The following is a 71,298-nucleotide window of genomic DNA, read 5'->3' as shown; positions in this document are numbered from 1 at the left end:
TAGGTTATGTATGTTCCTAATAAATATATGAAAACCCATGCACCCCTTACAATTATCCTGTGACTCAGCAGGAGAAAGTCTCGCACCCACCTGGGAAAACATTTCTTGCCATGAAAATAGGGGATGAGAGTTGGAGCGAGGAAACGTTAAGGGAACCCCTCGTAACTCTCCTTCCTACCAGATCCATGCACAAATAATCAAAGATGTGTTTACTTTATACTGCTTCCTGAAAGAAATAAAAAAAGAAGTCTTTACAATGCTGTGGTCGGGAGCCTTTTATAGCCGAGGACTAGCCAAAGCACCAGGGGAATGCACCTCTGCTGCTGAGTTTCTACGTGATTCGATACATGCACCACACAAGACGTCTTACAGAACAAGGCAGCTTTACGAAGACACAAGTGTCCCCTGGAACCAGAATGCTGATCACTGCTAGTGCTTCAGGCATGTGGCCTCCGTGTGTTCGATTTTCTTTCATTCTAATCAAGTGACCTGTTCTCACTTGGTTAAGTTTCAACCACAAGACATCACTGTGTGCTTTTTTTTTTTTCAAGATCCACGTCACAACCCGGCGAGAAAGGAGGAACTTGCAGCGCCTGTGGTAACACCGCTTGATAAACAGACTTGCTGAGCAGCGCGGGCCTGTCTGCCTTCACTATATAAAGCGGCGGGGACCGGGACGGCAGACACTCGCCCCACGGGACCATGCGAGCAGCAGCCATCTCCACGCCGAGGTTACACAAGATGCCAGGGATCTTCTCCGCGGCCCCAAAGGAACTGAAAGACTCGGATCACTCGCTTCTAGACGACAAAACGCAGAAGAGGCGGCCAAAGACCTTGTAAGTCCCTTCAGCGTCTCCCTTGGGGACCTTTGTCTTAGTTTATCTCCAACGGCAGGAGTGAGAATGGGTGGGAGCGGCACGAGCGCCCCGTTTAGCGAGCTCAGGGAGACTACCCGTTGCGCGTTCTAAGCACATTCCGCTGCATGAAAAAGCGAGCCATGATTGGGAGTCACATCGGGGGGGATTTTTCTGGACTTAAATTGGCTCGACCTTAACCTAACAGCATGTTGTGTCAGCTGCTGTTGTTCCAGCCTTACTCCTTGGAGGGTTTATTTCAGGCTCTTTGCTTTTTATCAATGACACGCATTCTACCGAGGAGACAGGGTTATTCATGTTCGTGTCTTTTGTAGTGGGATGGACGTGAAAGCATACCTGAGATCCATGATCCCACATCTGGAATCCGGGATGAAGCCTTCCAAGTCCAAGGACATGTACGTACACCGATACACTGAACTATCATCGTAAAAGTGGTCTGTGCACTGACTGTATTCCAGCAAGAGACTGACACTGTGCATAATGGACTTCGTTTACTTTATGTAACAGCCTAAGGAGATTAGCCACTAGTAATAATGTAAATGGAAAGCTAACGTGTGTGCATATATCTGCTATTTACCTTACTGTTGCAGGATATGCACTTGGATTTTTTTGCACATTTTATTGGCAGATATTTTTCATACAGCGATTCTCTGTGAAATTTCATTTCAACAGTAATTCTAAGGGGAATTTTGTTTTCTTATACATTTTAATAAAATGTATTAAGACTAGAGTCTTAGTCTGTGAAGTTATCAATAGGCAGCAGCCATTCTGATTTCATGTGTGCTTAGGAAAAATATGTTTTACTAACGTATGCAAATCTTGTCCCCTGCAGACTGTCTGCTGATGAAGTGATGCAATGGTCTCAGTCCCTGGAAAAACTTCTTGCCAACCGAAGTAAGTGTAGATTAACTACCGAATGTGTCTGGGGTTAGCCCAATACCCTAACAGACTAAATGGCTTAATTAGAATACAGGGCTCTGGATGGGAGAGTGTGTGAAAAGGTGTATTCCATTTCTCTGCAGTCACTGACAGCCCAGCATGTTGTGCCTCATTGCTGTGTGAGGATCCCTTAGCACTAAATTCTGCCACTGACAAATTTCCCAAGACAATCAGACGTGTCCACAGATGGATCATTACAGGAGCAAAATTAACAATGATGCTGGGGTTCTGAGGTTTAAAGTTTTTAAAGGCCAACCAAAGCTCTCAACATGCAAAGGGCTGCTCTAAAAGCTACCTAGAGAATGTAGTTTTTGCGAGTAGGAGCCAGTCAATTAATCATTTTATCATTCAGACATTCACTAACTCACTCCGTCAGCCCTCCTGCCTGTGGCAAGCACTTTAGAAGAGACATGATTCAAAAACAAAGACACAGGATATAACTGCATTATGTATAATATGATACATGTAACAACACAGATATGATCAGAACAATTTTCAAACACAGAGTCTTGTGGGGCATTTCTGATGAGAGGAGGTAAAGAATGAAATCAGCTCCCTTACGCTCATCCTGGCCACTGCAGTTCTGCTGGGGTTCGGACCTGGCAGAGAGAGGTGGAGATGAGACAGGTGCCGCTGTCCAGAGTGTGAGCTCACCCCCTTGTCCCCACAAACACCTTAAGGAGACTTACCCCTAACGTAGCTCAACTGGGTTCATCCATCTCTTTACCTGATAAGTCAAACAAATAAACCATATAGAAGTGGCCCATTTGAAAGTCTCCGTAACACTCGCAAAAACAATCAGTACACACACAGGTGACGTACAGGCCTCACACTTTCTGACTCCTATGAACTGGATGGGGAATTATACTTGTTAATAATTAACATGGTATGAATATCCTTTGTCAATGTTTGCTTCCCTAAGATACTCTTGTAAGAAAAGAGATTGCTTTGTAACCAGGAGAGCAGAATTCTCATTTAATCAGCAGACGGAAGCAAAGTACAGTAGTTTTGTAGCTACCACTAAGCAGCTATGTGGCCATGGACAAGTGGGTCTGGTCCCAGATAAGCCACAAATGAAGGAGTCTCTAGGGCCGTTCCATCTCCACGAACCATGACGCAGCTGCTTCAGCAGCCATTTCTCATCACAGTACACAGAGAACCCAGCAGTACTTTCTAGCAAATTTCTTCTTCAAGTTATTCCTTTACAGGCTCTTGGTTAATAAAAGTATCTCGCCTCTCTTTCATTTTAGCTGGTCAGGATGTTTTTGGCAGTTTCCTAAAGTCCGAGTTCAGCGAGGAGAATATTGAGTTCTGGCTGGCTTGTGAAGACTATAAAAAAACAGAGTCTGATCTTCTGCATGGCAAAGCAGAGAAAATATACAGAGCATTTGTGCACTCGGACGCCGCTAAACAAGTGAGTATCCAGTTCGTTATCACCAGTGTATGTGAGGAACTTAGATACAGAAATATCACTCGGCACACGGAGCAAGGCTAAGTCCTTTCTGAGGGTGAGGGTTTCACGGCTATATATTGAGGGGATATCATACAGTTCAGTGCAATGATCATCTAATTTTATGTATCTGTGGAAAGATTGGATGGAAGATTCGTTTTGCAAAACTAGCTAACGGGATGGGGCTGGGGAAGAGAGCGCTGGGTTACTGGCCAGAGCTCAAGTTCTTAATGAGCCAGCTCATCTTGGAGGAAAATAAAACACAGATTAGTGTAAAACGTATGACGCAGCAGCAAAAACATTTCTAGTTAGTGGTGCCCACCTTCCAGTTAAACATGTTTGCTGCAAGCAAAAAAACAAAAACAAAAAATAGCTGCACAAAGAGCCCTCTCCCCCTGTAAATCTTAAATGTCCACCCAGCTGTTGTTGACGTGTGTCTCACCTTGCGTGGACATTTAAGTTTTCCATGTCTGCCTTGTCTGCATCGCTCAACTATATGATAAGATAACTTGGAGAAGAGGCCTTCTCGTGATATTTCTTTTTAATTTCTCCACACCTAGGGTAGGTCTGGTCTAGAACAGGTATTCAAGAGATATTTGAGCTGATTTAAATGAGGGCTTAGAGCCATTATCTTGAGGTGCTTCCAAAAATATATATATATATACAGTAATGTCATAAACGATGCAATAAATAGGAAATGCCTATTTACTAATGAGACTCTCCCTTTCAGATCAACATTGACTTCCGCACTCGAGAGTCTACAGCCAAGAAGATCAAATCTCCAACCCCCACGTGTTTTGATGAAGCCCAAAAAATCGTATATATGCTCATGGAGAAGGACTCCTACCCCAGGTTCCTCAAATCAAACATTTACTTAAATCTTCTCAACAACCTTCAGGCGAATAGCCTGAAGTGACCGCTTCCTGGCCGGAGGGATTGCACATGCTATCGAGTGCAGAAGGAACGTTCCCGGATGGCTCCCTGGCTGAGCAGCTTCGCCTTTTTTTGGGCGACTGGACAGGCCCAGAGAAAGATCCAAGGATTCACAATGGATTAACGTGGACGTTATCCCGGTGCCGGGTGGGGGAAGCTGTAGGTGAAAATCGAGGGACAGTGGCAGGAAGGGCAAACTCTGGGACTGTCATAAAATAGAGTGGACCCAAGGACTAGAAAACCCCTCGGCACCGACAAGGCCCCGTAGTTCTAGTGACACAGAAACTGTGAATACGGGTTTGAAACTGATTAAGAATTAAGACATGCTATAAGCTTCAAGGTCAACTGACGTCTATGCTGCATATTATTACACGGAGACTGTCCTGAGCTGCTGAAGTCTCTTTCACTGGGACGACTCTGAACAGTGTGTGTGGTTGCTCTTGTGACACACAGTGGTTTTGGTGGTGTTTTGTCGTTTGGTTGCTTTGGGCTTGAAAGAGATAAAGACAGAAACAATGTATTTAACTTAAGCTATTGCTCTTAAAACAGGGAAGTTGGAATATATTTGTAATTTAAATTATCAAGCGTCTATAATAAAATGTGAGTTTTGTATTAAAATACACAGAAGCAGTTTCTGTTTAATTTTCCTTTATATATATATATATATATATTTTTTTTTTACTCGCGTTTCTTGATTCCTCAGTTTTCACAAAAATTCAAGCAAGGGTCTTCTACTTTCTATCATTTCTCCAACATCTACAACTACCGTCCAATTCATTCTGGGCCATCTAAAATGATTCGACCCAAACGGTTCCTGAAAATATTTACAATCCCAGTTAGGAATTTGATGCACTTCATTGGGTCCATTCACCTTTGGATAACCTAAAAAGTTTACTTAGTAAGTATTCAGGAAAAAATTTCATGGACATATTAAACTATTAAGGGAACAAACAGTTAACATATTTTTATATGTACATGGCTGTTTTAAAGTTGCAATTAAGCATTAGTTATTAAAAAATAAATTTAATAAAACTATCATCCAATTAATCCTATATTATGTGTCTGTATTAGACAGAATTTATTAGTTTTATTTTTGCTATCAGAAAGCATAAAATAAACAAACATAATATGCTCTCAGATAGCAAGCTTCAAACTGATGACAAATTTAAGAACTCTTTTAAAAAGGAACAAAAAAAGTTATTTCAAGAAGTAACCTAATTCACGACTGACTTTTTATGGTGGTTGAAAGTTTATAAAACCCAGATGTATTTTCTCATTTAATGCTCATAGCAATCCTGTGAAAGCTGAGACGCAGAAAGATTAAATCACTACTTTCCAAATTTAGCTAACCTTCAAAATTACCTAGAATGTGAACAATAAACAAACAAACACCCTTTTTCAGGGCCTTCTCCCAGAGGGCTCATATATAAGGATCTATATAGGGTGTCCCAAAAAAATGTACACACACACTTTGAATAATTATAAAGGCAATGTTATTAAAACACATTTCACTCTCAAAACTGAGCTGTCAGCTGTTAAAGTGTGTACCCACTTTTTGGGACACCCTGTATTTTAAAAGAACACCCCAGGTGAGTCTGAGGATGACATGGCACAAATCTCCGACTTCACAATCTGGGCTCCTTCTACAATGGGACACTGCCCCCTACTGCCCGGAGGCCTTTCCTAAGTCACTCAGGTCTGCAGCAGTCCTGTCACCTACGTCCAGCAGAATAAGACCACTCTGCGGGGGTCACCTACAGAGAGCAGGAAAACAATCCAGACGATGCAGAGTCCAGCTCAGCCTGTAGAGCTACGATTAAATAATCAGCCACCCGCACGCCATGCTGAAATACCGCGGATATCCTCCGTGCGGGCTTGTCCCGTCACCTGGCACACAGGAGGACACGGGCAATGTGTAGGTCAGATTTAAAAAGCGTTGCTCTTGAGTGTCCATGGGACGTAAGCTTTATTCTGTGGCTGAGCAGGTCATGTTACAACAGAGGCTTGGGAAGGGAGGCCTGTCTCTTCGCCGTCACCATCATCATCATCAGGCATTTCCTCCCCCGTTCATTCCATCACCAATGTACCACCTGGGTGTGGGTGTGGGTGTTTCTATTTCTCCGGCCCTAACAGAGGTGGTCACTCCTGGTAACTCGCGTTCCTTGCTTCCCCCCCTCCCCGGCCTCGTCTCTCAGCCCATCCTCTGAGCGGCCACAGGCACCACCTTCTCAAACACAGATCTGGACGTGTCATTTTCCATGACATACAAATTCCTCCTTCTGGAACTCAAAACACTCCCATTACTCCCTTCTGGGTATCTTTCCTACCTTGAGGTCACACTGGATTAATTACTGTTTCTTTTCTTTTTTAAAAAAATATGTTTTTGTTGATTTTAGAGAGAGAGGAAGGGGGAGAGAGAGAGAAACTTCGATGAGAGGGAAACGTCAACACTGATCAGCTGCCTCCTGCGCGCCCCCTACCGGGGATCCGGCCTGTGACCCCAGCATGTGCCCTGACTGGGACTCGAGCCAGCGACCTCCTGGTGCCTGGGTCGATGCTCAACCACTGAGCCTCACGAGCCGGGCTCATTACCTTTTCTTGAACAAGACCTGGTCATCACTCTCTCCAGGACTTCGGTTAATCTCTACCTAAAATTCATTTTCCTGCCTCCTTCCAGGTTCCAAAGTCCAATAATTCAAGGCCCAGGAAGAATAACTCTTCCATAAAAGCTTTCTCACACCTTATGCCACTATTTTCCATGTCTACTGGAGGTGAGCTGAGTCCATATAAACACGAGATACTCTGGTCCTATTTCTAGTCCTACTGTCACGTTAAATAATCCAGGCCCTTCGGACTGTGCGGCGGGAGGAGTCCAGCACACACACTGGTCATAAAATGAACGTTCTGGTCTTTGTCTTGATAAGATGCCATGTTCGAGAGCCATACAACTTTTGGACAGATGGTCAAAGCAAACATTTAAGACACCTCTTCATTTTCAGAAAGGAAAATATTATCATAGGCGAACAGATCCAAGATGTTCCACGATAATACATGAAGAGATCGTTTCTTTTCATCGGCACTGTTTGTTACCGTGTGGCTGTTTTACAAGAAATGCGACTAGCTCTGGGGACATCTGCCGTTTAAAGGAATCTGATCCAACGCTGGAGCTGAGGTTCTTGTTCAGGGGCTGGGTTCTGTTATTACACTAAAGCTGGGCAACTGATCATATGGATGATTTAAAACTCGTTTGTGTGGGGGGAAGGGGAGGGAGTTGGAGGAGGGTAATGGGGGATAAATGATGACGGAAGGAGACCTGACGGGGTGGTGAACACACAATACAGTTGGCGTACACGGCTAGAAGCACAAGACCCTGACAGTGTAAAGCCACGTGAGGGAATGACTCCCACGCTCAGGACAGCCATGAGGCCCAAACAGGCGTCTGTGTGAGTGGAAAAATAAAAGCTGCTGAGATTCGGGGGTTGTTTGTTACAGTCACTAGGGAGTTTTGTCCTGATGAATGCAAAGATACCAATGTGTGTATTTAAGTTTCCCACAAAAAAGGAACGATTCCTTATTTCATCTCCGAAGACAAATATGGAGCCATCCTGGAAAAAAACAGGGCGACCTCTGCCCTGGCCGGTTTTGCTCAGTGGCTCGAGCGTCGGCCTGCAGACTCCTATCGATGTTTCTCTCTCTCTCCCCCCACCTTCCATGCTCTCTGAAAAGCAATGGAAAAAATGTCCTCGGGTGAGGATAAAAAACAAACAAACAAGACAAAAACCAGGGCGACTTCTCCTTCAGTACGTGGCGTCCTCCAGTCCCGCACACACACGAGGCCCGAGGTTATCTCCCTGACCTGGCGATGTCCTCTGAGACAGAGCTGCCCGGAAGGGGGGATGCGAGCTACGCATATGGACAGTATGTGAGCAGCTTATTTCAGATGCAACTGAGGATCAGAAGTGCCAAAAACAACACAGAAAAGGGGCGGCGAGGGCTCAGAAGCCGGAAGGGAGAAAGCGTTGGCAAGTTCTGCGACTGATAAAAAACACTAAGGGAACACACGTCGGCCCAGTCGCTCTGACTCAGTGCAGGGCCGGGTACGGCGCCCACATAAACACGCTGAGGTGTACGTCGGCCGGCCGCCGAGCAGTCGCCGGGACAGCCAACCGCCCGGGGGGGGCGCCTGCAAAGCACGACTGAGGCTGAGGCGGGATTCAGGCAAAGCGCGAATTCAGTGCACGCCGGAAAGCTCGAGGGCTGACCTCACCGGGGCCGGAGAACTGGTTATGAAATAAGTCGTCTCTAAAAAAAAAGTCAATGGGAAAAAATATCCTCGCTCCTTGAAGATTAAAGAAAATACAAGGCGGCGGAGCCCTGCCCCACGTGGCCTCGGCGCACTGACGAGACGCGGCACAAACAGGCGGAACCAGACGCCTCCGCACCTAGAAGAGGGGGCACGGCACCTCCGAAGACGCCGCCACCTCTGTGTCACACGGCCGTTGCTGAAAACATTGGCCGTACACCACGAAGGCTTTATTTCCACATGAAATAACACTTCAGTATTCCAAATATTTAAAAATCGGAGTTATGTGGAATTTTTATAAAACACAATAACAAACTGTTGGACTACAGATGTAACACATACATAGGTGGGTGGGTGGGTGGATGGATGGATAGATGATAGATAGATAGATGATTGATAGATAGATAGATAGATAGATAGATAGATAGATAGATAGATGATAGATAGATAGATAGATAGATAGATAGATAGATAGATAGATAGATAGATGATAGATAGATAGATAGATAGATGATAGATAGATAGATAGATAGATAGATAGATAGATAGATAGATGATAGATAGATAGATAGATGATAGATAGATAGATAGATAGATAGATAGATAGATAGATAGATAGATAGATGATAGATAGATGATAGATAGATAGATGATAGATAGATAGATAGATAGATAGATAGATAGATAGATAGATAGATGATAGATAACTTACAGGGTATCAAAGCAATAGGAAAATTTTAGTGTCAAGTTTTCAATCATCTTCCAACATAAATTCTATTCTGTTGTTAGTGTTTACCTAGAAAATGTACATTAAATAGACTAAAGACAAACTGCAGAGGGTAAGCTATTAAACCCTATAACGCAACAAATTTTATAGGAACTGCTGAAGGTTATATTCAATCTTAAGAAATTACAGGAACTGTTCCAATATATGGTGTTGGAACTTTCTTATACACTAAAAAAAGTATTTAGCATCATATGGCCAAACTTGCTTCAAACTACATTTTAATATTTTTTTACAAATACGAAGAGTTAAAATTTGGTTTTGAAGGATTAACAGAAAGGAACCAGCATTACAGCACAAAATAAAATGAGACGGCCAGGCTGGATTTCTAGGACCCAGGATCTAGGATTCTGTGAAACACTAAATCATCTGCTGACAACAGATTCCTGATGTAACTTTCATTCAATAATAATGCAGACTGTGTGCAAAAAAAAAAAAGTGGACCTGGATAATGCTTCCTGGTGGCTTTTTTAAGACTAGAGTCTTGATGATCAGATGACTAAATTAAGTCTGGGCTCCACCAACAGCGACGTGACCTTAGACAAGTCACTTAACCTCTCTGAGCTTATTCCCTCACTTATAACACATGGATAATGGAAATAATTTCCCTTTCTTCCTCAAGATGATATCATGAAAAACACATGCGATAATACATATGAAAGTGCCGCACAAATAGTGAAGTTTCATATAACATCTGATTATTACTTTATGAATGAACACAACCGCCTAAAAGCTAAATCCTTCAAGATAATATTCATTCAACTTGAAATAACTAACATGTTGTATTAACGTCAGAAGACGTCTTCCTGCGTTGGTTGCTGGTCAGTGGCCAAGCTTGTTGCTGTAAATAGATGGGCAACTAGGATGTTTCTAAAAAATACATGTGGCTCAAGGTTAGACTTGTTCCGCTTTGTGGTCTCACATGTCTGACCACAGCAACTATTTTTAATCCCGGCCTATGCTTTTTAGTGACATCTAACTCCACACAGAGGAGTCATCCTTCTCGAGACGTAGAGATACATGACGTGTTTGACTACGAGTCCTCTGTTATCTGTTTGTTTGGTTTTTTGGTTTTTGCTTTCTGTTTTCTTTACCCTTTCAGCATGTGTTTCTGCTTTGGTGATTTTGAAAATATTCCAGTTACCTCACAATATGGACACAGGCATAGGCCGCCGGTTCTTCAAGTCTAGAAAAAAGACAGCTGCTCTCAACCTGACGCATTTAACCACTAAATATATTTCCAAAGAAAGTTCATAAAATGACAACAAGTTGCCACTATCTTCAACTCTGAATTTTAAAAAGCCACCAAGGCTGAACAATCGTATTTCAGCAACTACGAGGAGTCCCAGCTTGGGTTGGGCTTCTCACGTTAACGCGTGATGGGTGCTCTTTGCCTCGTCAACTGCTCACAGTCTTGTTGGAGAAGACATGGCAAAGACTCATGGACCTGTGGTCAGCTGGATGGGCTAAAACATCATTAATGTTATAAAATGATGAGTTTTGTATAGTGTTTGAAAACAAAGGGTTTACACATGGTCCTGAACTGAGCACCGACCTGGAAGTTCAAACCCAATCATCCTACCTCCCAGCCCTGAGAACTCAGGCAACGTAATTATCTGTAAACAGGAGATAATATTTACCATGAAAGATTGTTTTAAAGCGTCAGCAAAAGCTAAGTTAAGATACTTGTAGTAGTAGCTGGCATAGTAATAAAATGTTATTTTCCCTTCTTCCTGTTATCTGTAGAAATTAGGAGCTTAAAAAGGGAGGCATCCTGATTAACCTCATTTATAACAAGACTCAAAGTTTTATGATGCTCTCAATGTCCTGCTGGTTGTAACCAGAAAGGGGACAAGAGTCTAAGTCTCCCAGACCAAGCCCAGGGCTCTTGACAATACATCAAAATGCTAATCTGTTTTTCTTGAGCTGATTTTGTCATCGGAAATCATTTAGCCTCTGCCCCCAAAATACTACCAGTCACTGTAAACTCTACGTCACTGTAATCTCTATGTGTGGCTCAAAACCATGAGAGGCAATGGCTGTTATGTTCGGGTGTGGGTAGAGATATAATGTAAATGGTTATGCTATAAATTTAAATAATGTAACACGTTATCTCTCCATAGATCCTGTTTCTAAGAACTGATACAGAAGCTGCGTCTCTAGTTTACTGTGACTGAATGAAGATGCAAGAAAATGACACCCATTAGAAATAAACACATCAGAGGCCAAAGCTGTTAAAGCCTCAAAAAAAACCTTTCCCGTTAAGAGTTTTTACAATGTGTAAAAGCATCTGTTATAAAATTTCATGACTAGGAGCCATATTAAACTTCCTGCTAAAATACCTGTGAAGGTAGGTCACAGGAATGAATGTCACACACGCTGAATCATGCAGCCTTTTTTTGAACTCCATCAACTATTACAGAGAAAATTGTTTTGACAAAATTCTCTGGGATGTCCAGAAAGAATCTATGACCCCAAATAAAACTCCTGCAATCAGACTCAGGTCCCCAACATATGCAAGGCCATCTGCTTCTGCCGTTATATGTGCATTCGGAAACCACTGCTCCCGGAACACCAAGGTCGTAGGAGAGCTGAGCATTCATGTTCCTGCATGAAAGACAGTCCCCTGGCTACAGGTGCTGTAACTTGTGTGCAGAATGAAGAAAGCACACGGCACTTAAACAACTGCACGCCATGGCCTCTAATGGCAGAAACCGCTCCCTGTCACTAAACACACACACGCCCCATCGCCACCACCATCCATCACCATTATATCCGGCTCACTACTGACTGCAAAGAGGAAATCTATGATAATCTGGTAAGAGAGAGCGGCAGGCCTCATTCTATCACAATACAGGCATCGATGTTTTTGTGTCTTAGAATCTGGAAGTATATAATTCGGCATACTTTGTAAAAAAAAAGACAAAACATAAACCTCATGAAGCACAAAAGGAATGTATGTAGGAGGAGGCGCTCGGAGGCCAAGAGGTTGGAAACTTCACCCAAAACCCTGCTGCAAAGCCGTCCCACAGATTGGTCATCCCCCCCACCTCCAACCCAGGGAACACGCGCTGCTTTCGGTGCCCACGCTCTGAGCACCAGGCACCACGGCGGGCACCGGATCCCGCAGCACTGCTCCCCCTCACCACTCTCACTGGAAGGATTCTGAGGTTCCCCTTTTGGGGGTGACTCACTTCTGATTCAAGTTATGGTGCAGACCCATCTGACAGGCAGCTGCTGTGTGACCGGTACCCAGCCCCTGCCTACAAGAGAGGCTGGAATATTTTTAAGTTTTATTGTATCAGTGGGGGATGGGCTCTAGCTTACCAAGCAAGGGATTCTACAAGGGGGCTCGAATATTGGGAAATCAAACAGAATGACAAATATCAACCACAGATATGGTAGAGATGAAGAGAAACCAAAACGTCATTTCCTATCCTTGTTTCCTGTTCTGAAACAAGGAACTTCTAAAGAAAGAAGTCCATGATGGACTTGACAGACCCATTCTGAAATCTCCTTAACACCTTCATTCTCAGCCAAGAGTCAGTGAGTATTTTACTTAAAGAAAGACGACTTTCACATGCAGGTAGAGTGTAGCACTGAGTACTGGTGCACAGGAGAGATGTCCTGCTGGCTCCGAGGCCCAGTCACCCAGGCCCACTAATGTGACCTCAGCACCAATGATACTGTTGTAATTAGCTAGTTATTAATAACAGGAAAGTAGCAAAGGGAAGGCTAGACATTGTAGGCATGTCGATTTGGGCAGCTTCACCAGGAAGCTGCAATGTCACACTCCCCGGGGAACCACACAGGCAAGATAGATGCATGTCCGGCAAAGTTGGGGTGAGATACTTGCCTGTCAATCACACCTGGGGACAGATATGGTTGGCCAGAATGGGAGTGGCGACTGCAAACATGCAAACATTTTGGAATATATAATCCCCTAAACAAAGCTGTTCGCTCTCCTGTTGTCCATGTGGCCCTTGACTCCTGGCTCTCTTATGTTCACCCACATGACCCACGGCCATGTGGACCCCACAGAGTGGACCGATGGACTGCAGGTAGCCTGATGCTGGACTGGACCCGGCTCCAACATGGAAAGAAAACTCTGGACACTGGCTCTGATTTCAGCTCTACTGAAGCCCCAGCTACACGTCTTCTATGACCGGACTAAGGGAAATGAAACTTTGGAAACCCAGGGGTGTCATTCCATGGAAATAAATCTTCTACCCCACCTCATCCTCCCGTGGGGGCCCCCAGAAATTATTATTCCAGCGGTACCCCAGGAACCCCACTGCCACTAGCGACCGGGGAGACGAGCCCCTCTCCTCTTCCTGACACCGAGGCTGCACTTGGCAGAACCACCGGTGAGACTGTTCCTTCCTGGCAGCCCCCCAAGAGAACCAGTCTTGAACAAGAGCAGACCAGTGAAATCCAAGACGTAACGAGTGTCATCACCGCTTCACCTGGATAAGAACACCATGTTTCGTTCACTAAAATCCTCAGTATTACAACTATTCCTCGTTTGTGAAAATAACTACATAAAATCTATTCTATCTGTCCGCCTAAGGCTTTGATATAGAATCACAAGGGTGAAAAAAAATAGGGCTGGGCGTCCAGCTCCATAAAAACGTAGCTTCGTGTTTCGGCAAAAGGGTTGCTGTTGACGTCCTGAAAAATCACCAGGCTGGCTTTTAATTACAGTGGCTCTGGTGACACCTAGTGGCTAAGAGGCACACTTTGAAATCTCCCGTTTGATCAAATTATCAATTTTCTTTCTTTCTGGTTTTTGGTGTTCCCCCCCACACACAAATTCAGTCATAGTGTTTCCATTTAAGAATTCTGGCACATTTAAAGAAGTTACAGTCTTGCATAAATGTTTCCTAACTGTTAGCTATCAAATAAAGTGATGTTACCTTTTTAATGTTTCCTCAACTTGCTTCACTAAAATGAGCAAGGGAACAACCCGACATCCTTTACTTAATATTTAATAAACAGACCTAAAATTAGACTGTGGTGATGGCTGCGTAACTGTACACATGTACTAAAATCACTGAATTTTACAATCAAAATGAAGGAAGGTCACAGCACACAAATTATTCCTTAATGAGGTTGTTGAAAATAATAATGATCCTTTTAAATACAGATGCATCTCTATACTACTTGTATTTTCATAGCCAGCAACACACAGCTGTAGAAGAAGCTTCAGGTTGTAAAAAAACCAACCAAACAAACAAACGAAAAAAGCTGTTGCCATAATACAGCTAATTAACATCTTTAACATCCATCTACTTTCCTTCTGTTACCAAAAGCACCTCTGGCCATCTCGCCATGGAAACACTCCTGGTGTTCGATTACGTGTGTCACATTAATATGTTTTACAATCTGTATGACCCCAGAGAGGGACTGATTGCCTAGTATTTATACAGCACCCACTCTATTTAACATCCAAGGTATTGCTTTGAGAAAAGAGCATTTACTGTGACAAACCTTAAGTGGGAAATGAAAGAAAATTTAACTGGAAAGAATGTTTCTCGGCCAGAGTCATACGCGCGTTGCAAGAGGGAAAACAAATTTCCCTTTAAAGTGGTTTTAATTACGCAGAGCCTCTGACGTGATTTCAGTATAATCCAACCCAAATGCCGCCTGAGTCTCGCCGCCAGTTCCGATGTGCGGTGCGGCGACACACCCCGCCGTCTGGGCAAGGCTCCTTTCCCTGTCCAGACATCGTGGATTCCACGCTCAGGGCCTCCTGGTTCCTGTGCGAACGGAGTCACCAACTGGAGCACGTTCCCTGGGCTTCCTACGCGTCTCTCAAGCCCCTTGAGCTTCCCTTTTAAGGCAAACTTTTAAGGACGAGATCAACACAGTCTGAAATCCCTGGCTCCTGGGCTGCCGGCCACCTGCACTGGAAACCTTTACTACTTCCCTGGAAGGACACAAGTCCCGCACGATCTTCTCAAGGTTACATTGCATCATTTTTTTAAATACATTTTTATTGATTTGAGAGAAAGAGGAAGGGAGAGGGGGAGAGAGATGGAAGCATCAGTGACGAGAGAGAGTCACTGATCAGCTGCCTCCTGCGTGACCCCTACTGGGGATCGAGCCCCAGACCCAGGGATGTGTCCTGACAGGAACTGAGCCAGCAGCCTTCTGGTGCACAGGGCAATGCTCAACCAACCAGCCGCACCGGCCAGGGCGCACCATTGCTTCTTCATTGCTCTCTCTAGTGCACTGTTCTCTGACCGAAAGCTCCAGGGGCCTTGGCTGTTCTTACAGGCAAAGACCACGTCTCTATTCATTTACAAACGTCCAACACACACACCATCAGATAGATTCCACCCATTCTCCCAAGAGCCACCCCACTGTGACCCCTTCCGGAGTACATTTCCATCACGAACCAGATATAGTCTTACTCTCTTTATATTCTCTTTCTGTTGCACCACTTTTCCTGTATTTATTGGGTGCATTTAACACACCCGTCACGTGGTCATCCGACTGCTCCTACACTGCGTCCCGTAAGCTTGTGGCTGTAAGAGGTATAGTGTCCTACCCTGTGTTCTCCATCCTGCCCCGCCCTCAGTCTCACCCAGTATCATGCTCAGAATTAGAAAATGGTCAGTAACATCCTTTAGACCAAATGCTAATGGTTACATCACCCTACCTGTCACGACAACACCCGTGGGTATCAGATCAGATGGCAGAAACAATGCTTTATCAGGTTTGTCTGAGGAGCAACGTGCACTCCGTGGAAAGAACTTCTCTATGAAAACCTGAAGGGGCTCTCTCTCTACCAACGTCCCTCTGCCAAAGCACCTGCAGACCTCCCGTCTCTCACGCTTTGCAAGTTTCCACCAGCATCGGGAGTGACCTTTCAATGCCTCTACCCTCGGATACACAGAGCAGCGTGGGGTGGCAGATACAGTGGGCACTCTGCAGTCGCAGGGGCCCAGTGCCTAACTGCATGGCCGGGCCGGACGCCCTGAGCGCCCTGCTTACCCCATCTGAGTTTCAGATTCCTTATCTGCAACGCAAAGACCACAAACACAACCACGCACGATTACTGTGAGGGTTACAGGAGAACATGTGCCAAGGCCCTCTCTTCAACGCCTGGCGTAGTAAACGTCCTGAAACACATCAAACCACAGGTACCGGCCAATCAGACAAATGTGGAGCGCCCGGTGAGGGTCAAGTGCAGATTTGTTCTGAGGACCTAACCGTGGACCAGAGCTGCCTGGGCTCTGATGTCAAAGAGCTGGGAGCCGAGTGGAGGAAACAGCTACCTGATCATGCAAACCCAGGACCTCATGACAAGCCCGTAATTCAAAAATACGCACAAAGTGCTTTCAGGGCTCAAAGGACAGGCACCTATGGAATCAGAACAGACTTTTTCCACTCTCCTGAAACATTCAAATCAGTACCTGTAAAGGGGAGTCATTATTAACAATGAAATCTATGGACTGGTCCAGCTGGGGCCATAGTGCCAGGGGCCAGGTACCACAGAACCCGTTAGAGGATCCCCGTGCCCGCAGGACATGCTCATTCCTCCAGCGCAGTGTCGTGGAGGAACAGGCATCAAACCTGCCCATGAATCTCCACCCTTCAGACAGAAGGGCCCCGGGTAAAAGCACAATCGGTGCCCATGTCTTGCATTTGCATACTTTCCTATTTTGGGTAATAACTAAAACCCACTGTAGAGAGACAGGGACTGATGTGTCGTTTCTGCAGAGCAGATGCCCTGGTCATGCTTCTGAGGCTCTCTCTCTCCCTTTTCTAAAATAGCACGTTAATTTTAAAAAGGCAAAACAACAAAAGACATGCAGGGCGATGAATGGAAAAGTTGCAAAGCTCACAGGGCCAACTTCTCATTCTAAGCGGCCCCTGGGGAGTGGGGAGAAGCGTGGCCTGGGCTCCCCACACAGGAAGGAACCCATGAGGCTATTTTCCACTCGCTGTCTGCAGCAACCTCCGCCGAGCAAGAGCGTTATGGGGGAGAAACACCACGCGTTTAGGTAAATGAAGTCTAGTGGCTTCGCTGCTGAACACGAACGCCCCTGAACAGGGCGGCAAAGAGCTGCAGGAAGAGGGCACCCGCTGCCCCAGACGCCCCTTAACTTGGCCCCCTCCTTTCTGCACCCAGACTAACTCTAAACGTCTTGGGCAAGAAGGAGCCTAGAGAAGATATATTTCCCTTTGTCTCCTTCCACGTCTGGCCGGCTCCGCTGAAACCAATCTCGAATATTGTCCTTTCGTATCATCAGAATACAGCACTTGACTACACCTCCCAGAAAGCTGACAAACATACACAAGGGACCATGGCTTTCGATAAAGTGACGCCTCGGCGCGGCTCCTTTCCACGCCCGTTCCCTCACCTGCATGCCTTGATCGAGTGAGCAGGTGCTCCTGCTGGGAGAGTCGGCCAGGAAGGGTAATTCGAATCTTCTATGTCATCAACTGGAAAAAAATAAGGAAATTAGATGTCCTGAGTGATGCAAATAGCAACAGGGCAGACGCCGTAAGGTAAACACCCCGCCCACCCTGCCCGGCAGCGAAGGGGAGATGGAAGAGCTCCCGTCGGCTCACAGGGGAACAGCTGCCCGCAGCCCCTGGAAGGCAGGCGAGGTGCTAAAATCCATCTCATCACGAGCCACAGGATACTGAATCCCAGCTTCCTCTGAGCACCACGCGAGTCAAACGCAATGAATCTCCCCAAATCCCACCCGCTCCCTGGGCCCTCTCATCGGGGCATCTGCAACGCTGACATCTCCTGGGACGGACCTCTCGCCTGGACGGAGGTCACCGCCAGGCCTGTCCCTCTGAGACGCCCCCACCTCCCCTGTCCCATCGGGTGAAATCCAACGCCCACCGGAGCATCTCGTCCACTCCGCCATCATCACCCCCTCCTCAGCAGCACCGAGGTCAACTGCCCTCCTGCTGTTTCATCCCAGCGTAAAGTTAGGAGGATTCTTTAAATGCCTTCCCTCTAGACCCTTACATTAAAAGTCATTAATAAAGATGAAGGCAGTGACGGTTAAGCTCTGGACCCCGTGTCACTGTGGGACATGTCACATGCACTGAAGCAGGACCTGCCTTCCCGTGTCTCCTTGGGTTGTAAACGCCTCTAAAGACGCACCCTGTCGTGTCTTCAAATCTGTTCTCCGCCCATAGCAACTTCCAGGGACCTTTTCCCCTCCCTTGGCTCTACGGGTTTATTTTGTGCACCCCTGACATTTGTTGTTCTTCTGTCTCAACCCAGAGAGACCAAGCTGTCAGCGAGCTAATTCACTAGATTAATTTTGCCGCGTGTCACCCAGAAAGTCATCCTCGCTTTCCCACGTCAATAGGCCTCCATCACCCTGGCTGTGCTTATGGCTGGTCTGTCACTCACCGACTCGGGGAAACTGCGTGGACACTGGGAATCTCAGTATTTGTTGAGTGGTCCCCTTAGGAACCGGGCTTGACCCTGGGGAAATTATCCTCAGCAAATAACCGCTGTCTTTTCTCCAGGATGACAGATGTTTCATTTCTTATTATCGAGACCCCATAAAACATCTGTAGGCCAAGAGCAACCTTGCCGGCGAGCACAGACACAGCCTGAATCCATAAACGGGAAGCCTAAAAATAAAGCCGCATGGCCACTTCGGAGCACTGCCCGACTTAAAACAGGCCCAAGTGGAATATTCCTTAATTGCTGCCGTCTCGAAATACTTTTCTGGACCCTCTTTTCTCAGGCATGTCTGACTCTCCAGGGTATTTCTAGGCATTTCCATTTAGCAATTAAATCCATTTCCGATCTGCAGATAGTATCATTCGTCCCAGTGCCTAACCCTCGGCCCTGGCAGGAAGCAACAGTGAAATTCTAAGGAGTGTATCGAGCACACTGCTGCTCACATTATCTGATGGAGCCAGCGTTTGGAACTGTTCGAGCTATTTAGAAAAGCTGGGATGTTTTTCATTTGTCGTCCAGTTCAAATACGTTTTGCTCTACTGGAACCACTATCGGGCAGCAACTGAATTTCAGATATTTAAGCCAGAGGAATCCGCTAAAGGCATCCTTACGGAGTTCCTCTGGAAAGCAGATCATTATTTCCAACATAAAGGATCCTCCTGTAACCTGTTTTTCTGCAGGATGTTTTGTTTACGCTGGGATACGCAGCATACACTGTGTTTCTTTAGAGAATGCTGCCCAGGCCACATCATTTGAGACGGGCAAGTTACATTTAGAAGCATCTCATTCCACTTATTCCACCCAACAGGACCCATGTCAAAAACTCACAAGTAGTCCGGCCGGCGTGGCTCAGGGGCTGAGCGTCGACCTATGAAGCGGGAGGTCACAGTCGAGTCCCGGTCGGGGCCCAGGCCCGGGTTGCAGGCTCGATGCCCCGCAGGGGGTGCGGGAGGCGGCCGATCAGTGACTCTCATCACTGATGTTTCTCTCTCTCTCCCCTCCTCTCTGAAATCAGTAAAAACATACTTAAAAAAAAATTCGTGCGCCTGAGGCTGTGAAGCGGGTCCTCTCCAAGGCTCCTATAGGTTCTCAGCGTCTGTGACAGAGCTGACCCTTTGAAACGAGGCAGGAGCAGCTGTTTCGGACACGAGCTCTTCAACGTCTGACACAGACAACGAGGTTTAAATACAGAAACACCACCCTACTGCGAGAGCCCCTTTCACAAAACCGCTCGGCAGAGGCAGTAAGGAGACGACCGACGTGGAAACGTCGCGTCCTGCGTGGGCTCTGCCCACCCACAGAGGCGAAAGCAACGAGATGGAAGAAGTGTCCACTAACCTGGGGGGCACCAAGTGCCGGTTTTTATAAATTACTATACAGGGTGTCCCCCCAAAAAACCATACACACTCTAACAGCTTGGTAGCCATCGATTCTACTACATGTTGAAAATGTATTTTAATAAACACAGCCTTCGAACGGTGTATACACTTTTGGGGACACCCTGTATTTGAAAACGTTTCAGTTCAGTTCAACAAGTTCCAGGTTCTGTTAAGTACCATTTTCTTCGGTACCTGAAACGCGTTTGGGGAAACATGGAGGTTCTTGCACTTCCTATCCTTCCAAAGGTTGTAAAATACAGTTTTTCGTCATGTTATTTTCAGATCCTCAGAGCAAACCCTGGCTCTGGGTTTCATTCTAGTTCCGTGTTTGATAGAAACACAAGGGCTCCATTGTTTAAATTTGCATGCCTCATAAAAATACTCCTTTGGGTAAATTATACTTACAAATCGTAGCAGCGTCTCATTAACTACGACGCTAATTGTGGGTTGTAAAAAGGTTACAGCGGAGACACAGGGCCATCTCCAGGGAAGGTTTATGAGGTGGGAAAACATACAATATAATCCTTCCCAAAGTCCACTCCACAACTTTTGTATTAGTGGAAACTGGTTAAGAGAACATCTGGGTCGTTTATATTTTGGGTGAATCTTGTTAGAAAGGGAATATTACGTATTCACTGTTCAAATATTCACTGAGCATCTACTATGCCCGTCTCAACGCTGTGTTCACATAATGCAGTTGAGACACGCATGAGAAAAGCCGGAGATTCCCCTGGTAAGGGAGAGAAACCACGCAGGCTACTCCTGAGCTCTCTGCCCTCTTATGTGCCACCTGTCAGCGTATGGGAGGACCTGTTTCTTCTTAACCTGTCCTTGCCTCTGAGTCACTGCCTGGCTACCTGCTTCCCTGGGTCCAGGACAGGACAGACCTCCACGAACAGGTGGGGCTGTGCATCACCATTCACCATCGCCCTGGGCGCAGGCTTGTTCCAAGACTGTCAACACGTTTTTAAATATCGATCTGCACAAGCCATGTTCATCCCGGTGATTTAAAATAATAATGAAATAGGAAATGTGGCACAGGTGTGTTCGCTCACCGCCTCTCCTACAGCACAGAAGTCAAAAACCCTGCAGAAATTAAGTCCTTGATATGTCATTGCATTTAGTTTTATTTAAAAAGGAATATATCACATAATTTCATATAAAAGAAAACATAGATTGTAGAGGCAAGACATACCTTGAAAGATCTGCTCACTACCAGACACCTCAAATTACTAGAAAACAATATAACAAGTACCTCCCCCCATTTAATTGCATAGTTAACTTTGCAAAATGAAGGAAAGTCTCCAAGGAAAAACAGAGGGAGGCTAAAGTCTGAGGGGTGAACTAGCATTTAAGGTGTAGCCGAGCTCAGCATTTGCTAACCTCGGTTATCTACAGGGCTGGCTCTTGGGAGTCCTTTGCAAGCCAGCAAACAAGATCCCGGCTGTCCAGGTAGGAGGCTGAGCCAAGGGCCCTCAATGTGCTACATCGTCAGCAAAAGAATAAACAGGAAAAACGAGCTACCTGCAAAAACCGATGACAAAGAAACATGTCTGAGTGAGCATAATACCAGGTGTACGCTCTCCTGGGTTTATACTTTAAACATACCCTACCTGTGTGGTCCAGGGACCCACCAAGCCAAGAAAATAACAAAGCAGCCCCGGGTCGGACGTGCCTGGGCTGCCTGAGAAAGTCAAGGCAAATCGAATTCAGAGAGAGGGACCCTCAGCCTTGTCGTCAGAAGGTCCACAGATAAACGCCATGAACCTCCTAAGAGCTGACGCAGCCCACTCCCAATAAACAACTGTGGGCCAGGAAAGAGCACTGCTTTCCTAGCTGTTAGTGTTGCCTTAAATGCATGGTGGGGAAACCGTAAGGTACTAACGGATCTGGAATCTAGTGGGTAAGCACAGAATGAGACCAGGAAGTGCCCAGGAGAAAACGGGAACCAAGTAGGACGGCTGTTCCCTTTCAGTTACAAACTGGAGATCAGAAAACCTGAGAACATTACTGATTTCCTTGAAGGGCCGAGAGGATGGATTCAGGGCAGCTGCCGAGCAGAAACTACGACGACTGGAAGTCGGTGCTGGAAATTTATAGACTGGCAGAGCCATGATTGTAGTAAGGCGTCTTGAGAGTAAGTCATTTGAATAAATACAGACAAAACTGGTATCTAATTTTAATTGCTATTTAAGTGCACTTGTGCTGGCAACAGTGTCGGGTGTCCTAATGTATGTTGTCACTTTGTTTCTGCCTCACTCGGGGCAGAAGCCAAAGTTAGATTGTTTCTAGTCGGCAGCGAGTGAACTGAGCCCCCAGGCTGCAGGGCGAGGCCGCACCCCGAGATGTGGGCCCTGGGTCTGCTGAGACTCACGAGGTTGCTCTGCAAAGACGCGCCCGGGAAGGCAAGGCCACGAGTTCGACAACAGCCACTTTCTAACATCTCACTCTCCCGCTCCTGTGCGCACGTTCACTTTGGATTTTAACCACACAAAAGCACAGTATTAGGTATTCCTTAATTCTGCACATTGAAACCTGTGTCCCTCTGCAGCACTTGGTCTGGCTGAGGCAGGAACGGAGCGAAAGGACTCAGGGGTGCGCAGGTCTCAGTTCGTCACAAGCTCAGGGCGTTACTTCCAGGATCTTCCTGCCCCGCTCCCTGTTCCCACGCCGGGAGGACGGGGAAATATCCCTGCATCTCAGGTACGGTGCCAGAGAGGCACCCGAAGGTCCTGAGACAGGGAAGGGAGTGGACAACCAGAAGCCCATGAACGTGGGTGCATTCAGCAAACAGCCTGAATCCTGCCCAAGGAACCCGACTCGGGCCCTTCCCTCCCTGCGTCACCTAAGGAGCCTCAGGCTTCATGGAGTCTGTCGGCCTTTTCTAGTCCCAAACGTATGGGCCTCAAGTCCTGAAATGTAAGGAAAGGGCAGCTTCTACCTCCTCCGGCTCCTAAATACTCTAAGAAGCACTCCGCCCGTGACATCTTGTCTTCTTTCCCACTGTTTCACTCTGGCGTGTCTCACCCCCACCCCTCTGCCTCTCTCTCCCACACAGACACGGCGGGATCAGACGCAGCACAAGGACATTAACAATCTCCTCATATTTTGCATTCATTAGTCCCTGTCTGGAACACTGTGTTCAGTCCAGATTTTAACAGATAATATTAAGAAACTCGAGAATACCAGAGAGTTCAGAAACGGCCCCATGAGGATCCGTGGAAGCAACTAGAAGGGTTTAACTAGAAAAGAGGCCTGGTTCGGTCTTTCCATTGTTACTTGTCCTGAGTCATCTTAGTAAAACTGAAAGACTGATCTTAACGGTCCCCAATTACCTGACAGCAAGGGCTGGCGCCGGCAGCCTACTTACTGGTACTCAGTCCTCGGTCTGTTTTACAAGAGAGGTTTTTACTTGAAGCTACACATTTTCTGAGACCGGAAAAAATGAATTCTTTGGGGGGGAAAGAAGTCTGACTATTACTTTGAAGACTTCCAATCATAGGACACTTCAGATGGGCCGATACTGTCAGATAAAACCTCTTTATCAGCAGCAGCGCACTGGGGGCCCCCAGCACTACTTTCCATATTCAACAAAACCTCTCTTTGCATAGATACAAGTATAAACACGGGACGGTCGAGCAGGGACCAGAGTGTGAGCAAAGGTGATCACAGAGGCAGCAAGTTCTTTAATTCCAGGAAAAATAAAATGCTGGGTGTCTCGTGACATTTCAGAAACTGACTTCAAAAGGATCCTACAAAGAGGAAATACTAAAACTTAGCACGGTGGACCGCTCCACGGGACGTATGTGTAAGTACGAGACTCTCTGACGTGGTTGATGGAGACAGAAATACTGGCTTGGTGTAAATGACTAGTGGCTTTTTACTTCAACGGCAGGGCTGCCAGAAACGTTAGCAGGTTTCATCTAAGGAAAAAAGACTAGGAAACCCGTATGTTGGCCTGGTCTAGGCTTTCTACACCTAAAGCAAAACAATACAAAATTTACAGTCACATATGTGTAAATGAAGCTTCTAAATTAGGCAGTAAAAGGAATATTACAGTTCTAGAGGAGGGTATCTATGGTCTTTCATTTTATGGGGGTTTTGTGTGTAGATATGTGTATGTAGGTTTGGATAAAGAAATACAGTCAGATATTTCAGACTTGTTTGTTTTGAAAATCATGCATTTACCAAATAATCAGTTCCATCATTTAATGGGCTGTACTGATCCCAGGCTGTACGGTTTACAGGAAACATTGTGAATCTTGACTTTACAGAATGTCTCCATTCCTTAATGCTATGGCTGAGCCCAACTACACACAAATTACTTGCTTTTTTAGAAGGCAAGAATTTTGTGGGCTGTGGCAAACAAAACCTCACAAAAATGTAAGCAGCTCTAGGTTTTTCTAAATTTTATGTGACTTGTTGCATCATAATATAAAGCAGCATACCTAACGACAGATACTATGTATAAACAGAAAGGATTGATCGATTGCCTATCAGGATAGTAAAAAAAAAAAAATTAAATACGTGAAAAGGCTCAATTTCAGAAAATTCATTTCTATTTTCATATCGCTTTGAGAAAGAATTCATTTAAATGCTGGTGGAAACCTGAATCTATTTCTGGCACGATACATATTCAACTCAATTCGTCACTAATGCACTGATACCCACTCTAAGAATTAGATTCTACAGGTGAAATGTGTGTTTTATTAAAAATAATCAGAAGAAAACACTGAGGGGAAAAAAACTATGGAGACCTAAACTGGTTCTAAACACACATAGGCTGTAAAAGTGCCCACTAGTGAATGTTGAAAAACAAAAAAGACAGGCAAGTGGGTGAACGATGTTAACATTAAACAAAAAAATACTTGAAGAAAAAGCAATGGAACGCAGAAATTAAAACTATAGCAAGTTTTATAATAGCCGTAAAAGTAATGAATGTCTAGATAAGAAATTAATAAATCAAAACACAAGGATCGCCCTCACCCAATACTTACAAAGTGAATAAACTATTGACTTAAAACGTGCGGCGGGGTATTTACAGAAATCGCTGCCAAATAAGCTCTCTCCGGGGAGCACACAATCATCTCTTGTTTCTGCTGGGTTTTGTCACTTTATCTTTAGGTCGATGGACTGTTTCCACGTATCTCACCACCGACATCCGAGGAAAATGACTGTTGCTCTGCAGCTTGGTGAGTTTCTCCAACTGAAATCAATTCTGCGTCGTATGGGCTCAGGTCGTCCTTTCACAGGGACTCTCTTCTGCCCAAGCAGAGCAGCAGGCCTGTGGACTCTCAGAGGCTGATCGGTGCACTCAGCCGGGGCGGTAACCTAACTGAAGGTCTTAACTGGGTCTGACTGTAACCCAAACAGATGTGAGCTTGTCAATGGAATATTTTAATCAAATTCTAATCCTAAGAACTATACCTTCAAAAAAAAAAAAAATTCAGAATTCACTCTTTTTGGAATTACCAAAAACATTTCCTAAAAGTTCCCGGCAGTTAAGTGTTGAGAGTGTTCCACTCCGCCCTCTACATTTTCGTGTTTACAGATGTGAACTCAGGGCTGCAGGTCTTTCTCTATAAACCGCTAGTTACTTTGGAAATTCTCTGTCCTTTGACCGTGAATTATATTTTCTTCATTTCTGTCCGATGAAATCCCAAAGCCTCTTCTCCTCTCAAACTAGAGGTATGAGATTTTTATTTCCATCCCTTCATTCTCTTTCTCAAATTAGTTTGAAATACTTTGTTGTTTTCTGTATCTTTATTTAATCTCCCTTCCCCCCCTTCGTGTCATTTAGTACATGTCAGCAGTGTTTTGGTTGAAGGAGGCAATAAACTTGGGGGGGGGGGGCAATATGTTTTATTCCCAGAAGCTGGGTTCAATAGCGTGAGTTTATCTCCTGGTTTCAGCGTAGACGGCATCAGGAGAACACGGGGTGGGCTCTGTGACGCCCCGGGAAAGTAGTGGAGCACAGTGAGAGTGAGTCCAGGGGTAACCAACGAGGGGGTGCCCGCGGGCGGGTGGCCACGGAGCCCCAGAAACCTTAGAGGGCAGGCGGGCAGCCCAGCTGCAGGTGCGGACGGCCCAAGGGGCAGAACTCCAGCCACTGGGGCGCCAGCAAGGCCCATTTCTCAAAGGGCCAGAAAACCAGAGAATTTCATAAAACAGGGCTGCTTTGTGGTCTGCTTATTCCATGCATAACACACAATTCTGTCGCCAATTTTTAGTTTAATTGTCGATGCTCTTATGTCACTACATCCTACGGTATCCCATAATTTAATACACCTGTGAACACGTGACTTAGACGACATACTCAACTACTTCCAATGGTATCCAACAGCATTTGAACATAAAACCTCAGGGAGCCTATACAGTCTCGCAAGAGTAGGTGAGTCAGAGACGTAAATACCATGATTGTTGCACAGTATTTGTACTTATATTATTTATATTACACCCCTTTGCCAAGTCACCCCATCAATGAGAGGCTTGGGCCCGAGAACCTCCTTCTGATTCAGTTCACAGCCGGGCGCAGAGCTGCGGCTGGTCCCCGCAGAGCCTCTGCCGGGACTAAGAAAGGCGGCCGTGCCCTGTGGACAACGCCACACCTGGGGCCCGTCGCTGGCAAGGGGAGTGTGGGTGAACCGAAGCCTCGTCTCTCCTCCAGAGCAGGCGTCTCTACCGAGGGGACACCCTGCAGGACCGCACCCACGGGGCGCTCTGCCTGGCTGCCCTCCCACCCCTTTGCCCTCCAGCACTTTGCCAGAGCTCTTCAGACCAAACAAACCCTTCCCCGTGGCTCCATCTCTTCACAGGACACACGCACCCCAAAGTGCCTGAGGCCCTGTGGCAGACCCGGCTCACCCTAAAGCTCAAACTCCTGGACTAACATAATACGCGAACAACAAAGATATCTGAGCACAGCGACAAAGAAAAATTAAAATGAGCGTGGCAGGGGGAGGCTGCCACGGTGAGGCCTGAACACGCGCCCCTGGGAAAGCACGTGAGGGCCTGAGTGAAATTTAAAAAGAGGAAGGAATGCGGCCTGACAATGTGTGCTTCCTGTGCACACAGAACAGCTTAGGAAGTATTTCCTGAGCGGCGGAGCGCAGGAAGCCGCATGGGCACATGATTTACTGGAACAGGAGGCTTCGGCATGGACTTTTCTCATCTCAGTCTCCTTTTCTCTAAAGGAGACTGAGAATCGGAAACGTCCGAGAGCCCGAACTCAGGCACGAGTCTGTCCGGCTTCAGAGCCCGGAATTACCCTAATGGACCCTGTCACCTCCCGGGAGCTGTGGGCCCCCTAAGTCCTGGTGCATCTGGAAATCGCTTTACCTTGGCTGTGCTTCTGACCCCAGTGAGCGATGCATATTAAGACCCATCTGCCTTTGCTAAATAATTCCATTAAAGTTAGAAAAATATGGTAACGTGTAAATAGGCATGAATTTCAGGTACAGGAACCACCAACGTGCACACGTGGCTCTGGTGGATCAGTGAGGGGCCGGGAGGTCTGAACACTCCTGTCGCAGGCAGGCAGTCGGCAGGGAGAAGTCCAGGCCCAGCGGAAGGCGGGGGGACGAGTTACACCGACAGGAGAGGCCCGAAAAGAGGAAGTTCCTGACCACCCCCCGGCTTACAAGATAAGCAGAGAGCCGTTGGGTGATCTGCGTCTTGGAGGTGATCGGAGATGAGGGATCCTAAACCTTGAACTATGTTAATGAGGCGAAGGGTCCAATTAGAGTGAAGACCAGTGTGGACCGGGGGTCAATGGGACAGTCTTCTCGGTCTCAATTACTATATTAATCATCTTTGGTCAGCTGCGTCTTTCTAGAAAGGGCTCCTCTCTCCACCCCTCAGGTGGGTCCTGAACTCACAACTCTAAGCACCTGCATCCCCATAAATATTTGTGAGACGGGTCCTTCTAGTCTCCTGCCGCCCCCCCCACCAGTGACTGTCCCCCCCTAACTTTAAGCTTTTTAACTCCTGTGGGCTCCTTAGAAACGGACTCACATATCATTATTTTAAACGGCTCAATTATGCTAAGTGACTGCTGTATTTCTCTAGAAAAATGAGCAGGCGGACTTGCTGGGTTTGCAGGATGTGTGGAGACGCATCGACGAGGCCCCCTTCCAAGTAAGTCGCAGTTAAACTCGGCCATTATAACGCATTTCGCCGCATGATAAACGGGGCTCTGTCTTAACACAGTTTGTTCAGAAAGTGAAATTTGCATTCACGCGTGAGTAAGGCCCCCAGGAGAGCAACCGTGCGTTACACTAGGTTCCGCGTTCATCGTTCATGGTTTACACGTGAGAATTCAGCAGGTTACGTGTTTTCAGAGAGTCTGTGATGAATAAACATTCTTAGATTTTTTATTTTTTTTTTAACTTTTCTATTATCTTAGAATGAGATTCTTTGATCCAACATATTTTCATGGTTCAAATCCCACACCTGCAGAGGGTCAGAAATCTTCATCCCCGGTCAGAAGGGGTGAGACTCGGGCGGAGCCAAATGCTGGCCAAGCTCCCAAGTCTGTTTGACACGGGAGCCGTGTGGGGGCCACACGGTGACAGCATCAGAATGGAAAGTGGAGTGTCTGAGAAAGGGAACAAGCCAGGGACTGGACTTGCTCCGCTCAGGGAGCCCTGGGCTGAGGGTCCCTGTCAGGTCAGCGGTGCCCAGCCTGCCCGCCTGGAGGCCTCAGTGCTGGCCACAGCTCCTGGGGCGCGTGCTCGAGCCCTGAAGCAGCAAAATGCCCCAAAATGTGTGCAAGCGACCGTGTGTGGGCAGAGGTGGCCGTCAGACCCAAGGCTGAGCGTGTCCCGGCCAGGTGTGGCTGCTGCGGACGGGCACAGTCTGCCGAGGACCCCCGCCCTCAGCGTGTCCCCGTGAGGGCTCCCGTTTCCTCCCACCTGCCCGGCAGACCCGCCCAGGGAAGGGAAGGCTGGGAACGGGTTCAAGGGCAAGCCGCTAGGTAACAGTCATTCGACAGACGACAGACGCTTTCCCTTCACGACCTAATGTCATTTCCATGATCCTATCTCCGGGAGACAGATGTGATTACCCCCATTTTACAGATAACAAAACTGAGGCTGGCGATATGAGGCAAGACCCAAGCAATTAAGTCCAGCACTGGCATCAGAAGCCAGGACGGTCAGATTCCAAACACTCATTACTCTTCTCTCCATCACGATGTCTGAGAACGTTCCCGTATCTGGTATCCACTGTCTACCTGTCCAGAAGAAAGGGGGGGACACAAAAGAGGAGAGCTTTGATCTAAAAATCTGGGCGGTGGAGGAGGCAGAGGTGATTAGAACAGTTCTGATGAGGGCACCTGGACGGCCACGGGACAGTGTGAAATGTGGGAGATACTAAGGAAAAAGTACACGCAAAATGGGATTAAACAAAAAAAAAAAAAAACAAATCTCATTTCACAACTTCACCCACCACCTGCAATAGTGACCTGTCTCCATAAGTCTCAAGGACCTGAGGCGCAAAAGAATTCTCCCTCCGACCACGCGCAGCACCAGACTTTAAGCGAACCCGAGGCCGTCCCGGGGGTCGGCTCGTGCTGCGGAATTTATTCCTCCTACGGGACGGGGCTCGGAGGGAGGCGCGGCGAGCGGCACAGCCCCGCCGAGCACCTGCCCGTGTCACGGGGCGGCAGACGCTGTCTCGGCCGCTGTTCCTCCAGTTCTCATACGGCTACGGGACAGTGAGTCAGGGGCCCCTTCATGGAAATGGGGTTGGTTTTTTTTAAAGCAATCTTCACAGCAGTGCACTGTTAAGCCTCGGTGCTGATGCAAACAGTCCGTCTAAAACTTTCAAGAGCCGCCTCAATTTTTAGAAAACAAAGCACAGCTGGCCTTGGCTTGGGCCTCTCCATATCCCCCCGTGTCCTGGGTACTGCAGGACCTCCTTGGCTGCGTCAGGTACCTGCTAATGCTGACGGCTGTCCTGTCAACACTAATTATGGGACTAACTGTACCGGAATCAGCCAAAATTAGCCAGCTGTGTCTAGAGCTGTCTTTCCGTATATGCAGCTACCGGGCACAGGAAACAAGACTGGGTCATGCACTGGACGGCAGTGAACACAGAGTATTGTAATAGAGGGAAGGCAGGATAACTGGTGCGTAAGCACTGCCAGTTCACCCCAAAACCCCACCAAAAAGAGCAGAAATAAAGCCCCAAAGTCAGCGTCCTTCACAGACATTTTCTAAATGGTAAATGTTTTTGTTTTTTAATACTGTTTAGGTCAAGTGTAACTGGACATGGTATTCACAGTAGTAAAATTAAAACCCTCAACATGTAAAAAATTGTGGCAATTAATAGAAAATACCTGCATAAGAGAGCTTTTCTGTGTGACTGCACGCAAACACGGTGCGTGGCTAAGCTAGGAGTCCAGTGGGTAACCCTGCACACACACTGCTGCACACAATGCCTGACGCTCTACAAGCAACCTGGCAATTTGTACTGAGCCCCCTTAAAAGGTGCCTCTTTTGACCCACGTGATCTCCTTCAGCTCCTGTCCTCAGCAGGGCCTGGCAAGCCTTAATCACAGCCGGGCCGCGTGGGGCTTTGAGGGTGAAGAACGGGGAATAATCATAATGCTCGCTGAGCATGGTTACGTAACCTCCGAGAGGCCGCTAGGAGAACAGTCTGTGCTCACTATGCATGGTAGGCAGTGCCGATGATCATCAATCACAGCACTTCCAACGGTTATTGAGACAGTTGTGAAGGAACATAAAAATCTCATTACGCCGATATACATATTACACACGGGGTCCCCCAAAACTGGATACACACTTTAACAGCTAAAAGCTCAATTGATGTTTCTCTCTTTTCTAGATTTAACCCACTGGAATTCATAATGGCAGCCAAAGTGTGAATATATTTTTGCAGAGGACACTGTGTGTGTGTATATATATATGTGTATACACACACACACACACACACACAAATACAATCAGAATGTGCATACTTCTTGCTTAAAAACACACAAACACACACAACAAAAAGCCTAAAAAGAAAGAAACAAAAATATTTCTAGTGGCAATTTGGAAACAAGGAGATTATAGGACTCTAATTCTTTCTCGTTTTAAAATTTGTTTTATCACATTGTCAAGTTTATAATACCTTTGCAATTTTTTAATAGCTTTAAGCATTTGGGAAGTAAAAATAAAATGTAAAAGCATCACAGGAAGGTTAAGTTCCACCCCAAACCTCGCACAAACGCAGTGCGGTAACATTCAGGTGTCACGTCCCAGGCAGTGTGTTTACACTCAGCTCCGCAGGGCCTGGGGAATAGTGTAGTGCGATGAGCCCCTCTCGTTTCTCGCCGCAGCCTCAGTCTGGAGGAGGTGCTGCAGTGGGCCCAGTCTTTTGAAAAGCTGATGGCTACAAAATGTGAGTATTCCGCAGGCGTCACCTTTGAGTAAGTAGCTGGTTTCCTTCCTGGGGGAAGGGCGCTGGGTGATGGCAGCGGGCCCCCTTCTCACTACCTGCTAAGTGGGAACCGCCAAGGTTAAAAAAGGGAAACCTGAAAATAGTCTGTAGTGTCAACCACCATGATTTTCATGGCTGTTAATTAAAACAAGATTACTCACTGTGAATATTTATTCTTCACAAATCTCTGCTTCCCTTGGAAAACATGCTGAAATAGTAACATGGACTAAAATATTCTGCTTCGCCATAACTGGCTAAAGTTAGAATTTTTTTTTTTTTTTAAATTAACAATTTGCTTTTCTTAGTGCCTTCAAAAAGCAGGAATAAATCTGAGTCGTGATGTTCTAAAGCTCCTCAAAGTTCGTTTCTAACTTGATCAGTGTCTCGTTTAAGTAAGCCTGTACGTAGTTGTATATAAGTATCAACATTCGAACGGATAAGTGCAGGACAGCAGCCATAAAGTCAAGGGCTCGACGCAAGAAACACAAAGGAGCACGTGCATCCCCGTGGGCAGCTGCGGTGAGTGTCAGGTATCTCTCAGTGACGTCAAATGGCCAGTCTGTGCAGGAGTCCCCAGGATTCGGGGTGAGAACTGGTCTCATAAAAAATAAAAATCTCCATAAAGCCCGGCTGGCGTGGCTCAGCGGCTGAGCATCAACCTAGGATCCAGGCGATCGGGGTTGGGTTCCCGGTCAGGGCACAGGCCCCCGGGTTTCGGGCTCGGTCCCCAGTCGGGGTCCTGCAGGAGGCAGCCGATCAATGACTCTCATCATTGTTGTTTCTCTCTCTCTCCCCCCTTTCCTCTCTCTGAAATCAATAGACATATTTTTTTTTTTTTTTTTTTAATTCTCCATAATGAATTAAGCAGAAAGTATCCTGCAAAATTTTCAAGTCTACAGATGACAGGAAGTACTCCAAGTTTCCAAACATCAAAGTTTTTAGGAAAGAATTATTTTCAAGTGGACATAGAAGTCGTAGTAAGTTTTTAAATGAATCAGGAAAAAAAAAACTGAGCTATTAGTCATCTCTTCATAAAAATACATGAGGATTACTAAAGATTTTTTCCTGGAATAACAATGACCCAAAACACAGCATACAGCCCCAAAACACCACCGACGTATCAGGCGTACACCAAGAAGAAAAATGGGGAGGAGGGAAATCCCCATGGGTATTTCTGATGGCGAAACCTAGCAGGACTAGAAAAGATACAGACACATGCCTTTGAAATGACAAGGAGACCAACCACCCCCTAAAACCCAAGGGTCCTTCATATTAGAAAGGTCAAAACTGGAAAAAAATCAAAATCAAAATCTATGATGTCAGAAAAAAAAATACAGAAGGGCTGCCATACATATATTTATGGGCCCAAAATCTCAGAAGAGGAGAACAGAGGGTGTCGTGTTTTGAGCAACGTATGTTTATATAAACAAAAAGTGTAGTGAAGCCGAGGCTCACTCAGCCCGCCCTGCGCCTGGCCGACCCCCCGGGCACTGGGACAGGGTGAGCGAGGCCCAGCTCACGGGCTCCCCCTAGAGGGCGGAGGCACAACCGCCCAAACGCAGGGGTAGTAAATTGCAGGACGTGGCACCTGGCTTCTTGGAAGAAAGTAAAGCCAAGCAACGCGACAAAGAAAGGCAGGTATAAGAGGGCGATTCAACTGAATGATTAGGGAACTGTCAGAAGGGACACAATTTTTATTTATTTTTTTAATGTTTTTAATTGATTTTACACAGAGAGAGGAAGGGACAGGGAGAGAGAGAGAGAGAGAGAGAGACAGCGATCGGCTGCCTCCTGCACGCCCCCGACTGGGAATGGAGCCCACGACCTGGGCATGAGCCCTGAGTGGGAATGGAACTGGTGACCTCGTGGTTCACGGGTCGACGCTCAACCGCTGAGCCACGCGGCCCGGGCAGGAGCACAAGCTGAGCTAAGAGCTGAGTGATGGGCAGCAGCCAGCCAGACGGGACCTGGAGGCAAAGAGGCCCAAGCAGAAGACAACCATGGTCAAAAAGCCCCGAGGTGCGAGTCACGTTAATGTCTCCAAAAACACGGTAAGGAAGTTACCCTGCCAGGAGCCTCGGGCCTCCTAGGTGCCGGGAATGACCCCCGAGGCAAAGTAACAGGAGTCAATGTGCTTTTACAAGACCCCCTGGTCGTGTTCTGAAGAACTGCAGCAGGGACCAGGGAGAAGGCTGCTGCAATAAACCAGTAAGACCGGAGAAGGCCAGGCGGGGAGCAAGCAGCACCCCTAATCAAAGCCAGGGCTCTGGGACCACTGGAGGGAGAGGCCTGCGAGAGGACAGCGGAGATGGGAGCCGGTGCAAGCTAATGCTTCCAAATCCGAGAAGGGGGCGAGCCCCTCCCAGCTCTTCTTCTGGGAGAGATCACGCGGCAGAATTCTGTGGACCGGCAGCTTCCCGCACGCGGCTCTGTCCTAACCTCGCTCATCACTGCCGTTGCCATGGTTCCCATCCCCAGCCCTCCTAATACCTGCAGCCCTGCCTCAGCCTTTCCCACTTAGCACCTCTGTCTTTGTTCACTTCTCATGCCCTTTGTCACCCTGCAGGGAAAAAACAACAACACCTGGCCTCTCGGAGGCATCGTTGTTCGATCAGTACATTTTGTCTCGCTCAGAAAACCAAGAAGTAACAACGTGCCAAGTGTAAGCCTCTGGTCTTTGGTGCTTTCTGGAGGTTTATAATTAGGGTCTGATTCACTTTTCAAAACCTATGGGAGTCACTACTTTAAAATATAAAAGCACCCTGGCCAGTGTGGCTCAGTGGCTGAGAGTCAACCTACGAACCAGGAGGTTGCTGGTTGGATGCCCGGGCTGTGGGCTCGATCCCCAGTCAGGGGCATGCAGGAGGCAGCCGGTCAATGATTCTCTCACGGATGCTTCTCGCTCTCTCTCTCCATCTCTCCTTTCCTCTCTCTGAAATCAATAAAAAAATTTTTTAAAAAAAGACAAATAAAATATGGAAGGAGGAGGGACCCAGAGGCCAGGAATGATGGGCATTTATTTGCTCGGGACCTGCGTGTGCCGTACGTCGGGCAGTGCGTGGGCACTGGGCACCTGCAGGTGAAGAAAGTGCAGTTCCAGTTCTCAAAGGGTGTGCCGGGGAGTGGGAGTGGGAGAGAAATAAACCAATAAACGTAGTAGACTGTGGCACGGAGCGAGATGTAATTAAAATGTGTGCACTAGGGGCTCTTTGTCAACTCACAGGAGCGTCGCAGGTTCGGAGAAATTTTTCCAGAAACCGAAATACCCAGCTGAGTGTTAGGCCAGGGTATAAAACACGCCATACCGAAGGAACTCGTCTACCACAGCACGGGGGCAGCGCCCTGCCTGCCCAGAGACAGGAAGTTTCCATCAAAGACCGCGTCCAGGAGGGACAAGGGACATGCTGGACAGCGCTCTACCCCATGGCCCTGCCGCCACTGGCCAAGAGGTCAGGTGCTTGCCATTTAGGGCAATGAGAAAAGCTTGGAAGATTTTTGTTTTACAGATTTTTCGTCTAGTAAAAGGGCAGAAAAAATAAAGTGCACAAAAGATGAAAAGCAGGGTCCGATGGATGAACTGAGAGGGTTTTTTTATAGATTAGATGGTTTACAAATACTCCTGGAAAAGTCATACACAAAGAGACCATGGGAAAAGGGAACAGATGATAACGCTGTTCTCAGTATAACTGAGTCTTTCGTGTATAAAGAGATGTGAAAATCTCAAGCAAGCACCAACGATGCAAAAGAAAACTGAACAAAAGATCCGAAATTCACAGAAAGAAAAGAAATGATCTGGAAGAAAGAAAGAACGAAGGAGTGAGCACACCGCCGACCGGTGCTGTCGACCCAGGCTTCAGGAGCAAGCAGCTGCGTGTGGCGTGGGGGGGGGAGCGTGCACGCGTGTGCGTGATAGTATGTAATATTCACTTGTTAAGTAATTTGGGCACTTTGATTCAGGCTTTATTTTTAAACTGCATCACGTATTTTTCAGCTTTTAATGATTCTGCCTCATGAGAATAACCGGGTTTCTCCGTTACCGTCAGATGGCCCGGCGGTCTACGGCTCATACCTGAAGGCGGAGCGCAGCGACGAGAACATGCAGTTCTGGATGGCCTGCGAGAGCTACAAGAAAATCGCCTCGCGATGGAGCAGAGTCTCTCGGGCGAAGAAGCTGTATAAGATTTACATCCAGCCGCAGTCCCCTAGAGAGGTAACTACCCCGACAGCGACAACACAGGGAAGTCGGGGTGTCAGTGTCTGTCAGGCACAGAGGCGCCAGGCACCTCCCGCCCGGTGGCCCTGGGGGCTGACACAAGTCCATGTTGTCCACAGACAAGAATCCAGAGAATCGGAGGTTAACCACCTCGCCCGGCGGCACGCAGCGCTTACGTGGGAAAGTTAGGACTCCAAGTTAGGTCAACGGGGCTCCTGAGCCTTTCCTTATTAAGTGATTTTAATTCCCTAAATGAGATATTTTAAAAAGGAGAATTGGTGTCCTGGCCGGTGTAGCTCAGTAGTTAGAGTAACATCCCACACACCAAGGGGTTGAGGGTTCGATTCCTGGTCAAGAGCATGTACCTGGGTTGCAGGTTAGATCCCTGGCCCCAGATGCCCGGCAGGGGCGAGTTCGGGAGGCAGCCCATCCATGTGTCTCTCTCACATCGATGTTTCTCTCTCTCCCCCTTCCTCCCTCCTTTCACTCTCTCTCTAAAAAAAAAAAAAATCAATTGAAAAGATATCTTCCAGTGAGAATTCACAGAAAGAAATTTTTTAAAATAATAATTGGCTTTGCTAAAAGAAACTACAGTTACATAAACGGGCATGTTGACGTCCCCAGTGGTGCTGGGCCGAGTCTGTGCCTCCACACCAGAGCTCACGCTCACCTGAGTTTAACGCCAGCAAACCCCACAGATATTCACACTGGTGTCGCTGCTCATCACATACCAGAGCCTGAAGAAAACAGAGTCATGGGGGAAACACACACACTCAGGCTCCACCCGGTGCGGAGACAATGAGGAATGAACAGCCCTGTCGGGGGACGGGGAGAGCACGGCAGGCGAGGCTCCCGTCGCCCGGCACAGCCCCACCCTATGGATCTGCTCCGCAAAACCCTCGCCTGGAAAATAGCTGCTTTCCTGAACTGACCACTTCTCTCTTTCTCCACCTGCCTTCACTTTCTTCCCCTTTCGGGGCGTGTTCAGTTAAGTCAACATGCGTGACCATTAAGGAAGGCAGCGTTTAAAATAGCACCGACTTCCCTTTTTCCCTCGCAAGGACCTCCGTCCAGTAAGCTTCTTGCTTGGAGGCTCCACTAACAAATTCTGTGCTTTCAGCCTCCTAGATAAGCAATGGTTTCGGCCGTTTCCGGGGTCCTGGGCCTCCTGTTGTTTTTATCTGGGATGTGGAGGTGGATGTTTCCTTTCAAAGCAGCCAAGAGTTTGCCTCCTATGTCCGTTGAGACACCTACGAAGCTGCAAACAAAATAACCCCGTTCCACTGAAAGGAGAGGGGGGAATACAGCAAAGCTTCCCGTTAGGTGCGCATCTCTAACCCCGCCTGCCGCGCGACTTCACTTTGCAGATTAACATTGACAGTTCGACGAGAGAAAACATCATCAGGAACATTCGAGAACCCACCGCAGCGTGTTTTGAAGAGGCGCAAAAAATTGTGTACATGCACATGGAGAGAGACTCGTACCCCCGGTTCCTAAAGTCGGACATGTACCAGAGGCTTCTGAAGACGGCGCAGTCCCAGGACCGCTCCTGACGGCCACCCGAGAGCTTAAACTGAAGGCGGGTTACTGAGAGCACTGCCCTTGTTCTTTCCATTAGCAATCCAACTATAAACTGAGCTCTAGTTCCCGAAAAGAAAACAGATCCCCAAAGAAAGGGACCCTCCAGAACTCCGGCCACATGACTCACACAATTTACGGCCCACCTAGGCAGTGGCCGGTCGATACCTACAAAAAAGGGAAGGTCTTTCCTCAATACTGTAACGTTTTCACCGGAGTCGTCAGCTCATGGGTGTGTTCTCATTAACGAAATGCTGGCCTGATACACAGATTAGTCCTATGAAGGCTGCAGCTGTAGGAGCTGTGTCTCCAGCATGAATGTAATCTACAGGTAGAGTGCTCGTAATAATGTGAATCGGTGGAAGACTTAGTCCCCACAGTACAATCACTTGTGTCATATCATGAGCAGTATCGAAAAGAGGGGTCCTTGAGGGATGTTTCACCTGTAAAATTTCCCTCTTTGTTCATAACTGAGCTTCTCTCTGCCATATATCTGCCACGTGTGAGAAATTCCTGATAATTCTAAGCTGTTAAAAACATACGCGTTTCTTAATTCAGTTCTATACTTTTATTAGTATAAGGGTAGAAAATTCAGTTCCTATATGTTGAGATGTTTATCTTCCTCACGACGTGAATTCATCATGGTCCTGATAATCAATAAACCCAAAGATAAATTACAAACTTACGCATGTGTGGTTTTTTTCAAAGACACAATAAGGTTATTTTTCCACTAAGAGACTGTTTTCAGTCTCTCCTGTCATAGCAGCGTCTCAGAATTTGTCAGAAGATTCCAGAGGAAAGGACTCGTGCCTCTTTCAAATTGTCCAGCACAAAACACAGGACAAATACTCCCTACAAATGAACAAATAGTCTGTGCTTTTAATAAAGAATAAAATACCTAAAAATATTTAATGTCATTTTCCCCAAAAATTAACTGTAGGAAAATTTAGTTCAAGATCTTTAGTTTTACCATGAAAAGTGTTTCTTAGATCTCAGATTTGAAAAGAAAAAAAAAAGCATAACTATTGTAAAATGCCTAGAAACCTATGCTGTAGCACATGAAAAAAATATTCACTGGAATTCTCATGAAGTAGAGGATTATTCCAAACTGAATAAATATTCAGGGGTTCATTTCTGAGAAAGAGAATTAGCTGTGCAAGAGAACATTTTTGTTTAAAAGGATATGGCTGATTAATGCAGACTCTAGTTAGCTGTAGAAGGTGTTACCACAATAGTCCAAATTTATCTACTCCACTGAATTTTATTTATTTTCTCTTAAAATTGCCAACATAAGAATACAGGTTGAAGTCAGAGATATCCGAGCGTAATGATGATCCCCAGCTACAGTAAGCGAGCGAGGGAAAGAAAAAAGTTTCCACGTGTTTCAAATCATCTCCTCACGTCCCTCCAGCAGCCAGTGAGCATGTTTACGGCAGCACAGGCTGTCCAGGCACGGACATAACACTACAGGCAGTCTGAGCAGGTCAGGGGCCTGGCCCTTCTCCTATGGCTGGCACTAAATGGGCCAAACACCGGTATAACTAATCAATGGAATCAGGAAAGCCAGCTGCTCGACTGCGTAAGTCTCCCCTTCACTGCCAACAGGACAGGTCCAGAGCATTGTTTTGCTTATGTGCTGCTTTTACTGCCCAAACGCAGTCCCTCTGCTCAGCTCTCTAGGATCTTGGCCTCGTGTTGGGTACACACGGTGCCACTCATGACGTCAAACAGAAAGCCGAGGGCTGAGGAACGAAGCCGCTGGGTTAGCCCGTCCACCCACGTGACGTCCTTGTGCCTTTGGTCCCAGGGAGCCTCAGTTTCCCCCCATGAACTAAGGGGGCGGGACTCGTGGACCGTGGGAGTCACATGCGGCATGTGTCTCATTACATCCCGTTACCAACGTATTCGCCATTTTCTTCAAGCTTGGACCCACTCTAGAGAGCAATTCCTCCGAGGCCTGACGTCATCGTGACGCAGCGGATAATGGACTATTTGTTTTGCGTCTGACGCTGGTTAAGTGAGTTCTGAGATGTTTTTACTGAGGAACAGAGAATTTATACTTACAGTGCTGCCTGTCCTGCCCGGCCGGGCGCGGCTCGGGCTGAGCGTCCACCCAGGATCCAGGGGACTGTGTTCGATCCCCGTCACTGCACGATCCCAGCAGCGGGCGCGCAGGAGGCAGCCCACCAAGGACTCTCATCACCGATGTTTCTCTCTCTCTCCCTCTCCCTTCCTCTCTCTAAAATCAATAAAAATATACCACAAATTCCACGTGGAAGGAGGCGTTTCATGTTACTGACAGTCAAACCGGTTTTCAGTCATTTTAATTTAATAATATTCTGAATCCTGTTTCTTCTCAGGATATTTTTAAATTAATAAATATATTATTATAACAACTCAAAAACTGATAATATTCATCAAATGGCTACGAGGATACGTCCACATTAACACAGTTTTACAAGATACTCGTTTAATCTTTAGTATGTTGAGATGAATGTATTAAAAGCACAGTGTTAGATTTCTGAGATCAGAACCTGGATGTATCATGATTTCCTTCTATGTTGAGATATACATTTTCAAACCCTGCAGATGTACAAGATAAACCTTCCTTGTCTCTGCATAAAAACAGTCTTATCTTCAAAAGGAGGTAGTGACAGAGATTTGCACAATTCAGATTCGAGTTTCTTGGCAGAGACGAACACTTTCCTATTTATAATTCATCAGTCACACCATCCTTTTATTGACTGCAAAGGGCTTTCTACCAATTCTGGAAGAATCATTACAGAAGAGAGATACACAACACTGTCTTCAAAGGCATGAGAGGGTGTGATCTGAAGGAAATCATACGATCCCACTGTCCAAAAATATCTTCCTCAGCTCTAGGACCTGACTTTCCCATCACTAGTCACAGAAGATAAAATATCCGAATTCAACTTTTACGTGAGGAATTAAACACTCATGCTAACAGTTCACCTGCAGCTGAGCAGAAAGCAGGATGGACACACAGAACGCAGGCACGTAGGGCAGCCCAGGAAAATAGGCGGTGAGAGCGGGGATGTTAGGGTAACTAGAGGTCACCAGATACCGAATAGGTGTCCGCTTAATAAGCAAACAAACTGCTTATGAAAATCTCCCCATGCTGGTAACAGAAAACCAAAGGGGAGAGGGGCTTTGACCACCCACCTAAGTATTTAAGAAGCATGTTTATGAAAAGGATTTGACCAGTTAGCATTTTCAAATTTCACTGCCTCAGAAAGAACAATTTATAAAGTCTTCAGAGTTTATGAAAATGCTGATATGCATTATTTTACTTGAGCCTGGAAACAATGGGATGCATGGTTAGCCATGATGCACAGAGGCAGACATGGTCAGACCCAATGAGCCGGGCGTTTGCTGCTACTCGGGCCAGGGGTCGAGCCGTGAGACTCAAGGACAGGAACCAAAACCGCCTGGTCACAGGGAGGTAACAGAGACTGCCCTGCAGGTGCCACACGAATTAAATGAGTCAATGGATTCAGATGTCTAGACTGCCTTTCCTGGAAGATCCTAGAAGGTAGTTACTAAGAGAGAGTATGTGACTTTTATTTTTAAATATATTTTTTTTTAATTTCAGAGAGAGGGAGAGGGAGAGAGAGATAGAAACATCCATGATGAGAGGGAGTCACTGATCGGCTGCCTCCTGCAGCCCCCGACTGGGGATCGGGCCTGCAACCCGAGCATGTGCCCCGACCGGGAATTGAACTGTGACCTCCCGGTTCGTGAGTCTGGTGCTCAATCACTGAGCCACGCCAGCCGGGCGAGAGCATGTGACTCTGGAGAGTAATGGGTGTGAGTATTGGCAGCCTCAGATGTGAGCCACTAAGAAGAGAAGGAGACCAGAGTAGATAAGCCCCGGGCAGAGCCCCATCATAGTAAACACGACGCACTTAGGACGGTAAACACCTTCCTTAGAGAGCTCCACTCTTAATAAGGAGAGGAAACTTTTCAATGCAAGCCGGGGAGATGCCAGGTCTATAAACATACTTAGTCTGAAGCTTATACTTTAAAAGGAATGGTTTACAGAGCGAGGTGGGAAAATCTGCGGGATAATTTGACTTCTCGACAGGATTACAGCTCCTCTTGCGGCTGCCAGTGAGTGATGAGCTGAGCTACGTTATTAGATGCTCACATGTGTTTCTCTGGCGGCCCTGGGAACAGGGTTCTTTCTCACAGGCTTCTGCTAGCGAGGACAATAAAAGGTGTTTAAGGTGAATACAGTCCGTTCTTACGCCGTCAGGCAGTCTGACAGCGCCCAGCTCCTCCGTGATTCATACGTAAGGTACATCCCAAGCAACCGGGTCTAAAATCAAAGTGTGGATGTTGGTGGGGTTTTCATGTCTCCGTCTGGCGGTTTTTTCCTAGAGTTGCCACAAATGAATGTTATTATTCGCTTCAAGTTTGGGTGAAAAGTATTGTCAACACTTATTCTTTAAGAAGAGACGGGGGGGGGGGGGGGGGGGAGATTCTGTCCCAGCCAGCGTGGCTCAGTGGTTGAGCATCGACCTAGGGTCCAGAAGGTCACAGTTCGATTCCCGATCAAGGCACATGCCGGGGGTTGTGGGCTCGATCCCCAGCAGGGGGTGTGCAGGAAGCAGCCGATCAATGACTCTCATCATTACACTAAATCACTAGAACCCATGATGAACCAGAACTCTACAATAAATAATGACAACTATAAGACAAGGGTTTCTAAATATTTCATAAATATTAGACAAGTATTTCTAAATCTCAGAGCTGGTGATAATCCTGAAAAACAAGTAGGCAGTTAAAAAGTACACTGTGCAATGAAAGAATTATTGTCTAATAAATCACTGTAGGGTTGGAGCTGGTGAAGCCATCTACACATGAACCATAACTAGAAAAAAAAGAGAGAAACAAACAAAAAGATTGTAAAGTACTTTGAGTACAGTTCTATCCATTCTTGGTTTACAGCTTCTGACAAAGAATTCTTAAAAATAAAAGGACAATGTCATGCCTGAGACGTTTTAAATAGCTAGGGTGCCTGATAAAACATCTCAAAACTGTTCCATCCAAAAATGAATTCTTGGCCTTCCTCCAAAACCCATCCCTCCCCAACGCTCCTCATCTAAGGAAGCACCATTGTTTCTTCCCAGTTCGGCCTTTTACATTTCATTCTCCTGAGATGTCTGCCCCTCCTCTTTGCTTTAAAAATAAAAATCCTGCTTCTCCCTCAATATCCAGTTCGAATCTCTACACCACGGGTTGTGCAGAAAAATCAAAACCACCTCCTAAAGACCCAGAATATCAGGGTCCTCGTTGCATTATGGGCTGTCTCCTTTCCCATATCACACCTACACATGTCGAGGTGTTTGAAGGATCAATTTCTAGGACTATTTTATTTCAGTAAATATGTTTATTCAGACAGTATTGACTTTACCTAATGTTTCCTGGAAACTCTGATTATTTAGAAAGAAATCAGTAGATCCTGTGCCAATAGCTCAGGCTAGTATCCCCTGTAATCTAATGTTTTAGGAACCTTTGAGCATTTTTCTAATTACAATTCAAATTAAACTCAAAGAGTCGAGTAGCACACAGAGACCCCATTATCGGGTTTTTCTGACGACTGAGAGGGTAATATAATGAGACGTGTTAATTATTTTCTCTCCGGCAATCTGGTTGATTCGTTTGGACTGGTACATCTTGCTAATGTGATACAGTACAGCAAATATTAGGGCTTCTTGTTTTTCCCAGGGCGAGGAAACCATGGTGTCTGATGACTTGTTTCATTTACAGCTTTCTCTACTATCTGCCAAAGTGATTCTGGACCCAAGTTAATCTCTTTACCAAGTGAATTTCAAGTCAGGAGACCCATCATCAAGCCTAGTGAGTCTGCTAAATTCCCAAAGTCTTGGAAATCTCTCTCTTTTTTTTCTCTCTCTCACACACACTCACACACTTCAGCTTCTGACCTTAACAACATACAGAACCAATGCTATAAAGGTACTAAGGAATCCCAGCTACCATATGTACACTGCCTTCTTTCTACTTAAGAATATAATTTTAAAACACTCTTATAAACAACCAAACTCATTTTGTGAGTCCATGAGTGTTTGTACCAGATCCAGTATTAGATTTTAAATCTTTGGACTGAATATGAAGAGTTTTGAATCATAGCCAATCTAGAAGAAACTATAACTAGGGCCGTGCTTCTCAACTTTAAAAAAAAAAAAATTACCTTTCCCCAAAGGAATCTTTCATATACTGACTAATACCTCTGGAGTACCTATTCCTGATGGAGATATCTAAAATGCTAACTAACTGATGTTAGGGTGTAGATGAAATTAACCAACACCTTCTATGCTGACGTATTTTAACAGAAAATTGCAGAATATAACGTCTAACTTTATCTTGCCCTAGTCTTCAACTCATAAGCTCATCTAGAACAGGGCTTCTCAACATTAGTACTGCTGACATTTCATTACTTTTGCTTATATAGTGGTCCCCAGTCTCGGAAGTTACCTTTTCCACTCTCCTACTCTAAGGTGGCCTATCCTTTAAGACAAGGCGCCCACAAGCACCTCAGCTACCTGGTGAAGCTCTCAGACGCGATTTCTTTGGTGCATGTAAATGAAGTTCCCAGATCAACACTGTCCCCACAGCTGATTATCCTAGAGTTTCCCACTTTTCCTATAAACCTCATTTGAGTTACCTGCCTGGCCCTGTAAGAACTTACTTTAAAACCTATACCTTCTATGAAACATAAATCAGTATTCCATGAAACTGTCAACTCATTACACTAAGAAAAAAATAAAAATAACACAACTCAGGTACCAAATGTTCTGCAAGTTAATTGGCTCCAGTTAACAAAAGTAAACTATTAAACCACAACTTACAAAGTCATTGAAACAGTCACAGAAATCACAAGTTGTTAGGCTGGCTACAAAGATTGTTGACCTGCGCTATGAGCTGTCCTGCGATTCTTAAGGAATCGAGGCCCATAGAGGAGGACACAGTTCTTAATAAAAATGCATGTGGAAATGCCCATTCACATGCCAATTTATGGAGTTGTCTGTATTAGGCAAAGGGTATAGGTAATAATTTTTGTGAACTACTAGATAAAAAAAAAATTTTAACTCCCTTTAGTTTCTAAAAATAAACCCTATTTTATTACATCAAAACTTTCATAAAAGCAAGTGTTGGCAAAATAGAGTTAGGTGAACAGAGGGGTGTTCTCAACAGGCTTGAGAAAAATAACAAGTTAATAATTAATAAAAGCACTTGAAAAATGCAGTAATAGATCTGTGCATATGTTATAGATATAGGTTAAATCATTTAAAAGTGGTTCTATGTGAATCAAATTTGTGGTATGTAAGGAAGATTTTATAATTTTCCCCAAAATACAAATGAGGTAAGAAATTTGGCAACATCTTATTAAAACATCTCATTTTCCTATTTGATTTATCTCAAAAGTCTTTAACAGTGCAAAAAAAAACTCTTTCCCAACCTCAAATAAACATATCAGGAAAATATATATGTGTGTTAAGATCTTTGTGAAAGATCTACGTTTTATAAATATGAATTATTTCCATTAATTACCTGACCCCTTTCCTTTTCCAGGTGAAATCATCCCACATCTTTTAGCTGTGCTTACATCCAACACTTTCCAATGTCAGAGCACAGCCGGGCTCCCCTGGGAAGAAGTTCTTTTTTGAATTACATGGCATTCGCTAATCTTCACGGCCTGGTGGGCAGAGTCAACCCATGGGCAGGAAAATGAAATCTCGGAGGACTTAAGACTATCATCTCACCTCGTACGTGGAAATGCCGACCCCAAACCCAGGTGGGTCTAACTCCGTGTCCACGGTCTTCAGTGGCTCATGCTGCTGATCAGCTTTCTCAGTCTTAGCAAAGCAACTCTGACTGTGGCGGTCGGTAGGGTCCACCCAGTTCAGTCATCGATATATAAGCATCCCAAAGGGTTCTTTTTAAAAAAAAAAAAATTGGGGGGCATTTTATAACTAAAAGTTTGAGAATGTAAAGAGTAAATCATCCCTAGTATGAGCAAGACATAGATGAATGTGTGGAGATATTACCATATATAGAATGCATTAAACAAATTATATAGTAGCCATCACATGCATAATATTTGCTACACGTATTCCGTGATGAAAAGGAGAGCCTGCCTTTCTCACAGTAGGACTGCTTTCGCACTTTAAGGTGGCTAAGAAGTCTCTAGTCTGGCTCTGATTTCTCCTTTTTTTTTAGCATTTTCTTTTTTTCTTTTAATGAACACTTCACTGTTTTGTGCCATTCTGGGCTATAAAACATAGGATTATGGAGCATCTCTGGCTTTTCTCACGCTGAAAGTTCAAGTATGAGACCTCTCGTTCCATTCTAATGATATTTACTCACAACGATGGCTCGGTATTTGCCAATTGCTATGCTCAATATATTTATTATTTCATATAAAATGAAAGAACCTCGCAAGGTAAGTATTCTTATTGCTTCTACTTTACAGCTGAAGAAACCGAGGCTCACTGGCGTCGTGTGAATTCTGAAGCCACACAGTCGGAAAACGGTGGGCCGGCCCTCAGACGCAGCCCTGGCCCAGGCTCTCTCTGCAACCACGTGGCAGCCGCAGCCGAGGGGGAACTGTCTCTCGCACAACAAGCTTTGCGAAACGTCAGCCTCATGCTTCACCTGCTAACCAAGACTTACTCTCTTCCCCGGTGTGTGTGGCATCCCGAGCTCTGGGTGAGGCAACTCCTCTCTGTGCTGAAGAAAAGAACGCTCTATTCAGTTCCCTCTGAGGGAGAGGAGAGGCCTAATGCCACTGCTGGAGGAAAGCGTAACTTCCAGATTAATTATCAGTTTGGAAATGGGACACCCGCTGGACGCACATTTCCCGTCCTGCGGCACTAGATGTTCTTTGGTGACAGCGCTCCGGGGATGTTCTGCGTTAATTCTATCTCAATGGAGGTGACATCTTAATTTATCAATTTACACACTATGCAATTTATATCTTTATGTTCCACAAATTATTTAGTTCATACCACTTTCAATGGATAATGTAAAACAATCTTGGCTGTATAAAATAAACATTAAATGACACAACTTAATTTCACTACAAGTCCGACGTTTCCTAGATGTGAGGGTATCAAAGAGCCTTAAAGTTGAGCCAAGTGGAAACTTGAACTTCTAGTGGGAAACACGATCGTTCACATACTGAAAACGACCTGACCTGTGAGTTCTTTCAATGGGCTACGTCGAGTTTCCCAAGAAAGGGGAGGAAGAAGAATCTTGCTAATCCGTCTCCACTTCTCACCCAGTTCCTACTGAAAACAACGGCGGGTGCTTCTAAAAATGCAAGTCTACATTGTTGTGGAGCTACCTGGTCTATCTGAGCCCAATTCACAAACTCAGTTTTCTCGACAGCATACTAAACCAACGGACTGGTCTGGTTTCCTAAGCAAGAAAGATTCCCCCTAGAGGAATCACTACATAGTAATTTTTTAGGGTTTTGTTTTTATCCTAATTAAATAGTTTTAAAATTTATATTGAGAAATCTCTTTTGCAGTGGAAATTTACCCTCTGGATATCTATTGAAGTTTGGTTTTTTCCCCCCTAAATATTTACAAAGCTACAGTATCCTAGAACTCATATATGAGGGATCTATTGTAATACAACTTTTAATAGGCACGTGGGCACACTTCAGCCAAAATCCACATACTTGGCTGAGTATGAATACATCTACTATTTACAATTAAATACTTCCTCCACCTGGAGTGATTCCTCTCCTAGAAGCTATTTTAGAACATAAAATATATCCAGTTTAAAAATAGGTTGAGTGAATCTTCTAAAGTCCTTGCCAGGGAGAAGAGAAATGCCAAATATAGACCTAGAAACTCGGTCTAATTTGGGAGATTAAATCATACCTGTGGAAACACCTGAAGCCATAGAAACCTTCCACCACAAACCAGTCGATTGTTATACTTTCAAAATTCTCTACTTGCTGCATGTTAGTTTATAGCGTACTTTATAATCATTGTAGGTTTCCCAACCAATCCCCAGGCCCCCCAAATATTGCTCTTTACATAAATTGATAAAGCTCAAAAAAAACTGATTCACTAGCTAAAAAGGGTACATATAGATTAACACACAAAACAGGATTAAAACAGAAACTCAGAGTATTCTAGTAAAAAGAAACTAGCAAGTGTTCTCACTTAAGTAACCATATTAACTAAATTCAAGTATCATATAGCACAATTCTAACACCCAGTGTCCCCCCATAACATTGCACCATCTTTCTCACGCACGAACATGTTTGATCTTTACAGCCATTCCTTGAACAGACCATTATTATTGTGATCTCCATTTTATAAATGAGTAAATAATAACTTAGAAAGCTGAGGTGTCTCTTAGGAATCGAACTCAGACGAGATTCTTTGTATTTTATAAGACAGGGAAGCTCCATCAAAAAAGAAACCCTGTGGCCCTTTTCTCTGAAAGAATTCAGAGCCAAGATCCTTGAGGGGGTTGTGATAGGCAGTTAGACAGACATGAGCAGAGCAAGGTCAATGGGCCAGGTACAGAAGGTCATCAGGGTGGAAAGCCCCAGGTGCATAGCAACAGACAATTGGAGGGTGGGACCTCGCCCCCAGGGTAGCCTTCCCTCCCCTAGCATATCACTGGTCATGTGGTTTGGACCCCTGACCTCTCCTCCCCAGAGATAACATCTAGGCCTCAGTTGTAGTCCAGCTCCAGGCCCAGAAGAGCAGCAAAACCAGCCACAGCTGACCTCAGGACCAGCTGCACTGAATGACGGCCCCGCCCTGGCTCTGACCGATCAACCAAAACTGCACAGGGAGGCTGCTGTGCATCCCGAGAGACTCTGAGAGGGACTCTGTCTGATGACAGATAGTGATGTGCTATTCAGTCTTAGCTCACTTTCCCTTTCAGATACCTGAGAAAACTGGGAATCGTTCCATGCTTTAAATTTAGTGATGATGCTCTGCATCAAGATTCTGGATTTTGGGCCCAAAGCTCTCGTATTGTCCCTGCACTCGGAAGCCCAGTCCTCTAACATGAAGTCACTGGGGACTGAAAGGTTGCCTAACACCTACTCAGTCATTACAGTGCAGATAGACAGATGATGATAGATGATAGATGATTGATAGATGAATGGATGGATGGATGGATGGATGGATAGATAGATGATAGATAGATAGATAGATAGATAGATAGATAGATAGATAGATAGATGATAGATAGATAGATAGATAGATAGATAGATAGATAGATAGATGATAGATGATAGATAGATAGATGGATGGATGGATGGATGGATGGATGGATGATAGATAGATGATAGACAGGTAACAGACAGACGATAGATGATACATAGATAGATAGGTAGATAGATAGATGATAGATAGATATTTTTTTGTCCAGTGCCCTCTGCTCACTTGAGCATTTTGTTCTAGAACAGCCCAGAGTTGAAGAAAAACTGCCCCACAGCAGTAAAGGCATCTCCCTGTCAGCCATCTGCGAGGCTGCAAGATGGATGATTTTTTCTCTCTTCTCCTTTTCTCAGCCAAATGATTTCAACACAGTCTACTAACAGATGGCCTCTGTTTCTGAACAAATAATGATAGGAAGCCAGGCCTGTCTATCCACAAAGGCATAAATAGTGAATAATCTTGGCCCCACTCAAAGGGTAAAGCAACGAGCTGCGGTACCGTGAACTCCGCGGCACGCTCTTCCATTTTCTTAGGGGCATTTCCTATTTCCCAAGGTTATTCTAAGGAATAAGAAAAAGTCGTATGTTCAGAGACAAACAGATGGTAAACGCTGGCTCTATTTGTTTCTGTTACAAGTATAAAGTTTTCCTCGGGATTTATACAGTACTCATACCTACAGGACGAATTCAATACCATAACCAAAGATGCCTTAAGAAAACGCCCACATTGGCCCTGGCCGAGGTGTCTCAGTGGTTAGAGCATCAGCCTCCAGAACCATGAGAAAATAAATCTCTGTTTTTTTAAGGGTCTCAGTTCATAGTATTTTATGGCAGCCTCAGCTGACTGAGACAGACACAGACGGTGTCAGCACTGAACCACGAGCACCGTCTGTAACCCTGCGTGGGAAATAAGCAAACCCCACTTTGTATTAATAAGAGTAATTTTCAATTCTTACACAAATTACTTGTATTGGTCAAATGATTTACACCCCTCCTCTTTCCAGAAGAACTGAAAATAGATCACAGCAGCCCAACTGGCGTGGCTCAGTGGCTGAGTGTAGACCCACGAACCAGGAGGTCACAGTTCGATTCTGGGTCAGGGCACACGCCTGGGTTGCGGGTTTGACCCCCCAGGAGGGGGCGTGCAGGAGGCTGCGGGTCGATGATGTTTCTCATCATTGATGTCTCTCTCTCTCTCCTTCTCTCCCTTCCTCTCTCTAAAATCAATAAAAAAATTTAAAAATTTAAAAAAAGAGAGAGATCCCAACAGAAGGATGCAACCCAGCGCTGTGAGTGACTCTTGTCGTTACAGGGAGTGACTCGAACCCCGGCTTTTTCTCCTCAAGTCCGGGAAGACTCCGAGAGCCCCAGCTTCCTGGTCCTTTCCCGCATCTGGAGCAGAACTGTTTGTGTGATGCTCATCTCCGAAAGGTTCCTGCTTGCTGCGTATTGTTTGTTTGGTCTGGACTCCACGTCTAGATGCCTAAGTAAGACGGGTCTCATCCTTGGTCCTAACCACATGTTTTCGTTTTTAGGCTGCGACTTACAAAACCATGTCATCCGCGTCCTGTAGCTGAAACGTTGTGGCTGTTCACCATAAACTCCGAAACAGAGTTTTCGTAAACAAAACCTACTTTGTATGCTGTTTAGAAGTTTGCTGCAATCTGTTCGGCATGTGGGTACGTGTGTGCATGTATTTTTAAATGGCATTCTCAGAGCTTTTATTTTTATTAGGGAAAATAATGTTTCCTTCCAAATAACTCCTGGTGCACCCTGAGGAAGACACTGCCATCCTCTCGCATGTCCAGCTTTAAGAGGGATGCTTTGTGCACAGAAGTGGCTCGACAAATAATTCTTTTAAAAATGAACGAGTGGACGAGGCAATGAGTCGATGGGTGGAAAAAGAGGCCAAGTCTCTCCATTCCTGTTAGCTACAGTTCACACGTTACCATGCAAAGAATTAGGGGGCAAAGGGGCAGTTGGTCAGGGAGAGCAGTTTTCTACATTAAAAGCAACTTCAGAACCAAACTCAATGGGTGGTGCTTAAGGAGCTCTTGTGGTGGTTTCTTGGGGGGAGGGGCAGCTGTGTAAAACATTGTATACCTGGGGAAATTTCCAATAATACGGGACAATTATATTAATATGTAATGGTATTATGGTTACGTAAAAAATACATCCTTTCTTCTTTGATAGCACAGTGAAGTATTTGGAATAAATAGAATGTTTAGTATTTATTTTAAAATACCTTTTAAAAAAGATGATAGCAAAAGATTATGATCTATGTACATATGGGAAAGAAGCTACTGCTAAAAGGTATTCGTGTCCAGTAGGTACATCCTCACTTAAAGTTGTCGATAGGTTCTTAGAAACTGGAATATCTTTTAAAGAAATTAAGAGAACATATGTCAGGCACAGTATCCAGAGCTTAGGATAATTCACTAATCCTAATTCGTACATTTATTCCTCACAGTGAGCCTGTGAAGTGCGTGCTGTTATCAACCCATTTTACAGGTGAGAAAACAGAGCCACCATTCAGCTGGTCTGAAGTCACAGCAATATTAAGGACTGCAGCTAAGTTTCACCTATAGGGCATCTCGCTCTGGAGTCAAGAACAACTTAAATGTGGGGCCTAAAATGCTTTCTAGAATTGAATCAATTATCCCTATGACGATAATTTACTATAGGTTCCCGAACTATGAACTTTCATAAAAATTATATTCTCTATTATTCAGAAATTGGTGTTAAAATCAAGAGCATTATAAAGTAATAGAACATCTAGCACCATTAAGACATTGATATTAATATCAATTGATAGGCGTCTAAAACTTTATAATTTACTCATTCAAATAAATAGATGTTAAAACATCGGCGAAATACTTGCATTTTTAAATCTGTAACAGGTGGAACTTTTTCTAAAAACAGTTTTTATTTTACACCCAAATGATATGCCTTTACAAGAACTAAAGGCTTTTTCCTTAATATCCAAAAATATCAATTATCTCAACGTTGCTTCTGTATCTGTTCCTTGGAAACACGAGCACCATTCCCACCCCAATATTCCTTTCAAACGTGCTCTGTATCCTGAATTTCACAGTGACTTCCAGTTGGATACTTAAATTCTACTGTTCACCATGAGTCACTTCAACGACAATAAAACTGAAGTGATTATTGTCAGGTACTTAACAGTTTTAAAAACAAGTTGTAGCCTTCTGAGAAAGCTAATTTTAGGCAGTAGAGCTCCATGAAAATCAGCTTTTGGAAGAGGTAATAATTTATGTGAATCAAGAAGTAGGACAGCAACACCCGTCTTAAGCTAAGTTTAGAAACTCCCCAAGGGGAGTTACCTCTTCCAGGTAATTACGTTCCTAATGTGCGCACAGCAACCGTTTTCATCCGTGGACTCCCCAAAACGGCACTGCCACCTTTTCCCTTGTTCCATCTGAGCCCAGGAGGCAGACTGCGGTCAGATAAACTATTTCTATAATTACCAAGTGCCCTCGATTTCCAACAAGGAAATGACTGAGGAAACTAATGAAAGAAACACAAAGAGTGAGAACACACGCGGGAAGCATGAGTTAAGCTTCTTGGCACCGGAGGCTCCGACACAAAGCTAAAGCAGGCGAGCCTCCGCGGCAATCAGCTCTGATCACTTCTTACCACAAGTAAATTCAGATCTAATTAGGAGGGGCATTCACGTCAAGCGAAGTAGCTCTAACTTTTCATTTGGGGCATGGCATTTAGGAGGCAACACAGTGGATAAGCCGCCTTAATATTTTTTTATTTTTTTATTGATGAGAGACAGAGAGAAACACTGACTAGTCGTTCCACTTATTTATGCATTCATTGGTTGATTTTTTTTAACATTTTTTTAATATGTTTTTATTGATTTCAAAGAGAGGCAGGGAGAGGGAGAGAGAGAAACATCCACGATGAGAGAGAGTCGTGGATCGGCTGCCTCCTGCACACCCCCTACGGGGGATCCAGCCCGCAACCCAGGCATGTGTCCCGACCAGGAATTGAACTGTGACCTCCAGGTTTATGGGTCAATGCTCAACCGCTGAGCCACGTCAGCCATTGGTTGATTCTTATATGTGCCCTGACTGGAAATCAAACCCCAAACCTCGGTGTGTCAAGACAATACTCTAACCAGCGGGGAACCCGGCCAGGCCTGATAAGACCGCCTTCAACTGCGAGTTGACCGAAATGATCTTGACTGTTGCCACTTCATTTCCTGCCACATACCCTTCACTCTTGCAAAAGCTGTTCTGTGGACGTCTTTAAGCGCCTGTCAAGTTTTGTGTGTGCTTTTAAACTCTGGAGCTGAGATTAAGAAGTTAAGCATGTTGGTACACGCGGAGATAATCTTGCCATGGCAGCTTTTAGGAACGGATTCTTCCCAACCCCCAGCCCCCCCACTTCCCTAACCCTCCTAAATAGCCTAATACATTCATTCAATTTGTATCTTGGCCAAAGTTTCTCCTCACTTGCCCAATTTACAACCGAGCCCCAAGGTGACTAAGTTTAAGACCCCTAAGGGAAGAATTCTTTCATGGGCTATTGTTTACGCCCTGTTGTTGACAGTTACCCTGGAAGTCAAGATGCTACCCTGGGTCTCTAAGGAAGAAGATGAGAGATAAGATTGGTCCAGTGTGAAGAAACGCTGACTGGTGTCCTGGAATACGTGAGTCACACCGTAGATACCTCCACCCTAACCTTCCGAAGTACAGCTCTTGGCGCCCACAGTAAGGATCAAGAGTGAGACGTTTTAAAGAGATGATGTAAGCATGGTATCACTGTTTCACTTAGCAATGGGCACACAAAAATAGTTATGCACATAGAGATCCTCTCCATTTTCACTCTATTTGCCAGAGACGCGCTGCTATGGCTTTAGGTCTTAGACATTCGTTTACAAGGGGCTTGGAATAAAAGGCAGAGCAGCCTTCCCTTTACTGGTGACGGGATAAACTGAAGGTTGCCGACGTCACGTGTTTCCCAAAACTATTCACACAGATTTAAGGAATTTAGTTTTTTGACAACAGACTTTCAAGGTGGTAATGAGAGTAACTGGCATCTTTAGAAGCATGTAGATGACATGTGTGTCTGCCCTGTCAGATTTCATTTTCAGACGGATGTACAGGGCTCTTTGGGTTTCAATGCAAAATGTAATGGTTAATATATTTTTACCTCCTGAGGTCTCTTAAGTATAGGAGGGACACAATGTTAAACAGAAATTGCTTACTGATTCGACTGTGTGTCTAGTCTTGAAAAAAAAACGTCTTTGGTATTACATCACTCTGATTACAAGCCAGCTACTCATCAGATCTGATTAATTAGATAAACATACCACATTAAGTTTCATAATACAGTAATTTCAGGGCATACCAAAGGTTCCTATATGTTTTATGTCTTCTGAAATATTAAAAATAGAAATGAATGAAGGGACGTTAGTTTTTAAAATTCCAGAACTCTTAAAAATTTCAAGTTCAAAACCTAATATGAATCTCCACGTGTTCCATTTTGGACTTATAAATATATCCTTTCTGTCTGTGATGAACTAAGAAATCTTAAAGCATGGCATCGGTGTCCTTTGATTTTGGTAATTCCATGAAAGAGGGTACATGAGCCATGTGGACTTACCTCTAGTTTGCTCATATGTTCCAAAAGCATAAGCATGTTCTAAGACTGATGCTCTCATTTCCAAAGTCAACAATTGTAGGAATTCGGAGTGTTCTCTCGAAGGATGGGCACTGGGTAACTCAGACAACTTCTGGGGTTCGCTCTAGAAATGCATCTGCAAAAACCTGAACATAACTGACACTCGAACCCCGTGACTCATCTCTAAAACACGGGACTTTTTCCCACTGGAAAGCTCTGAAATTCTCCACAGTGGACTGTTGCATTGGAATCAAGACATTTAAGCAACGAAAGAAAATTCACCTTTCTATTAGCGTCTGCTCTATCCACACACCCCGTTTCAGCCCCAGATCCTGAATTTCTTTGAACAAATGAGTGATCTTTCTTTTTCTCTGCCGTTTAAAGTTCACTGTGCTCAGATTTCTGGTTATATCATAGCAGGGTACAATTTCAGAACCACCATATCCATCAAATTGTCTCTCAAAATCTTTCGGGTGAAAAAAATACTTGATCCGGAAAAAAATCAACTCAATAAGTATTTTCAATAACTTCCCATTCCCTGTCCATCTCACGCCACATTCTACTTCCGCTTCTTCCAAATATGCCATAAACGATGTAAGATGAGAAAACAGTGCCAAACCCGATCGCTTTCTCCATCTGTGCGATGGACCTGGCCTGTAAAGTTTATTGCAAACTCTGATAACATATATAACACAATGGAAGCTGTGCAAACCAAGGACGTTTTCTTTTTTCAGTGAAGATGCCCTGTCTGAGGCAAATAAACTCAGTTTCTATTGCTTCTGTGATGAAAACGTTCTCTCTTGATCTTGGGGGTAGTTAAAATGTCAAAAACTTTTATCCGTAGAGCGCGTTAGAAGGCTGCACACTTAAGACTGAATTTTTTACCGTATGTTAATTATACCTCACTAAGAATACATTCAAATCCTAGACAGATCGATCTTTACAAAATTAACCCGGGCCTCTGTTTTCACATATACAAAATAGTCATAATAATGCTAATTTCATCTCATATAAATTTTGCATCATCTGACAAGTTGTTGTTTTTCCCTGTACAATAAAAATTATGCTAACACCAGGTGTCATTTAGTTTGAACAAAGGAGATTTTAGTTTCAGTCGCTTGGAAATGTCTGCATAATTTTCATTTCCTCTCACCTCCTTTCTTCTGCCCATGGAATATATTTTAATCCGAACCCCTCCGATACCTATTCAGCCCAGGAGAGCTGAACCTGGCACCGGCTGTGCCCCTGAGATTGGAGGCGGCTGGGCTCCAGGGCAGATGCAGGACTCTGAGTGCTGGGCAGGGCACCTAAAAGCAGGCACTGCCTTCCTGAGCCTACTTTTCATTACAATATGGGCCTGTAACAAAAAGACCTTTGTATCCCAAGGGCTGTGTCCTAAGTGATTCTCTGGGTCGCTGTTCTTGGCGCAAAAGAGAAAGGGCAGGACACCTGAGCTGCAAGGCCACCCTGGTGAGAAAACGTCTCCCCTTTATTTTGGAACTGGGAACCCCTGTGAAAGCAACTCTGGGCTGACTGCTAAGGGCTGTTCCGGGCTGTTCCGGGCTCTAACGTAAAGAGCCGCAGTCACACTCCAATGACTAGCATTAAGAACCTTTTTTCTGGAGAACGCTTTCCTTGCTAGTCCATTTTCCCTCCCTCCGCAACACTCAACATTTACACATAACAGGACAAGATTTAAGGACTTTCCTCGAGGAGAGCAAACATTTTAAACCAAATCTGTCTGTAAGATAAGCTTCTCCTAGCACCTTCCTTTGAGTAAGATTAACGCGTCTTCCCACTGCAGCAAAGTCCTTATAGAACAACTTTTCTATACATCGGAGGCTTAACGATATTTTCCAAATGGTTTTTCTCCCCACTGGTTTAATTTTACGAGCCGGCCCTATTTATGGCACACTTGCCAAACCGTTGCAATGTCCAGTAAATAACAAACTTCAGCAAGCGACTGACTGCTGAGAATGAAACCCAGTCCTCTTCAGCGCGAAAGCCTGCGACAAACAGTGACGGCGTCTCCCTCCGCGCAGCTTCAATACTGGCCTGAAGCCGAGTCGCCGGGCCAACCCCTGGGGCAGGAGAGGTGGTATGAAACGTGCAAACACTCCCGAGACTTTCTGAGCTGACTGAGTTGTAGCCCTAACCTACTGCCCATCACGCATCACAGACTCACAGCCGACGAAAGAAATTTGCTCCGCGGTCTTCTGATGGCCTTGACATACGGGCGGTTTATCAGAGACTTATTGGGGCCTCTCCTCCTCTATGTCTCTAGATAAAATCGGGCACAAAACCTTCCTCACCACATTGTTTAGGATTCGGGTGAGCAGATTTCACAACGCTCTTTACCAGAAACGACAGTCACGGACATCCTCCCGTCTTCCTTACTCTGGCCCCACCTCTTTTCACAGGACTTTCCAAGCCAGGCAATTGTCCTCAGATTTATGAGGCTGCAGGAAGCCACCAGTGACCCCACTCCCTTTTCCCTGCCCTCGTAATTCTCAGACACACGCATTATAAGACCGTCTCAAGGATGCTATCTGTCTAAACTGTTTTGGTTCTTGGCCCTCAATGTTTTTACAACACATACTCCACATGATGTCAGGACCGGTCGTTCTCAGAAAAGGGCTTAGGGGAGCCACTCAGCTCCCTGAGCATAAACACCGTTCACAAACACTGTCACAGGTCAGCGCCCTTCACGGAGGCCACTCCCAGGGTATCTGGCGGCTGCTCTGAAGCTCTTTGGTTTTTGGTTTTGGTTTTGTTTTTTATTCCCAAGGATGTACTTTCCATTGCTTTTCAGAGAGAGTGGAAGGGGGGGGAGAGAGATGGAAACATCGACGTGAGAGAAAGGCATCAATTAGCTGCCTCCTGCTCACACACCGACCGGGGTGGGGATTGAGCCTGCAACCCAAGGACTCACCCTTGGCCGGAATCGAGCCCGGGACCCTTCGGTCTGCGGGCTGACACTCTAACCGCTGAGCAAAACCAGAGACGGCTGAAGCTCTTTGGTTTTAAATCCCAATATTTAGCTTCATGATCCTTTAGGCTTTTAGGAGAGAGTGGCCTACAACTTTTGGGACTGGTGGTAGAATACTGGCAGAATATGTTTAAAGAACAGACGTTTTCATGACTCAGAATTCGTCTAACGTGATGTAGAACAAAGCTAAGGCGAAAATCAATTGTAAGCACCCCTCTCTGCACTCTCTTGAATAGCACCCATCACCATGGTTACTCTCTCTCAGTTTGGATTTGGTAAGTATAATTCCTAAGGGTAATGACAAAAACGGAAGAAAGTTTCAGTTAATCTATAGTCCAGTAACTATGGAGATTCCATTTTTATAAAACAGAGCAAAAGAAAGAGAATTGCTAAAGAAAAACACAGCAGTCGGCCTTTATCCACGAGGGATGCGTCCCAAGACCCCCAGTGGATCCTGACACCGTGTAGAGCCAAACCCTAAACATGTGCCATGTTTTTTCGTACACAGACCCACATACCCAGGACAAAGTTTCATTTATAAACAAAGCAACTTCACATACAGAAGGCTGGTTCTTACCATAAGTCTTAGCAACTTCGGCCCAGGCTTTTCCTTCCGTACCAGGTCGAGAACGCCCACCCTTCGCGTGTAAGGAAGCCCTCGGCGGCTTCTCTTCGCGACGTTGAATCGCCAGCATCACGACTCCGGAGCCTCGGGGTCGTGTGAATGAAGTAAAACAAGGGCGACTTGAACTCAAGCACTGCGACACCGCGACAGTCATCTGATGACCAAGATGGCTCCTAAGCCACTAACGGTCCTGGAGCGTCGCCGGCGCGCAGACGCCAGACATCTCGGGAGAACAGAGCAAGACAACGCGAGGCTTCGTCGCTGCTCAGAACGCACGCAACGGAAAATGCAATTTAAAACTCAGGAGCTGTTTATTTCTGGAGTTTCCCACTTAGTGTTTCCGAGCCACGGTTGGCCGTGGGTAACCGAGTCTGCAGAAGGCAAAGCTGCGGACAAGGGGGCGCCGCTGTAACTTAGAAGACGGAATAAAGAGAACAAGGAGCCTAGATGAACAGCACGGGCTTGCACCGACCTGCCACGATCACCAAATCCCTGCCGCGTCTTGCCGATCCCAGTCCCGCTGGCGATAGCTGTGCCATGTCACTAGGTCCGACCCCAAAGGGAGCAGAAGGACCGTGCGTCACTTCCGGGCTGAGGCAGCGAGAAGGCCCGGGGGCAATGCGTACGAGAGGAACCAGACGCCGGTTTCTTCACATTGAAAAAAATAAAACACGTGCTAAGGCAAAAGTATCTTTGATCTGCACGTCTCGGCGCCAAGAAGGACCCTGGGTGAGGTAGAATCATATCAAACTACTATCAGCAGAACAGGGGAAAACGTGAGCGTAACTCCAGCCGGCATCTCGGACTCCCGGGCTACGGCTATAAACGCAGATGTGTAAGTGAATCGCTAACGCGTCTCCCTCAGCTGAATGAGTCGGCACGTTCGGAACCCAAGTCGCCCAGCCCTGCACTGCCCCGTGACAGTGGAAACACACTCTGGTCTCCCAGGACAACCCGAAACACCTGCTCACCCACGGTGTTGCTGTATATCCCCGGAGAAATATAAACCCACTGAGAGCAGCACCGAGGCAAGTGGAAATCTGCGACTCGTGTGCTCAGGTGCGTGTCAAGGCTGAGCTCTCCCGCTCGGCGCCTCTGCACGGGACTCACTCCTGAAGGCCTAACTGCACGCGTCTGTCGGTACAGAAGGGCTGCGCTGACCAAGGTGCACTGAGCGACCTGGGGGCCGGGTGGGAGTGAGATGGTAGAAGCGGCAGGAGGCACAGTACATGCCCCAGAGAGGCTCCCAGGCCAGCGCCTTCCCCACATCTCAGCTCAGGAGGGGCTGCCTGCGCTGAAGAGTCGAAGGCCCAGGTGGGGGGGTGCAGGCGGCAGGAGCCCCCGTGGTCCGCTCCAGCCCCACGCCTCCCCACTGGAAACCCCTGAGGTGAACAGAACCGCGTTTCTGTTCCAGAAGATTTTTTTTTCTAAAGGTGGACTCTTGGGAGAAAAAACACAGACAAAACATTCAGCAGGAGAGTCTCAGTGTTCCCGACGGAGACTGTACCGAATGTTTCCTGAGCGCTGTCCCTCACACTTGTGTTATCTCGGGAAAGAACAGCCGGTTCCAACTTTCTCGCTCGCCTCTCATTCCAGGTAAGAGAAGGTCTCCCGGCGCCGAACAGGACGGCGGGGACTGTGCCTCGCTGGTGAAAAGGGGGTGGGGTGGGGTGGGGCAGGTGGCAGGAGGGGTTTGGGAGGAAGGACCGGCTAAGAACAGTCACCCCCATACACCAATCAGGAGCGTCCTCGGGCATCGCCAAATATCCCCTGGAGACAAGACCAACCTCAGCCGAGAACCAGTTCTTTCAAGAGGTACCTCTGCTCTTGCCTGTTAAGCACCAGTTTCAGAACCGAACAGAGACCCAGTCTGTGTACGTGCTTAAGGGTCTCACTGCTTTCCCTCCGAAACGCCACCCAACCCCCAGGTACTGCCAGTGCCAGCAGACCAAGGCAGTCCATGCCCCGACGGTGGGGGCACGCTCGGGGAAGCGTGTGGGTGTGAGCCAGCCCACCGCACGCCTAAGCTGCAGCCTGTCGCTCCGGGGCCACAGGCCTGTGCAAGCACGGCTGTACAAACGACACGGGGTTACCCCACGCACGAGGGAACATGAAAATGAGACCCTCCGGAGGCCGACAGGAAGGCGACGAATGAGGCCGCGGTCGGCACGACGTGCTGTCTTACAATACGTGAGGGTTTTTATTAGCAGAAAGAGAACCCTCTGAGATAACAACGAAACACACGCTACATAAACTCATAAACCAGTGAGGAGGCGTTCCTGGCCCTCTCAAGCGTCACGGGCTGTGCCTGACGGCAGGGCTGCCTTTCAGGGGCCCACATACAACGGGCAGGTGCTTCAGCTACAGAAAGTTAATACATGACCGAAACCTAAGGCATGTTTTGATAAAATAACTTGTGTACGAGATATTAGCACAGTGAGCCATGCCTGGTCCTACTCAGAGAAACGGGATGTTTCGCTGTATGTGTTTTTCTTGACAAAACAGGAACCTCAAAGCCAAGCCAACTCTCAGGGGCTGGTGGCCTGCTGACCGGGTCTCAGAAAGTCACAGATATTTTTCTGTTTTAAAGTCACACGTGGTTTTGGACAGCTTTTCATTGTACCTTAGAATTAGCTGCCGCCGCCTTCAGAGACGTTTTCCCCTCTATCCCGAATCTTTTCTTAATTTGTCCTCAAATGACTGGGCAGGAAAAATCAGAAAAAGTTTGATGTGCCAAGAGTTGCAAAAATGTCATTCCGATAAGCCCAAGGACGTGTGTCTAAAAAAAGCCCTGATTTATTTCAGGAGCTCACTAAGGGGTTCATAAGCTCAATTTTTCAGTCCATAAATTTGGTTTAAATATAAAGTGGATACTAGGATAACATCAGTCCAAACCTCAGGACCCTTCCAGTTCAAGTAACTGCCTACACCTCAGAATCCCAGGTTTCTTACAGCCATCGATTACTGGTCAGCAACCTTCCTGAAGAAACATCACTCTTTCCTAAAGCCCTAAATTAAGGGCAACTCACAAAAAATGGTGACCACTGTTCCTCTCCTAGCACCCCACAAAAAAACCCGCGAGCCTAAACTGTGGTTGCAAGTAAAATATGTCATTGATTTTGAGTTTAAGAAGCAATTGGCCCATAATCTGCTATCGATCAATCGAAGACTAAGTCTCCTCTGGCTGGTAGTGTCTTGTTTTTAACTTATTTTTTAAAGAAAATGCTTAGAAGCACATATAATTTTTACCAAAGAGAGAAGTACAAAACCTATACTGACTTACGTGATTTACTATACTTAACAAACCAATTTTAAAGAAAAAAAAATATATACGATAAAATAAACTGTTGCAAAAGATGAGAAAATTGGGTAAGATTTTAAGAGCTGCTCTGGATAACCGGGGACAATAGTCTGGGTGATTCCACTTTCGTTAATTATTTTTAGTAACTGCCTGATGTGGACACAGCGCTATTCCATTTAATCTGCCAACTGGTTTTTCCCAATGTGTCTCCATTGATTTTCTATAATTTCTTCATTTATAAAATAGAGATGTGATCTTCCTCATACAGAGAGTGTCAAGATGAATTTAAAGCATCCATTCTGAAAATATATTATGCAGAATAATTGAAAATTAACTTTCTGGGTTTTAAAACTCAAAAAGAAACAAGCTGGCGGCGTAGGTCACAGCTGCACCCGCCGCCTCCCGCAACCACATCAAAATTACAACTAAAATACAGAAGCACCGCCGCTCAGAGCCTCCTGAGGTCTGGCTGCGCGTCCAAACCACTCGTCAGCAGACTGATCTCTACCCTCGTGTGAAACAGACCAAGCTCTTTCCCCTTTGCTCCTTCATGCACTTTTGTGACCACGAAAAGATAATGCATGTGAAAAACACTCTCGAATTGTAATAGCCTACATAAAAATAAGATGCTCTTTGAGACTTTAAAGTAAAAGCTCGAGAGGCAGCCGGGCCTGTGATAACGTGTCACCACCTCCGTCATCTGTGAATCGGAGACGACACTCCGTTTCCAAGGGCTCTAAGTACCCACCTCTGCTTCTCTAACCCCGTGAGCGTGTATCAGTCAGAAATCGCCAGCACAGTGTTCCCGGAGCCAGATTCTTATTCCGTGGAAGCCGGGGGGCCCGGCCGGGATAGACACCTGGCCTGTGCCGAAGCCTGCACCCAGCTAGGTAACGGCACGCACACCAGAAACCTCCAGAATGTACTTCAGAGAAGCCGGAGAGCAAAGCCAGCGCTCAAGTGGCAAAGTCAACGTGCACCTGTCGGGGTTCTGTCCCCGGCTCCCGGCCACGCCCTCGGGCCCTTCCTCGCGGCTCCCCTCCTGTGGACGCGAGCTCCACGAAGTGCTGCACCGCCGGCACCTTGTGCTGTGGGACTGCATCAGATTCGCATCGCCGGTGTTTACTCCTCAGCAAGACCAACAAATATTACACGGGGAGGGGGCTGTGAGTGGAAAACACGTTGGCTTTCAATACATTAGTGGCTATTTTCTGATTTTGTTGTTGGTTGTAGAGAGAGGAAGGGAGAGGGAGAGAGAAACACCCGTGATGAGAGTCACCGATCGGCCGCCTCCCGCAGGCCCCCCACTGGGGATGGAGCCCGCAGCCCGGGCCTGTGCCCTGACCGGGAATCGAACCCCGACCTCCTGGATCCTAGGTCATCCCTCAACCCCTGAGCCACGCCGGCCGGGCTGTTTCTCTGATTTTCGATGGCCTCTCCATCTCTGTGCATGAAACGACTCGTCGGACGGCAAGAACGCCTCCTCTCTACCTCGAAAGGCTGTGGTGAGCATGGAAAGGGAATTGTGCCTGGCACACGGTGAGTGAGCGTCAATAAATGTTGCTTATTTTGTACTTTTAAAGATAGAAGGCAGCAAACAGAAGCAAGGACAGACAGAGCAGTAGCTGGTAACAGACAGACATCCACAGAGGGAAGCAAAATGAGAGCTGCTGAGTCACCGCAGGACCACGAGCAGAATCGCCCGGCTCCCCCAGCTGCCCCTGCCCCAGCTGCCCCTGCCCCTGCCCCAGCTGCCCCTGCCCCTGCCCCAGCTGCCCCTGCCCCAGCTGCCCCTGCCCCTGCCCCAGCTGCCCCTGCCCCTGCCCCAGCTGCCCCTGCCCTGCCCCAGCGGCCCCTGCCCCTGCCCTGCCCCTGCCCCAGCTGCCCCTGCCCTGCCCCAGCGGCCCCTGCCCTGGCCCAGCTGCCCCTGCCCCAGCTGCCCCTGCCCTGCCCCAGCGGCCCCTGCCCCTGCCCCAGCTGCCCCTGCCCTGCCCCAGCGGCCCCTGCCCTGCCCCAGCGGCCCCTGCCCTGGCCCCTGCCCTGGCCCCTGCCCCTGCCCCGCAGCCTCGCTCAGAGTTTCCGGGCTGTGCCTCCCGAATGCCTGCGCGTCCTGACAGTTCACCGCTGTCACCCGAGGCTGCCCCAACCCCGAAACAACCAGACACAGCAGTGGACCTAACCAGACGTGCCTCGGAGGAGATGCTGGCAAAAGAAACATTCCCGAAGGAGACAGCCCTTTTCTTTCACAATGTAACCGAGTCTCTTCCTGGAGCTTCACTATGTCGCAAAAGATACTGTCTCGCACCTTCGTGTGAAGAGAAGAAAGGCAGCCCTCCCAGGAACACACGGTGTGCGCCGCACCCCACGGTCTACAGAGCGCGTCCTTTCACACGCACAGGCCTCGAGAACAAAAGAACAACTCTGGGATGGGATCTAGGAATCTTCTTTTTTAGTAAGATCGCTAGGCGATGAGCCAGCCAATCCTCTTAATCCACGTTTTTTCATCCACTACGTGAGCATCGAATTCCAGTTTAACCTGCCGAGGAATACACGTCCTCTGAACGGAAGTCCTGAGCATTAAAACAATCTTTGGGCCCGGCCGGCGTGGCTCAGCGGCTGAGCGCCGACCTCTGGTCCAGGAGAGCCCAGTTCGGTTCCGGGCCAGGGCACAGGCCGGGTTTCGGGCTTAATCCTGAGCAGGGGGCGTGCGGGAGGCAGCCCATCAATGACTCCCTCTCTTGCTGACGTTTCATCTCTCTCCCTCTCCCTTCCTTTCTCTGAAATCAATAAAATATATTTTTTTAAAAATTCTTCGGTCACACCCATATAATAATAGTGTCTTCGTTTATTACATAAGTTGCTAATACCATCCACGGACTTTCCATTAATTAACTAATTCATTATTTTATTCAACAGCTATGCACTGAGTGTGCAACTACCACATGCCACGCAGTGGATGAGAGGCCAGTTAGTGCACTTCCCGTGGGAACAGCAGCTCCGCCGCAGGACTGCAGACGTGTGATTCAAGACCTGGCTCTGCCGGACTCGCTTGCTACTGACCTGGGGCAGTTTCTTCACATCTTTAAGTGTCTGCAAAATGGGAATAATCTCACCATGTCACAGAGGTGTAGGGATGAGAGATGATGATTATATATGCAGAGGGCGTGGTCCGTGTTTGGCACCTATAATAGGTGCTCCAAAAATAAAACCTATTGCTATTATTAAAGGGAGCAGGACCGGCCCTGGCCGGGTAGCTCGGTCGCCTGGAGCATCTTCCCAACAGGCCAAGGTTGCAAAAGAACGCCTAAGTAAGTGGAGCAACAAGTACCGATGTTTCCCTTCCTCTCTCTCTCTAATCAATCAATAAAAGTATTTTTAAAAAGGGAAGCAGGACCAGGCTTTTTTCTAAGGAAGATTCTTGGAAATCCTAATATATCATGTATTATTAATATTCTTATTTTTCAATTGGGGGGGGGAAATGAAGCTCACAGAAGTTAAATCCTTCACTCCTGTAACAAAGTTGTTTAGCTCTTACTTGGTGCCAGACCAGGGCTGCTCTCTGCAGACACAAGGACAAAGGGCAGGGCGTCCGTGCTCAGCTCCCCCTGTGCCCCCAGGAGACACAGAGCGCTCAACGCCCCCCACGGGGAAGCCCGGCTTGTGGCAGCGCCAGACCGAGCCCATTCGGGAATTTTCATTTTCATTTTGTTTCATTCAGAATGCAGGGAAGGGTGGGCCTCACGGAGGCTCCCGAGGGGCTGTCCTGGCCGAGCCATTAGCAGCCTAGTGCTGAACGGCCCCCTATGCCACTGCGTCTCCATTCGTTCCATTAACACCTATTTGCTTAGCCCTCTGTGCCAGATGGCAATAAAGGTGAGTAACTACAGTTCTTATCTCAGGAAAGCAAGGGGAAATAAAGCAGACGTACAGATAACCAACTCAAAACATGAGTGGCAAAGAGAGTTTAATATTCAAAATCAAACGCTGGGCTGTCAGCTTTCACCTAGTTCTCAGACTTGCCCTGTGGATGCCAGCGATTCCCCACATTCCGTGTGGTCACAGGTCAACAGCACTGAGCACATGTGAATTCCACTGCGCAGCGGAGCTCGGTGGATCTTACTCGCCACCTTATCTGCACGCTATAATGTACTTTATTTAATTTCTGTCCAACACAAGCAGGTGCCAAGGATTCTATATTTCACCGTGCACAGGGCTTCTGCTCACTTTAAACCATTGACTGGTGAGACCTATCTGAAATATTTTATGTAAGGGGTCTATATGTTTATGATTAAATTTTTTCTTTAGTTTTCTTTTGAGTGCTGTTTTCGTCAGATTTAGGGACCAGAATTATGCTCGCTTCAAAAACCAGACTCAGATACCCATTGATTACTATGGGAGATGGTGCTATTTATAGCCATAGTCAGATTTTTAATAATTAAAAGCCTACCTTAGGCAAGTCAAGAGAGAGAAATAAAGTTTCTGCCTTTCTGGGTGGAAGATACCAAATTTTTGACAAGTTTAATCTCCTTCAAAAAGAATTTTAAGGCCTTGAATCAACTTTAAATGAAAGCCAGACTCAAAAACAAACTATCAGGGGGCAAAAAACAAAACTGGAGGTCATTAATAAAGAGCTGGAAATCTCCAATTCTTTGCTTGGGCTGCAAACACACTTTTAGGAAAGAGTTTGGCAAAGAGAAAGCCAAACATCTGGAGAAAATTGGCATTAGAAGATGCATCAGAACACATCCAATTTTAAGCAGCTACAAGAAAATATTCTCCAAAGTGCATCAGAAAAGTGAACAGCAACTTCAGATGGTGCGAAAAAGATGCTTCGGGTGAAAATCCTCACCTTCGGGGACCTACACAACTGCTTTCACAAGAAGCCGAAGGATGGAAGGAAGAGAGAGCAAACTTACTCATCAGGAAGGAAACGTTTAAACGAAATGAGGTTCTGCTGCACATGGAACAAGTTCTAAAAGGTTGAGAAAGTCACATTGGTGCTAAAGACAAGCGACCAGCCTGCTGCCAGGGGGAAGACAACAGGGAGAGAGGAATCTTGAACCTGGATGGAACAAACCCATCGGAAAGCGGAGGCTTCTAAGAAGACGGGGGTTTTGAAGAAACGGACTGATGTTGCTGAGCTAATATGGCTCATCTAGGCAGGGCCAGGACAGGTGACTTAGCCGGGTTTATTTTAAAACTCTCGAAGGATGCGGAACCAAAGGCACACTAAATTAACCAAAAAAGGTAAAATAATTCGTGCACTGAAGGACTGTGATCTACAAATGAGAAAGCTTCAGGACAGTCAGAAACAGGGGAGCTGCGATGAGAAAAGATACTGAGACAAAGAAAAAGTTTCATCGAATATCCAACTGAGAGAGAATTCACCCTATAAAGATGGCAGAGTAGATCTGTTACGGACCAAAAAAGGCAAAGTGCAGGCTAATACACAGAATTGCCCTTTTGTGTGTTTTTAAAAGCAAACATCTTGTTTTCTAAATTTCTAAAGCATAGGTATGAAAGTTAGTATGTTAAATATGTTTAGCTAACAATACTAATTTTTTATTAATAAGGGAAATGGAAAAGTACGGCAGGGGAGCCTTTTGCCTTTCATTTCTCCTTTTGGAATTTCTAGAAACTCGTATTTTTTGTCTGCCTTCTTTTGTTTGCCTAATTTTAATTTTTTTAAGACAAAAAGTTCAAAAACCACCCGGAGAACCTCCACCACTAACATGTTCAGAGAGCCTGTCCAGTAGAGGGCATGACAGATTCGACGTGGAAAAACCTATGGTTAGTTTATGAAGCCATTCGCCAGCTGCGGTTTTGCTGAGCAGTATTTACAACAGACTGCACTGTTTCCTTCTCCACCGCAGAACGGAAAATATGTGTCATTTTGGTATTGGCCAATCCCACCTACCTAAAGGCCAGTTGCAACAAAAAAACAAAGGGAACTCATCAAACGCTGTAGCTTCCACTTTAAACATGCCTGCCTGTCTTTAGACAAAAACAGGAATATGACAACTTTTTGACAAAAAGGTCTCTTAGTCTGCAGACAATACTGGCTTAAGTCTTAAAATTACCCATTTTGTAAGCTTGATGCTCTATAATTCTCTGTGATGTTGTCTTGCTACTTTAACAGTTCTTACACATTTATAAGTTAATGAACTCTGAGTCAATCCTTTAATGATTTTTTTCTACCTTCAGTAGCTATGCTTCCAGATATTTCCTTTTTCACACATACAGATTAGTAGTGAGGTTTTGCATAGTACATTAGAATTTACAAAGGCCTTTCGCATAAGAGTCACGTAATACACAGTGAGGCTGGCAGGAAGGACACATTGCTCTTAACACAGACGAGAACCTGGGGCTCTAGGCGGTGTGATGGGATTGTCCCAACATCACTTTGCTCTTGGTGATTAAGCTCAGACTCTAAGTCCAGCTTCCTCCCTGCTGCCTCCCTGTCAGAACTCCTGGCCTTCCCACTATGAGAGAGTTCTACCACCCAGCGTCCTAAGTGAAAGATATACCGAGGCTTTTACTGGCAGGAAAAGGAGTGTTGGCATATTACACATATTGAATATAAAGGTACTGAATCATTAGGAAGTGAAAATAGATGTAGGAAGTATTGAACAACGTTCTTTTACAGAGGAAGACTGTGTGCTTAACAAAACCAACATTCTTACATTTCACAAAGACGTTTTAGAGTATTTATTACTGAAATCTAAATTTTTTCCCTTTCCGTAATAAAGCACACAGCTTTTCTCTTCAATGATAACTGCAGATTTCACCGCCCAAGTCAAACCTGGAGCTCCAACTACGGGTAGCTCCCCATAAGAATATGCTAAACCAGCTCCGATTTATTTTAACAGTTCTCTGGCAAAGTGGGGAGAATGTCTGCAGCCTCGACAATACCTTGTTGTTAATCTTACTGTCTACTTAAGACGCTTGATGGAAAACCCACTCAGCTATCCCACTGATCAGTTCTAATGACGTTATCCGAAATTAAAGCCTTTTGCAGTGGAGGTTACCTATTTGGCCTTTCCAATGAAACCATTTAAAGGCTGCTACAGGCAGAGATGATTTTTGAAGAATTGACACATCAAACTTATTCAAGGAAACTGTTAACTTCTCTTCCTGCCCCCCTTTTTTTTTTTCGCCAGTTATTGACTGTTCTGGTAAATTCTAACTCCAGCTCCACCAGGAATGACTCAAGAGGAACTAACTCTAGCACCCCTGCACGAATCTTGAGCTGGAATGATCCTGGTGCGCTGCAGCGGCCAGGCCTCCGCGTTTCCCTCCCCCTCGTCATCGGGGGACCCCTGATTTCTGCTCTGGAAAGAGGGGCAGCCAAGGGCTGCTGAGGGATGAGCCTGAGCCCGGGGGACAGACCCAGGCACGTGTCCACCGGCGCCCAAAAATGCACACCCAGTTAGAGCCCTGTCTGATCAAGCCGCTGTCTCCAGCCCATGCCCCCCCAAAGTGCTCCAAGCTGCAGAGGAGGTCACACCGCCCCCCGCGGACTGTCCCTCCCCTAATTAAGGGGGTCGCAGCGGAAAGGCGAGGCTCTCCCTGGGGAGGGGACAAGCTTAATTCGAAGTAACGCGAGTGCACTGGGGGGGGCAAGCAGCCTTTCCCTGCTGGGGGGCGGGGGTAGGAATCGCGACTGCGTTGGGGGCCCGGAGCCCGCAAGCCCTGGAAGGGAGCGAAGGGGCGGACGAGCGCCCCCTCCCGGCCGGGAGCCGACTCCGCAGGCACCGCCCCTCAGCAAGGTCGCCCGCGACGCGCCCAGCGGGAGGCTCGGCCGCTCGCACCCGGCCCCGCGGGCCCCCGGCTCCGCCCTCGCGCGCACGACTCCGGGGCCGCGGACGTCAGCGGCGCCCTCGCTCGCAGACCCCTCGGAAGACCGTGACCGCGGGCGGGCGGGCGCGGCCCCGCCCCCAGCCCGTCCGCCGGCGGCCAATCAGCGCCCCGGGGGCGGGGCCGGCGCCGCGAGCCACGCCCCCGCGCCCCCGCCCGCCATAAATGCGGCCGCGCGCCGCCGGCCGCCCAGAGCGGCGCCCGCACGACCATGCCCAGTGCCATGCTCCTGGCCGTCGAGCACGACTGCGGACCCATGGACAAGAGCGCGGGCAGCGGCCCCAAGGGCGAGGAGAAGCGGGAGAAGATGAAGCGGACGCTGTGAGTGGCCTCCCTCCCTCCCTCCCTCCCTGCCTCCCTCCCTCCCGCCCGCCGGCCGGCCCGGGTTGCTGCGGGCGCGGCGCCGGCTCGGCTGGGACGTGGGAAACTGTAGCGGCGCCTCTGCGGGGGGGTCCGCGAGCCTTCACCGGCCGGGGCGCTCAGACCCGCGCGCGCCGGGCTCGGCCGCGGGAGCGAAGGGCCCTCGGGTCGATTGAACTGAGAACTCTCGGTCCCAGGCGGCGGGTGAGAAAGTGCGGGCTCGCTTTTTGTTCCCCCCGCGTCTCCGCGCGTCCCCTTCCTTGTTAAGTACGTGGCTCTTTTGATCAGCTCGCGCGGCTGCAGGGATGGAGATACGCTTTGCTGATTCTGAACATTACTGGTCTTAAACCCACTTTTTTTTGTGGGGTTTTTTTCTTCCCGTTTTTAATTTTGTAATTTAGTTGATCATCTGCTTACAATGACGGTTGTATGGGGGGTGCGTGGGTCAGTCTCACCCTTCACCGCGCTCAGCTCCCGCGGGGCCGGAGCCGCGTCCTCAGGGCAGAAGGGCCGCCGGCATCCCGGCTGGAGCCAGTTCCCCTGGCATTTCGAGTGTGAAATGTCTCGGGAGTGCATTTCGAGTGTGAAATGTCTCGGGAGTGCATTTCGAGTGTGAAATGTCTCGGGATTGTAATGAACGTTGCAGAAAAACGGCTGCCTTTTTCGGGCGAGGAATACCATCTGCCTTTTTCAACGATGCAAACTAAATTTATTAAAGAACCCTAATACGTTAGGTAGTCCGTCCCTTAAGATATAAAACTAGTAGTTATGTTCAGATGAAGGGAAGAAACTAACTGTTCAGTACATAAGGGCAGGGACTAAACGAGTAAGAATCTTAGAGTTCTTGTTTTGTCTTCTCTGGTTTGTCTTTATTTCCTGGGAGACGTTGGTAAAATGCCATCAGCTACAGTAGCAATTTCAACTGTTGCCACTTTAATGAATCTTTTTTTTTCTTCTCTTTTCTTTTTAGACTGAAAGATTGGAAGACCCGTTTGAGTTACTTCTTGCAACATTCTTCCTCTCCTGAGAAGCCCAAAACCAGCAAGAAGAACAAACAGCAAACCTTCCTCAGGTGAGCTGAAAATCTTGTTCTTGCAAGTACGACTAGCTAGCGAGCTGCTGAGCTGGAAGGGGAGCTGCGTTTCCCAAGCTAACGTGCACAACTTCTCCCGCAGGCCTTCTCCCGAGGAAGCACAGCTGTGGTCAGAAGCCTTCGACGAGCTGCTAGCCAGTAAATGTAAGTGAACCTCTTGAATTTAATCCATGTCAAGCATCCCAAGAGGGTAGAGAGGTTGTGTCCACACAAAAGAGCAGCTTGCCTGAAGCAATCCGACGTTACAGTCACTGTAGCATAAGGCCTTATTTTTCCTTCACTTCCCAGTGTTTAATCAGGGAAATGCATGGTTTATTCATTCCAGGTGGGAATGAAAATTAACCTAAAAAATGTATAGCGGCAGTTGCTCTTGGTTAAGGTTGATTCAGCTTTTCCATTGCATACCATGTTTCAGGAGACTTGGTTCCCAGAGAGTTTAGGGCTCCCTATAAATATTGGCATTGACAGCAAAGCTAAGTATTTATATCTTTGTAGCACTGTGCCAACTTAAGCATCCTGCCTACTGGCATCTTAGTCTTTAAAGAGCTAAATTCTGAGGATTACAAGTCTGAGTGAAATCTACGATGTTGCTTTAATCTAGAAATAATAAAACATGGGTGCAGGGGAGTGAGAGTCCTAGGAAAAAACATAAGGGATTATTTGGTCACTCAAGTTTACGTTCTGTGTGTTTTCCCTTCAGATGGTCTTGCTGCATTCAGGGCTTTTTTAAAATCTGAATTCTGTGAAGAAAATATTGAATTCTGGCTGGCCTGTGAAGACTTCAAGAAAACCAAGTCACCCCAAAAGCTGTCCTCAAAGGCAAAGAAAATAT

General features: G+C 46.4%; 3 protein-coding genes across 4 annotated transcripts in view; all 3 read left to right on the top strand.

Moving 5' to 3' along the window:
• The first annotated feature begins 610 nt into the window (after positions 1–610).
• Positions 611–4,826, top strand: RGS1 (regulator of G protein signaling 1). 2 transcript variants are annotated; one of them, XM_081124124.1, is made up of 5 exons: positions 611–836; positions 1,190–1,270; positions 1,708–1,769; positions 3,065–3,228; positions 3,995–4,826. In XM_081124124.1, exons 1-5 carry the CDS (start codon positions 703–705, stop codon positions 4,178–4,180), a joined length of 627 nt encoding a protein of 208 aa, XP_080980250.1. In that variant the 5' UTR covers positions 611–702; the 3' UTR covers positions 4,181–4,826. The 2 variants fall into 2 exon arrangements, with proteins under 2 accessions (XP_080980250.1, XP_080980251.1); XM_081124125.1 differs by lacking the exon at positions 1,190–1,270 and having other exon boundaries at positions 685–836.
• An 18,858-nt stretch (positions 4,827–23,684) lies between these two features.
• On the top strand, positions 23,685–38,031 carry RGS13 (regulator of G protein signaling 13). Its single transcript, XM_081124123.1, has 6 exons — positions 23,685–23,919; positions 25,236–25,303; positions 28,179–28,247; positions 31,456–31,517; positions 35,600–35,766; positions 37,137–38,031. The coding sequence occupies exons 3-6, from the start codon at positions 28,183–28,185 to the stop codon at positions 37,320–37,322; spliced, it is 480 nt and encodes a 159-aa protein (XP_080980249.1). The 5' UTR covers positions 23,685–23,919; positions 25,236–25,303; positions 28,179–28,182; the 3' UTR covers positions 37,323–38,031.
• A 31,153-nt stretch (positions 38,032–69,184) lies between these two features.
• Positions 69,185–71,298, top strand: part of RGS2 (regulator of G protein signaling 2) — a 2,660-nt gene continuing 546 nt past the window's right edge. The window contains exons 1-4 of the mRNA XM_081124079.1: positions 69,185–69,334; positions 70,344–70,445; positions 70,549–70,610; positions 71,167–71,298. The exon at positions 71,167–71,298 is cut by the window's right edge and continues 35 nt beyond it. Coding sequence (XP_080980205.1) covers positions 69,225–69,334; positions 70,344–70,445; positions 70,549–70,610; positions 71,167–71,298 — 406 coding nt within the window. The 5' untranslated portion in view covers positions 69,185–69,224. The remainder of the gene's footprint in view (positions 69,335–70,343; positions 70,446–70,548; positions 70,611–71,166) is intronic.

This window comes from Miniopterus schreibersii (genome assembly GCF_964146895.1).
Source record: "Miniopterus schreibersii genome assembly, chromosome: 21".
Classification (NCBI taxonomy): Eukaryota; Metazoa; Chordata; class Mammalia; order Chiroptera; family Miniopteridae; genus Miniopterus; species Miniopterus schreibersii.
This window is presented reverse-complemented; position numbering and strand designations above follow the sequence as displayed.

Excerpts from the sequence above, each read along its gene's own strand:
- RGS1 (XM_081124124.1), top strand. The coding sequence starts at position 703 with ATGCGAGCAGCAGCCATCTCCACGCCGAGGTTACACAAGATGCCAGGG. Across the intron at positions 837-1,189 it reads AAGAGGCGGCCAAAGACCTT|TGGGATGGACGTGAAAGCAT; the intron begins GTAAGTCCCTTC and ends TGTCTTTTGTAG. Across the intron at positions 3,229-3,994 it reads ACTCGGACGCCGCTAAACAA|ATCAACATTGACTTCCGCAC; the intron begins GTGAGTATCCAG and ends TCTCCCTTTCAG.
- RGS13 (XM_081124123.1), top strand. The coding sequence starts at position 28,183 with ATGAGCAGGCGGACTTGCTGGGTTTGCAGGATGTGTGGAGACGCATCG. Across the intron at positions 31,518-35,599 it reads AAAGCTGATGGCTACAAAAT|ATGGCCCGGCGGTCTACGGC; the intron begins GTGAGTATTCCG and ends CGTTACCGTCAG. Across the intron at positions 35,767-37,136 it reads AGCCGCAGTCCCCTAGAGAG|ATTAACATTGACAGTTCGAC; the intron begins GTAACTACCCCG and ends TTCACTTTGCAG.